Here is a 72,089-nt window from a genome sequence, read left to right as displayed (position 1 = left end):
TTATTTTTTTTTTTGCATTTTGTGACTCTTTCTCAGTCTTGCTTGGTTTTAAAATCTTTCCCTTCCTAAAGGTCTGACATATATACTATTCTGTGTTCTCCTAATTTTCTTATAGTTTCCTTCTTTATGTTCAAATCAATCACCCATTTTGAATTCATCTCGGTGTAGGGTGTGAGGTGTTGATCTAAACCTAATCTTTCCCAAACTCTCCTCCAATTTTCCCAGCAGTTTTTATGAAATAGTGGATTTTTATCCCAAAAGCTGGGTTCTCTGGGTTTCTCATATACTGTCCTTCTGAGGTCACTTACCCCGAGTCTATTCCACTGATCCTCCTTTATGTCTCTTAGCCTATCTGTCTGACTGCTGCTTTATAATATAGTTTGAGATCTGGGACTGCAAAGCCCCCTTCCTTTCTATTTTTTTCATTATTTCTCTGGATATCCTTGATCATTTGTTCTTCCAAATGAACTTTGTTATGGTTTTTTCTAAATCAGTAAAAAAAATTTTTTTGGAAGTTCAATGGGTATGGCACTAAATAGATAAATGAATTTGGGTAGGATGGTCATTTTTATTATATTGGCTCATCCTACCCATGAGCAGTTAATGTTCTTCCAATTGTTCAAGTCTAATTTTAGTTGTGTGGAGAGTGTTTTGTAGTTGTGTTCATATAGATCCTGTGTTTGTCTCGGGAGATAGAGTCCTAAGTATTTTATTTTGTCTAAGGTTATTTTGAATGGGAATTCTCTTTCTAGTTCTTGCTGCTGAGCTGTGTTGGAAATATATAGAAATGCTGATGACTTATGTGGGTATATTTTGTATCCTGCAACTTTGCTAAAGTTGTTGATAATTTCGATTAGATTTTTGGTTGAATCTCTAGGATTCTTTATGTAGACCATCATGTCATCCACAAAAAGTAATCTCCTCCTTGCCTATTTTAATGCCTTCAATTTCTTTTTCTTCTCTAATTGCTACTGCTAGTGTTTCTAGTACAATGTCAAATAGGAGAGGTGATACTGGGCATCCTTGTTTCACTCCTGATCTTATTGGGAATGCATCTAGTTTATCCCCATTGCAGATGATATTAGCTGATGGTTTTAGATATATACTATTTATTATTTTTAGGAAAGACCCTTCTATTCCTATGCTTTCTAGTATTTTTAATAGGAATGGGTGTTGTATTTTATCAAAGGCTTTTTCTGAGTCTATTGAAATAATCATGTGATTTTTGTGGGTTTGCTTGTTGATGTGATCAATTATGTGGATGGTTTTCCTAATATTGAACCAGCCCTGCATCCCTGGTATAAATCCTACTTGATTATGGTGAATGGCTCTTCTGATCACTTGCTGGAGTCTTTTTTCTAGTATCCTATTTAAGATTTTTGCATCTATATTTATTAGGGAGATTGGTCTATAAATTTCTTTCTCTGTTTTTGGCCTTCCTGGTTTTGGAATCAGTACCATGTTTGTGTCACAATAGGAATTTGGTAGAACTCCCTCTCTGCTTATTATGTCAAATAGTTTGTATAGTATTGGGCTTAGCTGTTCTTTGAATGTTTGATAGAATTCACTGGTGAATATATCAGGTCCTGGGGATTTTTTCTTAGGAAGTTCTTTGATGGCCTCTTGGATTTCTGTTTCTGATATGGGATTATTTAAGAAAACTATTTCTTCTTCTGTTAGTCTAGGCAATTTATATTTTTATAAATATTCTTCCATATCACCTAGGTTGGTATATTTATTGCCATACAGTTGGACAAAGTAGTTTTTAATGGTTGCCTTCATTTCTTTTCCATTGGAGGTGATGTCCCCCTTTTCATCCTTGATGCTGTTAATTTGCCTTTCTTCTTTCCCTTTTTTAATTAGATTGACCAGTACTTTGTATATTTTGTCTGTTTTTTCAAAGTACCAACTTCTAGTCTTGTTTATTAATTCAATAGTCTATCACATTAATTTTATTAATTTCTCCCTTAATTTTTAGGATCTCAAGTTTGGTTTTCTTCTGGGGGTTTCTAATTTGTTTGCTTTCAAGTTTTTTGATTTGCATTTCCAATTCATTGATCTCTGCCCTCCTAATTTTTTAATATATGCACTAAGGGATATGAATTTTCCTCTAAGTACTGCCTTGGCTGTATCCCATAAGGTTTGAAAGGATGTCTCACCATTGTCATTTTCCTCAATGAAATTATTAATTGTTTCTATGATTTCTTCTCTAACTAACAGATTTTGGAGTATCATATTATTTAATTTCCAATTAATTTTTGATTTGGTTCTCCATGTACCCGTACTGATCAATATTTTTATTGCTTTATGATCTGAAAAGGTTGCATTTATTATTTCTCCTTTTCTGCATTTGAGTGCCATGTTTCTGTGACCTAGTGTATGATCTATTTTTGTGAATGTGCCATGTGGTGCTGAGAAGAAGATGTATTCCTTTTTGTACCTATTTATTTTTCTCCATATGTCTATTAACTCTAATTTTTCTAAGATTTCATTTAACTCTTTTACCTCTTTCTTATTTATTTTTTGGTTTGATTTATCTAAATTTGATAGTGGTTGGTTCAAGTCTCCCACTAATATTGTTTTACTGTCTATTTCCTCCTTCAATTCTCCTAGTTTCTCCATTAGAAATTTGGATGGTATTCCGTTTGGTGCATACATGTTGATTAGTGATATTTCCTCATTGTCTATATTCCATTTTAACAGAATATATTTACCTTCCCTATCCCTTTTGTTCAGGTCTATTTGTGCTTTAGGTTTGTCAGATATCATGATTGCAACTCCTACCTTCTTTTTATCAGTTGAGGCCCAAAAGGTCTTACTCCATTTTTTAATTCTAACCTTGTGAGTATCAACCCGCCTCATATGTGTTTCTTGAAGACAACATATGGTAGGGTTTGGGGTTCTAATCCAATCTGCCATTTGTCTATGTTTTATGGGTGAGTTCATCCCATTCACATTCAAAGTTACGATTGTCACTTGTGGATTCCCTGGCATTTTGATATCTTCCCCTAGTTCTGACCTTTCTTCCCTAGCTATATCCTTTTGAACCAGTGATTTACTTTAGGTCAGTCCTCCTAGTCCCCTCCCTTGGTATGCTTCCCTTTCTATCCCTTCCCTTTTATGCTCCCTTCCCCTCCCCCCTCTCCTTCACTCCCTTTTTATATTCCCTCCATCCCCCTCCTTAATTTCCCTTTCTTTCTTACCCTGTTGAATAAGATAAAATTCAGGATCCCACTGGATCTAGATGTTCTTCCCTCTCAGATTTGATTTCACTGAGGGTAAGGTTTAAGTAATACCACTTCATGCTCTCTTCCTCTCCTTCTCATATGAGAGATCTTCCCCTCCCCTTCCCGTGTGTATCTTTGTATGGGAAAGGTTATTATATTTAGTCCCCCCCCCATTTCTTGAAGTAAGTCTTAGTAGTGTCGATGCTTCCCTTCCTCCCTTTTCCCTTCTTTGCGCCCCTTTCACCAAATCTTCTTGATGCCCCAATCTTTCCCTATGCATGATTCTTCTAACTACTTTTTGATGCATACAATTTTGAGAGTTACACAATACATTTCCCCCACATATTAATGCATATAATTTGATGTAAATGTAGTCCTTATAGAAGAGAGTTTGACTTAAAGAAAAAGATAAGATTTATCTCCTTTTCCCTTTCTTTCATATTTACCTTTTCATTTTTCTCTTGCTTTCTGTGATTGGATATCAACTTTTCCACTAAGTTCTGGTCTTTTCTTAACAAATGCTTGGAATTCTTCTATTTTGTTGAATGCCCATACTTTTCCCTGGAAGTATATAGTCACTTTTGCTGGGTAGTTTATCCTTGTTTGGAGACCCAGCTCTCTTGTCTTTCTAAATATCATGTTCCATGCTTTGCTGTCTCTTAGTGTGTTAGCCGCTAAGTCGTGTGTGATCCTTATGGGAGACCCCCTATATCTGAAGCTCCTCTTCTTGGCTTCTTGTAGGATTTTCTCCTTTTCTTGGAAGCTCTTGAATTTGGATATTACATTCCTGGGGGTTGTCTTTTGGGGATTTAGAGTAGAGGGTGTTCTATGAACCCTTTCTATTTCTATTTTGCCCCCTTGCTCCAGAACATGTGGGCAATTTTCTTCTATAATCTCCTGTAGAATAGCATTGATGTTTTTGTTTATCTCTGGTTTTTCGGGGAGACCAATAATTCTCAAGTTGTCTCTTCTTCCTCTGTTTTCCAAGTATGTGACCTTTTCAGTGAGATATTTTGTGTTTTCTTCTGATTCATTAATTTTTTTGACTTTTTTTTATTAATTCTTGCTGTTTTGCATGCTCACTGTCTTCCAGTTGCTTAATTCTGGTTGTTAGGGACAGGTTTTGCTTTTCAGCTTTGTCTGCCCTTCTATTAGATGCTTCTAGCTCTTTCTCCAATTGTGAAGTCTTGTCTATCAGACTGCTGATTTTTTCTCCCATTTTTCTTTCCAGAAGTTTTCCATCTTTTGGGTAAGCTCCAATTTATATTCTTCCAGAGCTTGTGGATAATTTCCATTTCATGAGGCATATTTTGATATTGTTTGGTTTTTATCCTCTTTCTCTTCTTTTCATTGGGTACTCCTGCCATAAAAGTTTTCAATAGTCACCTTTTTCACTTTCTTCCTGGAGGCTTGAATTTGGGCCATGTGAGCCATCCCTTTGGTGATTTTATTCCCCTTTCCTTTTTGGTATGGGGTCTGGGTGATATGGGAGGGCTTTCTGTGAATTTAGGTTGCCTCAGACTAGTTCTTCCCAGCCTCTGAGGTTTCTTAGAGAGCAGGCCCCTCTGCTCATTGCAGCCACCCCTTTGCTCAGCTTGGCCTCCCCTTTGCTCAGCTCAGCCTCCCCTTTGCTCAGCGCAGCCTCTCAGTGCAGCCGCCCCTTTGCTCAGCACAGCCTCACAGCATGGACGCCCCTTTGCCCTGTGCAGGATTTTCCCATGAAACCGCCCTGGGAGGTCGTTTCCTTGCAGTCTTTAGATTCTAAGGACCCTGTTGTGCCCCCACCCCAGACAGAGACACTCCTCACTCACTCGCTGTCCCAGTGAGCGCTCTGAAACCTTACTCTGGTTTGGTGGCAGGAGGGAGAGGCGGCTCTGTTCACATTTTTGTGCAAGCTTTTCCTCCTCCTTATAGTGTGGAAATGTTCAAGCCCCATGTACCTTCGTTTCTGTGGGGTACTGGAGAGTCCCTCTGTTCTTCCATAGGTGATTTTTTTATACTCTTTTGAGGTAGTCTATTTCGTTCAGTGCTGTGTAGAGGAAGCAATTCGCATCTAGATTGCAGCCATGTTAACCCAGAAGTCTGATTTCTTTTTTAAAAAAACTCATCTCACTAGTTCAATAATTTTCTTACTTTAAATTTTATTAATTTCTCACTTGATGCTTTTAATTTCCAATTTCATGCTTAAATTGGAGATTTTTAAATTTGTTTCTAGTTTTTATAGTTGCACAGCCATTGTTTTTCACTTTTTCCATTTTATTGATGGAAGCATTTAAAGATGTAAATTTCCCCAAAAATACACCTCTGGCTGCATCCCATAAATTTTGGTTTGTTGCCTCCTCATTGTCATTTTTTAAATGAAATGATTGATTCTATGATTTGTTCCTTGACATTCATTTTTTTGGAGATTATTTAGTTTCCAATTAATTTTTAGTGTTTCTCCTCTCCTGCCCTTTGTTGAGTGTAATTTTTATTGCATTATTGTCTAAAAAGTATGCATTTAATATTTCTGATTTTCCACTTTGGGTTGTGAGGATTTTATATCTTATTATGTGGTCAATTTTTATGAATATGATGAGAAAAATGTGTACTCCTTTCCATTCTCATTCAGTCTTCTCCAGAGGCCTATCATATCATACTTTTCTAAAGTCTTATTTATCTCTTTAACTTTTTTCTTGTTTATTATTTAGTTGAATTTATATACTTCTCAGAAGAGGAAGTTGATGTCCCTCACTATAATATTTTACTATATTTTTTCTTCTGTAACTCATGTAACTTTTCCTTTAAAAATCTGGTTGTTATGCCATTTGGTCAGAGATGCCTCCATCATAGCCCTATACAAGAACAAAGGCACATAAGCAGCCTGTGACAACTACAGAGGAATCCCACTACTCTCCACTGCTGGAAAGATCCTCACCCGTGTTATACTCAACAGACTCCTGTCATCTGTTTCAGAGCAGAACCTGCCTGAATCACAATGTGGTTTCCAACCAGATCACAGCACCATTGGCATGGTCTTCACGGTGAGGAAAATACATGAAAAATGCCTTGAGCAGAACCTGAGTCTCTACATTGTCTTCATAGACCTGATGAAGGCGTTCAACACAGTGAACAGGGATGCATTGTGGGTGATCCTTAGCAAGCTCGGTTGCCCAGCAAAATTCGTCAAACGGATCCAGCTCTTTCATGTTGGCATGACAGGGGTAGTCCTATCTAGTGGAGAGACTTCTGATCGCTTCAACATCTCCAATGGCATGAAACAAGGCTGTGTCCTCACTCTAGTAATATTCAACCTATACTTCACCCAAGTATTACGACATGCTATGATGGATCTAGACCTGGGTGTCTACATCAAATACTGACTGGATGGCTCACTATTCGACCTTTGCCACCTGACTGCAAAAACAAAGACAACAGAGAGACTCATCCTGGAAGCTCTCTTTGCAGATGACTGTGCTCTCATGGCCCACCAATAAAATCATCTTCAAACCATTGTGGACAGTTTCTCTACCACAACAAAACTGTTTGGCCTCAGCAAAACAGAGGTGCTGTTCCAACCTGCACCAGGGAGGCCAACTAACCAGCCGTGCATTACAATCGATGGCACGCAGCTTTCTAATGTCAACACTCTCAAATACCTGGGCAGCACCATCGCCAACGACGGGTCCCTAGACCACAAGATTAATTCCAGGATCCAAAAGGCCAGCCAGGCACTCGGGAGGCTGCTCTCCAAAGTCCTCCAACACAGAGGTGTAAGCACTGCAACGAAGCTCAAAGTGTATAATGCAGTGGTCCTCAGCTCGCTCCTGTATGGTTGCAAGACATGGACACTGTACCGAAAGCACATGAAACAGCTGGAGCAATTCCACCAACGCTCTCTCCAGTCAATCATGAGGATCCGATGGCAGGACCAAATCACCAACCAGGAAGTTCTCAACAGAGCCAACTCCACCAGCATCGAAGTAATGGTCCTCAAAACCCAGCTTCAATGGTCTGCACACGTCATCCACATGGACCCACAGTTAATACCAAGACAGGTATTCTATGGTGAACTGTCAGTTGGACTCAGGAAACAAAGCCGACCAAAGAAAAGATTCAAGGATCAGCTAAAGTCCAACTCGAAGTGGGCTGGCATTACACCAAAGCAACTAGAACTCCCTGCCTCTATCAGAAGCAGCTGGCAAACCCACATTAACCATGCTGCCACCACCTTTGAAGATGAATGACATCAACGTCTTGCCACTGCACGTGAACGCCGACACCAGGCCACAACCACACCTCCCAAAACAACTGGTGTTCCATGCCCTGTGTGTCACAAACTTTGTGCCTCAGTCTTTGGACTTCAAAGCCACATGAGGGTACATCAATAGATGATAATGCACAAAGACAATTGTCATTCTCGGTCACCGAGAGACTACCACTAACTAACTAACTAACATATATGTTTAGAATTTATGTTGTTTTATTGTATAGTGTCCTTTATCATTATGTAATTTTCATCCTGATCTCTTTTGATTAGGTCAATTTTTACTCTTTTTTTTCTGAGATCATGATTGCTATCTCTGATCTTTTTTACTTTATCTGAGGCATGGTAGATTCTGCTCCAGCTCCTTACTTTGATTTTGTGTTTGTGTTCTTGCTTTAAATCTTCCATCTTATTTTCCTTCTGTTTCTTTTTCTCTCTTGACATTTAGTCTTTCCTCATTTACAGATGGTTTGTTTTCAAAAATTGCCTCCCCCAATTCACACTCCTTTTTGTCCTTCCCCCTTTCCCTTATTCCCACTATCCTCATACTTGCCTACAGGGTAGGTAGGTTTTCATAGTTAACTGAATTTGGGTATTATTCCCACTTTAATCTTAGGCTAGAGTAAGGTTCAAGCATAGCTCACTGCTTCCATCATCTCCTCCACTGTACTTGCCTTTTATATGCATCTTAATAAGAGACCATTTAACCCCTTTAATCACTTCTTTCCTCTTTTTTCCATGTGTTCCTCTTTCCAATCCCTTGGGGTTTTTGGACATCAGCCCATCTTATTTAACTTCCTTCTTTCTATGTATACTCCTTTTCACTGTTCTAATACTGATAAATTCATAAGTATCTTGAACATTTTAGTTATCTTACATACTTCAGGTACCTTACCTTTCTCAAGTATCATAGATATTTTATTTCAATCCCCAGCTATAAATGTACTCAATTTGACCTTATCAAAACCCTTAAGTTTTCACTTTGCCTTTTTTACTTCTTTTGAGTATTGAATTTGCTCATCAAATTTTTTTCACTTCCTTTTTTGAGGAGTGGGGGGTCAGGAAAGTCTTAAATTTCTCAATTTCATTAAACATCAATTATTTTTCCTGTAGGACTGTGCTCACTTTTTCTGTGTATGTAATACACATAGTCCTAGACACTTTGACTTTCAGAATATCATATTCTATGCTTTTTGGTCCTTTACTGTAAGAGCCACTAGATTTTGTATAATCCTGACTGTGGCTCCACAAAGTATTTCCTTCTGGGTGCTCATTGTACTTTTTCCTTGACCTGGAACTTCTGGAATTTGGCTATAATATTACTGGAGTATTTTATTTTGAGTTCTCTTTCAAGAGGTGATTGGTGGGTTCTTTCAATTTCAATGTTCCCCTGTCATTTGAAGATGTCAAGGCAACTTTCCCTGAAGATTTCTTGTAATGGGGTGTTTAGGCTCTTCTTTTTATCATAGATTTCATATATTCTGATTATTCTTAGATTATATCTCTTGGGGTCTAATTTTCACATAGTTTCACATATTTTTCAGATTTTTCCAGCTAGGTATTTTAGATTTTGTACTTTTTTTTATTCTTAAATATTTTCTTATTGTTTTCTAATGTCCTGCGCTATTAGCTTCTATTTTTCCACTTCTTATTTTCAGCGAGTTCTTCTTTTCCTTGAATTTTGGTGTTACTTTTTCCATCTAGCCAGTTAAACTCTTTAAAGAATTGTTTTCATCAGTGATTTAATTTTTGCCTCCATTTCCATTTGATCCATTCTATTCTTTAGGGAGTTTTTTTCTTCTTCCATTTCCTTTGGTATTTTAGTTTTTAAGGCGTTGATTTCTTCAGAGATTTTCCCTCAACTTTTACATTTTTTCTGTCAATATTCTTATTATTTGTTTTAGTTTTTAATTTCTTTTCAAGTTCTCCCAGTATTTCTTTTGTGGCCTGATATCCTTTCACACTTTCTTTTGAGGTTTCACATGTCTCATTTTTGTCATTGTCATCTTCTGAGTTCTTATTCTGGTCTTCCCTATAATTAAGGTAACATTCTAATATCAGAGGGGTTTTTTTTTTGTTTGTTTGTTTGTTTTTTGTTTTCCACTTTTGCTCATTTTCTGAGGATTTTTTTTCCAGTTACCTGGTGTTCTACTCTGTTCCTAGGATAGAACACTGTTCTAAGCTTGTAGAACACTTTTTTCTGGTACTTGGCATAGGTCCAACTGCCACAGTGTATCTGTTGAGGGACTAGTCCACCATTTTTATCTAACTAGATTCAGCAGTCCATTTTACCAGTTCTCCTATTGTTTTGTGGGAAAAGCTTGCGCCAACTCTGCTGATTTCCTGCCCCTGCTGAGTGGTTTGGATTGAGCAGGACCCCAGCTCTGGGTTCTGCTTCCTTAGGCACTCCACTGCCACATGGGAATTCATAGTTTCTTGTAGTTCACAAAGCCCCCACACTCCTCACTCTATGCCTTTAATGGCTCAAGTTCTCTACATATGGCAATTATAGGATTCATAACCTCTAACTTCTAGGTCACATCAAATCGCTTGCGTTTGCTTCATTCTCTTTCTTTAGCTTTATTGTTTCTCACTTAATTACTGCATGTTGCAGTGGTACAAGTTCTACTGGTTCTCACAGATTTTATGCTGCCTAGGAAACTTTCTCTCCTTACCCAAGAGAGGATTTCCTCCTGCTTTCCTTTCTTTTGAGGTGAGTTATTTTCTATTTGTGTGTGTGTGTGTGTGTATGTGTGTGTGTGAGAAAGGATCAGGAGAATGGAGCATCTTTTACTCCAACATCTTAGCTCTTAGCATGCCACTTTCTGTCTTAAAAAATTAATTTTTAAAGACCCTAAATGATACTTATGCTATGAGATACATTTAGTTCAATAACTTACTGTTGTATAGTAATATTTCTCTGAATTAAAATTCAGGAACTTTATGATACCACCATAGAGAAATGGTGAAACTACTTTGTAAATCTTGCTATTAAAAACATTCTATATACTATGTCATGGGATAGGAGTGCTACTGGAAATGAAAAGGATACTTATTGAAAAAATAATGTTACATAGGTTTTTTTTTTTAATGAGTGTCATGTGTGTTTTTGGATACTATGTGATTAACATTTTTTATGTTAGAATTTTTGTTAAATAAAAAATTTAATAAAAGTCATAGGGGATATTGATTCTTGTAGAATTCTGGAAGACTTTTTGTATTTTAATGCAGAGGTTTCAGGAATCACAAAATAAAAGAAAATTTCATAAACAAAGCTTAGTTTTTTCAAACCATGATAGACAGTATTTGAGATTTGGGAGAAATAAACCTGGTACTATAGTAAATGGAATGATTCAAATATCCTGAGGATTAAGGGAATAGGCCTATGTATATTACAATAATGGCAATGTAAAACAACATAAATGGAGCACAGTAGGAATGATGACTGGCAACAACTACTGAGATGCTAAAGTATAACCAATAAAAGCAACAAGAATTATCCAGGGAATTTGGAGAAGAGATAACCAACTTGGACCAGCAAAGATCCTTACCTGTTTGATATCCATCCTAAGACAATAGTATAGGTAAATAAATATACTCTGAAATGAATGCTATGTATATTAAGAAAGAGACCGGCTCTGGTGTGGTTTTTGGTCAATCTGTGTGATGGAATTTAATAAAAGCTTCCTAACTTTGTTTAAATTTTACGTTGGGTTAATGACAATAATACAGAAGATGTGTAAGTTCCCAGATTATCAAAGTGGGAGAAATATGCCCCCCAAATGAAAAGTAACTCAAAGTGTACCTGGAACTTTCTTTGAGAAGGGCACTTACAAATTAATGGTTATGCTAACATTAGTCTTTTCGAGTCCAAAAAAGGAACTGATCACTGATGGCAGAAATATTCAAAGAAAACTTCAGGCAGAAAGTGGAACTTGAATCTATGTCTTTTAGTGAAAGGGGTAAAAAGATACTAAAGATGTCCTGGTTGAAAATTATGAGGAATAATTACAAGAACTAGGTGGCTTTTTATTGCTGTTAGATTAAGCTGCATCCTGAAGTATATAAAGATCAGTAGGATGTGAGAAAAAGTGGCTGAATCCAAAAATGACTGTGTTGAAACCTAGCATCCCAAATGTAAGAAACTCAGTCATTTCTCTGGGAAAACTTTCTGTTCTGGAGTTAGATGAAAAGAAATACTAGGAGTAAGCATAATAGTTGTAGGAATTAGGTTTCTCTAGCTCCACCCTGTCACAATGCCAAATTTCATATATAATAGAAAGAGAGGTAGAAACTTCAGGATCCCATAGATCCAATAGATCCCATAGATTGGCTAATAGAGATTCCTCCCAAATATACCATTCCCTAGAGAATTCTCAACAGCTTCTTTACTAAGCTAAGAATCCCTTAGACAATGTGGGAAGGGGCATTGACAGGCCAGACTTAATCATGCAATCTGGATCCTCAGTATCTTTACAATCTGATGTAATTATTACATCCTCACATATCTATGTGGGCTGGTGCCAGAGAAACCTGTTTAAAGTTATTTTCGCAAGGTTAATTACATGGGAGATTCATTAGTGACTTTTGAACTTAGATCCCAAAGGGCCTTTTGTTTGTGAATTGTTTTGATCCTTACGTACATATAGCAGATAGAACAGACAAAGCAAATATCCTCTGTCTTTAGTGTATAATTTGAAGGGAAACCTTTCTCCTTCTTCAGATAGGTGAGACCTTCTACACAGGCAGGTCCAGAAGTCCCTTTCCATCAATCATGGTCTTATCATCCTTTTCACTATGAAGAAAATATGTAAATATTTCCCATTTTAAATTTCAAATAGTATTTAATTTAATAACAATTTGGAGATGAGAAAAGGAGAGAGAATTAGGGAACTATATTTCAGAGTTCCAGGAGATAGGAGCCTAAGAGAGTTCTGTCCATTACCCAGATACCTCTGATTGTGAGATTGTGGGTTACCATTAGAGAAACCATGGCCAGTAGGACACATAAACCTTTCCCTTAAACCAGTGTTGCTCAGCTTTAACTTGTGTCAAAATCAGCCACAGTTACACATTCACCAGTGAGACAGAAACCTGATTAGAAAAGTAAGTATATAATGATTTGTTTTGTCATTATCATACATTTTGGAAGCAGTGGGAATGGAATAGGGGTGGCTATTTCTCCTTTACAAAAATCTTCCCAAAACAATTCAGCATGTACTATGAACATTTCAGAATGAATTTCAGAATGAAATCCCACAATACTACATGAGATAATTGATGGAAATGTGGTCAGGGATAGAGTTTCACACATAGGTGTTATGTATGTGATTTCAGGGGTGCTAAAAGCTTTCTCTTTTACCCTATGTTTTATACTTCTGGAACTTTTTCTCCTAGCCATTTCCATTGAATGAATGAGTTTCATCACTGAAAATGAAAACAACCCTAAGAAAGTTGAAAAAAGAAGTATTTTTCAAGTTCTGGGGAAAAAGGCATCCTATTGGAGAAGGAAAGGAGAATAAGGTTCCCCAAAGAAGAAAGAATTGTTTAAGGTGGCACAATAGACCTGAGGCTTCAGAAAAGGGCAAGTCGTCTGAAAGGACAGGAAGACAAACTCAGAGACAAGTTTCTACTAGGCCACAATTCTGGCCATGAAATAATCTAGTTAAATTCCAAGAATGTATAATATACAGATATATAATATCAAGAACCACTTTCTCTGTTGAAAAAAAAAAAAACAGTTCTCAAAATAACAACTGAAAATTAGCTGCAAGGGACAGCTGGGTGTCACAGTGCCAGGGCATAGAGCAGAGTGACAGGATAGAAATCCAAAAGACCTGAGTTCAAATCTTATCTCAGACATTCCCTAGCTCTGTGTGACCCTGGGCATGTCATTAACCCCTTTTGCCTAACCCTAACCTTTCTTAGAGAGAACAGAGAAAAAAAGGAACAGAAAGTAAGGGTTTAAAAAATACATTTTGAGGGGTGAGCCAGGCCTAGAGATGGGAAGTCCTGATTTCAAATTTGACCTCAGACACTTCCCAGTTATGTGACCCTGGGCAAGTAACAACCTCCATTGCCTACTCCTTTTCTGCCTTAGAACCAAGATACAGTATTGATTCAAAGATGGAAGGTAAGGGTTTTTTTTTTAAATAAAATTAGCAATAATCACTAAATGTTTTAAACTATTGAATTAAAAAATCAAAATTAAAACAACTCTGAAGTTTAATATTGGGTATCTCATATATATTGGCAATGGTCAAAAATAGATAAAATAACTAATTTGAGGGAATCTCAGCTGGGAGGAAGGGAAGCACACTAATTTACTATTAGTCAAGGTATGGATGGCTGAAATAATCCATAAAATAATTTGAAATTTTCTTAGAAAAGTGACTAAACTATTAGCCAGTGGTCAATCTAAGTATATTCCCACAGGAGGTGAAAGACAGAGCTCACAGATTTACCAAAAAAATGGCAGTATTTTCTGTGACAGCAACAAAGTGGATAAGAAATGATTGTCTGACAGTTGGATAATGGACAAAGACTTTGTGGTATGTGAAAAACTGTATTTCTGTATTAATCTCAATTTTTTTCTATATCGCAAGGAGATTCAGGAAAGATGGTATAGCTGGAAATTATTATAATGGGAAAATAAAAAGAAGAAATGACATGGAGGAAAGAGGCTCAGAAAAGAAGGAATTACAGACTGGAAACAAAAATCTTTACAAAAATACTCTGAGCAGTAACTGGTCCACAGCTGAAGGACACTAAGGTTAACATAATATTAGGAGAGAATTTTTAAGCCAGTGAAATAAAAAAGAACTCAAGGGTCCCTTATACACACTTATATCCAAAGTGCCTGAATTGTTGATGCATTCTAAGATAGCTCTTCTCAGACTCAGAATCAATCTCTCTCTTTCTCTCTCACTCACAGATCCATTTTAATACAGAGGTCAGGAATGAGAAACCATACAAGGATAACATTCATTCTTCAGGGATTGACAGATGATCCACAGTGGCAGGTTCTGCTTTTTATCTTTCTATTTCTTACCTACATACTTAACTTAACTGGTAACTTGACTATTATCACCCTAACTTTGTTGGATTCACACCTGAAGATCCCTATGTATTTTTTTCTTCGAAATTTTTCATTCTTAGAATTGTCATTCACAACTGTCTGTATTCCAAGATTCCTGTACAACATGTCAACTGGAGATTATACTGTGACCTATACTGCATGTTTCACTCAATTATTTTTTGTTATTTTCCTTGGAGCCTCAGGATTTTTCCTTTTGGCTGCCATGTCTTATGACCGCTACGTAGCCATCTGTAAACCCTTGCACTATGCAGCTATCATAAACAACAGAGTCTGCAACCAGCTACTAATAGGATGTTGGATGTCTGGGTTGATGATCATTCTTCCACCACTTGGTCTGGCTTTTCAGTTAGAATTCTGTGACTCCAATGTCATTGACCACTTTTTCTGTGATGCATTACCACTGTTGGAGATCACATGCTCTGATACAGAATTAATAGAAAAAATGATTTTATTCTCTGCTGTGTTGATACTCATCATAACCTTAGTGTTAGTCATTCTGTCTTATTCTTCTATTGCCAGAACTATTCTAGGATTTCCTTCAGCCCAGCAAAGGAAAAAAGCCTTTTCTACTTGTTCATCACACATGATTGTACTTTCCATGACTTATGGTACCTGCATCTTCGTTTATATCAAACCTTCTGCAAATGAAGGGGTAGCTTTAAACAAGCTGGTGACAGTGCTTGCAACCTCGGTGTCTCCAGTAATGAACCCCTTTATTTATACTCTGAGGAATAAACAAGTGATACAAGCTTTTAAAGATTCATTCAAAAGAATTGCATTGATCTCAAAGCTGTAAGAAGCAATAGAGATGGAGGTGCAACAAGTAAAAGAAAATCTAAATAGCTTTGAAAAATTTTCTCTCTTATGACCCTTTTTATTTGAAGATTAATGACATTTTATTCATAGCTTCACATGGCATCCCACAGATCTTTTTCTCTCCTATCCAAAAACCCTCACTGATTGAGCCTTTCTTCTTCCCAGGTCATGCCTTTTCTAAGGTAACAGAGTCTTTCTAAAGTTTTCACTTGCTTTCTACCACTTTATTCACTAATATCATTTCTGTCAAATCCAAAGGACATTTATTAGAAACCAACTATATGTAAATCATTTATACTAAAAATTTTCCCACCACTAACTTAATCCATCTAATATTGTTTAGTATGTACTAGACACTGTTCTAATAACAAAGGTAAAAATATGATAAAAGAAAAGCAATTCCTGCCCCCACCAGGAAGTTTAGAATCTAATCATCGGGAAAACATGCAAAAGAAAACTAAAAATTGGGAGAAAGGGAAAAGGTACCCTACATGAAATGAAGAACTTGGTAGGAGGAGTCTCAAAGTAGTCTAGTCAGCACTAGTAAATGACCATAGTAACCTACTATTTCATAAACATCCAAGCTTTTGAGAGAAGAATTCACTATTTGTCAAAAAATTCTGGGAAATAAAGGAAAAAATGGAAGAAACTAGATATTTTCTATATATATCATAAACAAGATAAAGTCAAAATGGATATATGATTTAGAAATAAAGGGTTATCTAATTGTGTGATCCTAGGCAAGTCACTTAACTCCCATTGCCTAGCCCTTACCACTCTTCTGCCTTAGAACCAATATTTAGAAGATAAGGGTTTTAAAAAAATAAAGTGTGATACCATAAAAATTAGGGGAGAACATAATAGTTAAAATGCATGATAATGTAATCATTTATATCCAAACAATTCATAAAGAGCGTGATGAAATATAAAATGGATAGATTTGATTACATTAAGGTTAAAATGCTTTGTACAAACTAAACTAATGCAACTTAGAAGGGAAACAGAAAACCGGGGGGGGGGGGAGGGGGGAATTTTATAGCAAGTGATTCTGACAAAGGCCTTATTTTTCAGATATATTAAACAACTAAGTCAAATTTAAAAGAATATATGTCATTTCCTACTTGATATATGTTCAAAAGAAGTCAACATTCTCAGAAAAAAATTAAGTCTAGTCCCATAAAAAAATGCTCAAATTAACGATTGGGCAGAGAAATGCAAATTAAAATAACCCTGAGATACCATATCACATCTATTAGGTTGGTTGATATAATAAAAAAGGAAAAGAATAAATTTGCAGGGAATGTGTGGAAATTGGGACACTAATATCCTGTTGGTGGAATTTTGAATTGATCTGAACATTCTGAACATAAATTTGGAAACATCCCCCAAAAGCTATAAAATTGTGTATACCATGTGATTCAGAAATACCACAATTAGTTCTGTATATCAAATGGATCAGAGAAAAGGGATCAGATATTCAAAGAATCTCTTTTTGTGGTGGAAAAGAATTTTAAAATTGTGAGATGTCTAGAATGACAAAACACACTCTGGCATGTGATTGTAATAGAATCTATTGTGTCATAAGAAACACCATACAAGATTATTTCAGAAAAAAACCTGCAAAACTTGTATGAACTGATGAAAGTGAAGTGAGCAGAACCTGGAGAGTAATGTACATGGTAATAGCAATGATTAAATAAGCAGTACAAAGATCCAAAAAAACTCCAAAGAACATATGATGAAAAATGCTATCAGCTACCAGAGGATGAACTGATGGAGTTTGAATGTATATTAAAGCATACTATTTTCACTATATTTTCTTCATGAGCTTTTTTCTAATATGTGCATATGTCTTCTTTCACAAAATGATGGATATAAAAATGTTTATTTTATAATAGAATATGTATACCCTATATCAAATTGCCTACTCTCTGATGGCAAAATGAGGAAAGGGAAGGAGAGAAAGAATTTGGAATTTAAATATCAGAAAAAACACATTAAAATTTGTTTCATCATCTAATTGGGGAAAATATAACAAAATGTTACTGGAGAAGAATAGAAAAATACACAAAGTAGTTTATTTAGATGATAAATGAGAGTCTGACTGAGCTGAGCTCTCCCATTAATGGGAACTTGAGAGTACATAGACCCATTATCCAATCAAAGGCAGAAAAGAGTGATGAGGTAGTGTGCCAAGATTGATGAGATACTTTGGGATGATTAGTTATTCTAGTAGTAAACTTTCTGAGGCTTGGTGAAGATATTAGTCAGAGAAAACTAAAAGTCTTGAAGGTAAAGTGAGGAGTAAAATTCTCCTGATGATCCATACTACAAAAGAAAAAAGCCCAAATACTGCAAGCTCTTGCCTCAACACTGAGATTGATTCTATGTAAATTGTCATTCTTCAAAACAAGAAGGATGCCTTAAAATAATAAATCAGAAATAATTATGTCCTACCTTTTACTACCATATCTGATTTTTTTCACATCTGCAACCTGAATATTTTTCATTACTTTGAATGTGAATGGGATGAACTCACCCATAAAATGGAAGTAGATAGCAGAGTGAATTAAAAAATAAAATCCTACCATTTGTTGTCTACAAGAAATACATATGAGGCAGGTAGACACACAGAGGGTAAAGATAAGAGGCTGGAGCAGAATTTATTGGGCATCAACTGAGAAAAAGAAAACAGGAGTCTCAATCATGATATATGATAAAGTCAAGGTAAGCATAAATCTGAGTAAAAAAGATAACAAAGGTAATTACATCCTGATAAAAGGTAGAATAGACAATGAAGAAATATCAGCACTCAACATGTATGCACCAAATGGTATAGCATCCAGATATTTAAAGGAGAAATTATTTGAGTGTAAGGAGGAAATAGATTGTAAAACTGTACTAATGGGAGACCTCAATCTTGCTCTAGCAGATCTAGATAAATCAAACCAAAGAATGAATACAAAAGAAGAGATGTGAATTAAATCTTAGAAAATTAGACTTAATAGATATGTGGAGAAAAGTAAATAGGGATAAAAAGGAATATACCTTCTTTTCAGCAGCACATGGTACATTCAAAAAGACTGACCATGTACTGGGGCATAAAAATATTTCAAATAAGTGCAGAAGAGCATAAATTATAATTGCAACTTTTTTTTCAGATCATACTGTGATAAAAATTCTAATTAGCAACTGTACGTGGAGAGGCAAATACAAAATTAATTGTAAATTAAATAATCTGATTCTCTAAAACAATTGGTTAAAGAAAAAATCATAGAAACAATTACTGATTTCATGCAAGAGAATGACAATGAGGAAACAACATATCAAAATTTATGGGACACAGCAAAAGCAGTACTCAGGGAAAAAATTATATCCCTGAATGCCCATATTAACAAAAAAGAGAAAGAAGAGATTAACAAATTGGGCATGTGACTAAAGAAACTAGGAAAAGAAATTAAAAACCCTCAGATAAAGACCAAATTGAAAATTGTAAAAATTAAAGGGGAAATTAATAAAATTGAAAGTAAAATAACTATTGAACTAAAAAATATTTGGAGCTCGTATTTTGAAAAAATATAAATGAAATAGATAAAATATTGGTTGATCTAATCTAACCAAGAAAAACAAAGAAGAGAATCAAATTAACAGTATCATTAATGAAAATGGTGATCTCAATTCTAATGAAGAGGAAATTAAGGCAATTATCAAGTGCTAGTTCACCCAATGATATCACAATAAGTATATCAATCTAAGTTAAATAGTTGAGTATTTACAAATATATGAATTGACTCAATTAACAAAAGAGGAAATAAAGTACTTAAATTATGTAATATCAGAAAAAAGAAATTGAACAAGCCATCAAGGAATTGCCTAAGAAAAATAAATCACCAGGGCCAGATGGATTCACAAGTGAATTCTATCAAACATTTAAAGAAAAATTTATCCAAATAAGCTACAAAGTATTTAACAAAATAGGCAAAGAAAGAGTCTTAGCAAATTCTTTTTATGATACAAATATGGTGCTGATCCCCAAGCCAAGAAGACCAAAAACAGAGAAGGTTAGTGAGCATGTGCAAAAATGTTAAATAAATATTAATAACAATAAAAAATATTAAATAAAATACTGACTAAAATGGTACAGCAAGTTATCACAAAGATTATTAACTCTGACTAGGTAGGATTTATACCAGGAATGCAAGGATTGTTTAATATTAGAAAAACCATCCACATAGTTAATCATAGCAGAAACCAAAATGATAGAAATCACATGATTATTTCAATAGATGCAGAAGGAAATATTGAAGAAATAAAACACCCATCCCTACTGAAAACATTAGAAAATATAGTAATAAAAGGGTCTTTCCTCAAAATAATTAACAGCATTTATGTAAAACTATCTGCAAGTATCATCTGCAATGGGGATAAGTTAGATGCCTTCCTAATAAGATCAGGAGTGAAGTAGGGAAGCCCATTATCACCACCTATTTAATATTATATTAGAAATTCTGGAATTAACAATTAGAGAAGAAAAAGAAATTGAAGGGATCAAAGTAGTCAATGAGGAAACCAAACAATTACTTTTTACAGAAGACATTATGGTATACCCAGAGAATTCAAGAAAATCAACTAAAAAGCTAATAGAAATAATCAAAACTTTGAGAAAGTTGCAAGATACAAAATAAATCACATACATCATCAGTATTACTATATGTTTCCAACAAAACCTAACAGCAAGAGTTAGAAAGAGAAACTCCATTTAAAATAACTCTAGACAAATATTTAAGAATCTACTTGTCAAGGCAAATTCAGGAATTACATAAAAATAACTACAAAACACTTTTCACACAAATAAAACTAGATCCAAACAATCAGAAAAGCATCAATTGCTCATGTGTAGGATGAGCTAATATAATAAAAATTACAATATTGTCTAAATTAATTTACTCTATTCAGATATAACTTTCAAACAATCAAAACACTTTTTTATAGAATTAGAAAAAAATTATTACAAAGTTCTTCTGGAAGAACAAAATATCAAGAATATCAAGGGAACTAATTAAAAAATGTGGATGGACGTCTAGCATTACCAGATCTCAAACCATACTATAAAGCAGTGATCATCAAAACAATATGGTGGGGCCAAGATGGAGGAGTAACTAGGGTAGCACCTTTTCAATAAAAAAAATCCTCTCCAACCAAGATTAAAATACTGCCACAAAAAAATGAATACAGGAGTGAAAAAACAAAAAAGGAGACAGAGTGAAACAACCTTGAAGAAAAGAAAAACCCAAAAGTTAGGCAGAGATCATCTGGGGAACTGAAATGAGAGGGGAGCAGAGCTAGCAGGAGGCTACAGCAGAGAGTGAAGAGAAAGCAAAGAGTAAACCACAACCCCCCAATCCCACCCCGACCCCACATCTGCTGTCACAGGTTCTAAACATGAATCCAATCAAACAGCCAGACTCTGGGATCCCATCTGGGCAAATAGTGGTCTGAGACAACTCATATCCCTTGAAATTTCAAATCTGTGGAGAAGCTGAGTGTCACAGACCAGGGAAATCTGGGGTTAAGGGTATTGATTCACGTGGGTCCAGAACAAAGCTAGGAATCCCAGCCTGGGCTTGGGATGAAGACATAATACATGGTTTGGGGTGAGGACACAGTTCTCAGGGTGAGCCTCCTTAGGACATTTTTGCCCAAAACTAAGGGTGGAGCTCCAAGACAGGGCAATCAAGGGTGTACATGATTGAATCAAGAATACCTTGAGAGCAAAAAAGTGAGTCTAAGCCTGGGGCTATAATTTGATCAGCCCCTGACCTGATTCAGTTCAAACTGAGATCAAAAGCTTATAGCCAAGGCTGATTAAAGTCTTTAAGCTATCAGAAACTTGAGTCAATTGAATCAGCAGGGGGAAGAGGCTCTCAAAGCTCTTAACCCTCAGACCATCTGGTAAAGTAACAATCTAGAAAATAAGCTGAAAATAGCATCAATGAAGAACTGAAGTTTAAGAGGGTACCCTAACTTCCCAGAAAATAATGCTTACCTATTATTAGCTGGGAAAAGTGAGCAAACAGCAAAAAAGCACCTCATTCTAAACAATTTTTATGGAGACAAAGAGCAAGGTGCAGACACAGAAGAGGATAGCAAAACCAAAGGAAATATATACAAAGTCAAAAAGATAAATATGGATTGGACACTGAGCTCTCAAAGAGCTCAAGAAAGGCTTTTAAAGCCAATTAAGAGAGACAGAGGAAAAATGAGGAAGAGAAATGAAAGTGGTGCAAGAAAGAAATGTGTTTCAAGAAGAAATGGGCCATTTGATAAAGGAGAACCAAAAATTGACAGAGTAAAACCAGGTCTTAAAAACCAGAATTTACAATTTAGAAACTATTTAACTCATGAGAAATCAAGAAACAATAAAGCAGAATCAAAGGAATGAAAAACAAAGGAAAACTTGAAATATTTTATTGAAAAACCAACAGAGATAGAAAACAGATCCAGGAGAGACAATATAAGAATTATTGAACTACCTAAAAGCCATGATGAAGAAAAAACCTTGGATATCATATTACAAGAAATTACCAAAGAGAACTGCCCAGAAATTCTTGAACAAAAAATTAAAAATTGAAATTAAAATAATTCACAGATTGCCTACAGAAAGAAATACTCAACTGAAACTTCCAGGAATGTAATAGCTAAATTGAAGAGCCACCAAACCAAAGAAAAAATACTTCAAGTAGCCAGAAAGAAACCATTCAAATACCATAGAGCTACAAACAGGATCACACAGGACTTAGTGGCTTCTACCTTAAAAGATCAAAGTCATGAACTATGATATTCAGAAAGTTAAAGATTTGGGTTAATAACCCAGAGTCACCTATGTAGCAAAACTGAGTACATTCTTTCAGGAGAAAAAAATGTCATTCAATAAGATAGAGGATTTCCAAGCAAATATTCCAAGGAATAAGTCAGAACTAAGCAAAAAAATTTTAAGTCCAAACATGGCAAAAGAGAAGCCCCAAAAGGTAAATAAGAAAGAAAAAACTTAAGAGACTCATTAAGGTAAAAATGTTTCTTTGACTACATGGAAAGAGAATTTCTGTAATTCTCAAAAATTACTCTTAGTAGTAGAGAAGATAGTAGGAATTTACTCAGAAAGAGGGTAGAAAAATAATTTGATTAAGATTATGGGAAGTACATGATAATATATGATACGATATATATGTAAATGTGAACTAATGAAAACCTTCTGCTATTTGAATATGCAAAGATAAAAATTTGTAAAAAGAAAGACAATCCCTGCTCAGCATAGAACCTAATCTGGAAGACAATGCAAAAGAAAGTTGAAAAATCAGATGAAGACAAAAGGTACCTTACTAGAGGTACAGAAATTAGCCAGAGAAATCCCAAAGTGAATGAAAGAATGTCTGCGCTGGACTCTCTCCTTAACTGGAAGTTTGACATTCATGGCCCCATTCTCTAAATCTGGGCAAAGAGTAGTGAGGAGGTGGAATAATAAAGCTGATGAGACCCTACAGGATGATGAAGTTATCCCACAAAGTAAGCTTCCTGGAGCATGATGGAAATATCAGTCAGAAAAGACTCAAAAAACTATATAACAAAATAAGAAATGAATTTCGTCTGTTGATCTGTATTATAACAAACAAAAACCCCAATACTTAGAGCTCCCCTACTACAATCCTGAGATTTGCACTGTGTAAATCATCCTATAGAGTTCTGGGTTTAAAAACTTGGAAGGTAAAAGCCAAGAACTAAAAATTAAACACATCTTCAAGAGTAAAAATCTGAAGGGTGTCTGAAAATAATAAATCTCAGCTTATTATCTTCTACATATATATGTATTTCCCTTAGCCACAATTTTTTAAACCTCCTTTAAATATAACTCTTTTACCTTGCATTCTAGACCCAACTCATTTTTAACATGACATTTTACTGACCTAGAAGAGTCAAATACCCCCCCCAATATGGCTGAATAATTTCCACACCTGAATTTTTCCCTTAACTTTCCTTCAGAAAAGACTTTTTTTTTTAATATCTGGCAACTTTTAAAGGAAAAAAAAATATTTTTTAAAATTAAAATTTGCTCTTTCCATAAGTTCTAATCAGACCTTTGGGTATATTAAGAAAGTTTTTCATGTCATTAAATACTCAATCATTTTTTTTCTTCAAAGACAATTACTTCAGAGAAGGGTTGACTAGATTCCTAGCATTACATATATGAAGCATTTAGAGGCACCATTACAGCATCCAAATTCAGTGTCCTAGACAGTTTATCTGATTTTAAAGGAAGAAATTATTTATATTTCCTTTCTATTTTATCTCATTAAAATGCCTTTTTAAAAATAATTTTGTCTTTTGCCTAATTAATTAAGGAAATACATTCATGAGGGCTCATAGGCTATTATGAACTATGTTTTTTATGAGCTGAAAAGAGGTAGATTTTCTTTTTTGTTGTTCAGAAATTTTTTATTTCTCCCAATTACATATTAAAAAATTTACCATTTTTTCTAATATTTTGAGTTCCAAATTCTATTATTCCTTCCTCTCTGTTATCCCTCCCTCTCTTAGATGGTAAGCAGTTTGATGTAGGTAATATATGTGCTATCCTGTAAAACATATTGCCATCTTTGTTATGTTGAAAATAGAATGAAAAACCATAAAGGAAATAAGGTGAAAATGATATGCTTTAATCTTCATTCAGGCTCCATTTGTTCCTTCTCTGGTGATGAATAGAATTTTTCATCATGGATCCATTGAAGTTGTTTTGGATCATTGGATAATAGCTAAATCACTCAACAGAGGTAATAGTACAATATTGCTATTGCTATGAACAGTGTTCTCTTTATTCTGTTCACTTAATTTTGCATCAGTTCACAGGTCTTTCTGGGCTATTCCAAAATCATCCTCATGAGCTATGTTTTTGAGTGAGAGTACACACACTGAGTAGCACCAAAAGTAGGCTACCTCTCCAATTCGCAGAATGGATCCTAAGATCTGACTATATGGAATTTGAGGTACTCTCTAGGTTTGCATCCACATAAAACCATAATTCAATATCTTCAGTTAATATATTTAGCTTTATTATTCAACCAGAATATATATCTAGACACTCACCATGGGAAGAGTAGGTATATACATAAAGCAACATATAGAAAGGGAACATGTATGATATTGCAGATGCATGGAGGGGAAAGAGGACTCATGCCTCTAATGCTGAAGGATAATTGTCACTGATATTGTTACTGCACTATTATGACTCTAAATGCTCCCTGCTCTTCTAGCCTAGGTTCATAGTACTGAAGAATTGACCTAATACTCTGCATTTTTGTGACTTAGCTAAGATTTTGCATTTCATTATTTACAATTAAAATGGGAGGAATATTCAAACACAGATACTGAATGTCATGACATTTTCTTCTACTGGGTGGAGCAAGGGAATGATTTTAATTACTTTGCCAAAATGAAAATGAGTAAGACTGGGAAACCAAGGTTCAAAGGGAGGACATTATGGGTATACAATATTGGCAGTCACTTATAATCAAATAGCCAAGTTGTAGTTTTTTTAATATTCTGAAAAAGATGTAATAATATCCCAGTTGATTATAGCAAATCAAACAGTAGCTTTTCCCATTATTCTTCAAACAAAAAGATTTTACATAGAAGAGATATTTCTCTTAATTTTTGGCTTTATTCATTTGTTTGGAGGTTTTCTTTGGAGGAGGAGTAATGCTTTCTTGGAAGATACCTGAATGATTTGTGCTTCCCTGGAAGATACCTGAATGATTTGTGCTTCCCTTCTCTACCTCATTTTACAGACAAAGAAATTGAAGAAAATTGGATAAAATGATTTTTTCAGGGTCACATAGCTGGTGTTTGAGGACATATTTGAAATCGTAAGTATGAGTCTTCCTAACTATAGTCCCAGATCTCTATTCAGTATACCACCAAGCTGCCCTGATGATTGTAGAGTAGCTTCCAAATAGCCTTTGTCAGATATCATCTCCATCATATGTGTCATCTTCAACGAATGAATGTGTTGTCTTTCCTAGTTGGATTGCTTCTGGCAAACCATGCTTCATTAAATGCATGAGCAATCCTCAATGATCCTCCATGGAATTTGTAATCACCGCTGGGCAAAGCTACACTGGCCAAGTGGTGATAGAATTTCTCTCTGATTCTAGCTTCTAATTTTATCTAGATTCTTTGGTAATTGGGTAATCTTCTTAATGGGAAGCTTGAGCTTTGACATGCTCTTTTCTTCTTTTATTTACTATATTCTTTTTTTTCCATTCCAAACAATTTGCTCTCAGTCTACTTCTTTTGGCAAACCAGCTCAGGATTACTTTCATCTTCATGATGGCCCTCTTGTCTTAGCACTGTAGGAGTTGCTAGTGATCTTCCAAAACTGAAGCCACCATGAGACTAGGACAGAAAACTAAATCTTGGCGCCATCCCTGTCCTCAAGGAGTCCCACATCCTCCTAACAGTGGCCAATCACCTTAAAGAATACATGACTTGCCACCATCATGAGACCAAAAGATAAATTAAGAGGACTGTTTTATGGTCTCACAAGGTTCAATCCTTTACACTGAGCCAGCAAATATGAACTAGAGAAAGCAGCCACAACAGCTCAATCAATGCTCCATAGGATGAACTCCAATTCACTACTGATGTGCAAAATAATCTGGCTTATTTTTTGTTAGTGTTCATTTCAGAGTCAGGCTTTTACAAAGAGCGAGAGATTTTTTGCCCCTCTACCAGACTGTTAAGAGGAAGATGGCTAATGTGTGCACCATACATGTATAGTTATTTACATGTTGTCTCCTCCATTAAAATGAGCTCCTTTTCAGGCAGGGACAGTGTTTTTGTCTTTCTTTGAAACTCCAGCCCTCACTTTAGTGTCTGAGATATACTAAGCATTTAATATATACCTATTGACAAATTGACTATTATATATTGGTAAAATAGGGGTGTATGGGGTGCTCAGGGAGGGGTAGTATCTCTGGTATGGAGGGCTTGTCGTGCCCTTCTAGGGCAGCTCTCCAGCCTCTGACCCTCACCAGACACCCAGCTCTCACTTGTGGCTCCCAGTAGCTGCTAGCATGCGGCAGTGGCCACACCCCGGGCAATGGCTTCGACAGGCCGGCCAAACCTTGTGAGGGTAGCCATCGGGTCATCGACCCCCGGTGAACCAGGGCTTTGCTCACCCAGCATGTGAAGACTGCTTCAGCTGAACAGACAGAAGAAACCAATAAGAAAGTTCAACAGCTGAGAGGGTGACGCAGCAAAGCACTGTGGAGTGCTTAGGGTGTGTTGGAGCACAAAGGACAACACGGCCATCCAATGCAGCTGAGGAAGTCTCCAGACGTAACAATTTTTCGTGCCACTGGACCCAGGCTTCCAACGCCAAGAGAGTGGGACTGTCACTGTGCATCGACTTTTCCACTTAAATCTCTTTCACGCACAAGTATCTTTGTGCACACTCATCTATCCTAACCCCGTCCACCCTCTTCAAGGCCTGTGGCGATGGGGGAGTGACAATGCAACAGGTGGAGGTGACCACTGGCAGTTGTAGTAACGATCCTGCACGTAGGCGACCCACGGACCAGTGGTCGCTCGGCCCTGTGGGCAGCAGGGACGTTCAGCAGCATCCTGGGCGACTGAGCAGCCCTCTCTAGAACAGCACTGCTCACCCTAATCAAGGGAGGGGACTAGAAAAGGTGTCCCAAACATTGCCTGTCCTACAAACACCCGGTCAGCACACCGCGGCTGGCGGATCATCCCCTTTAAGCGGTCGAAATCAAAGAAAAAATACAAAAAAACTCCTACTAGGAGCATGGAACATCAGGACATTACTTGATAGAGAGAATACCCCAAGACCTGAGAGAAGAACAGCTCTAATCAGTAGAGAATTGGTGTGATATCAAATCAACACTACAGCCTTAAGCAAAACACGCTTACCAGAAGAGGGATCACTCAGCAAACCCACCACTGGATACACCTTCTTCTAGAAAGGTAGAGCCTCAAATGAAGACAGAATCCTTAGTGTTGGCCTGGCCATCAAGACTAGTTTGCTCAAACAGCTGCCAGACTTGCCTGTGAGCATCAGCGAGAGGCTCATGAAGATCCATTTGCCTCTCAGCAAAGACCGGTATGCCACAATCATCAGCGCATATGCCCCAACACTGACCAACACAGAGGAGACCATCGAGCAGTTCTACTTGGACCTGAGTGCCGTCCTGCACTCAGTGCCCACAAATGACAAGTTGTTACTACTGGGAGACTTCAACGCCCGCGTTGGCCAGGACCATGAAAGATGGAAAGGAGTGCTCAGCAAACACAGCATGGGCAAAATGAACAACAACGGCCTACTGCTACTCAGCAAATGCTCAGAGTTTGAACTCACCATCACGAACACTGTGTTCAGAATGGTGAACAAATATAAAACAACATGGATGCACCCACGATCAAAACAGTGGCATCTCATTGACTACATCATTGTACACCAGCGAGACATCTAGGATGTAAAGATCACCAGAGCCATGAGAGGAGTTGAATGCTGGACAGACCACCGATTGGTTAGAGCGACTCTTCAAATGCACATTGCGCCTCACCATCCAAAATGCGCCCAGACAGTTTGCACATTTTACAACGTGAGTCGTCTTAGAGATCCATCTTATTTGCAAACATTCCAGTCCTGCCTAGACAACAAGCTGTCTGCCAAGGGACCATTCACTGGAAGCTCAACCGAGAAATGGAACCAGTTCAGAGATGCAGTGAAGGAAACATCAAAGGCAGTCCTAGGCCCAAAACAACGCAACCACCAGGACTGGTTCGATGAGAACAACACTGCTATTGAAGACCTATTGAGCAAGAAGAAAAAAGCCTTTATGGAGTGGCAAAATAACCCAAACTCTGCTCCTAAAAAGGACAGATTCAAGTCTCTCCAAGTCACAGCACAGCGTGAGATCAGGAAGATGCAAGACTGATGGTGGGAAAAAAAGGCAGAAGAAATCCAGCGGTTTGCTGATGTGAAAAACTACAAACAATTTTTCAGTGCCCTCAAGACTGTCTATGGGCCATTAAAACCCACCACCACTCCCTTACTATCCTCTGATGGTGACACTCTCATAAAAGATAAAAAAGGCATCAGCAACAGGTGGAAAGAACACTTCAGTCAGCTTCTCAACCAATCCTCTTCAGTAGACCAAAGCTCCCTTGACCAGATCCCCCAAAACCACTCCATTGAAGAACTTGATGTCCCTCCTTCAATAGAGGAAGTCCAAATAGCCATTAAACAAATGAATGCAGGCAAGGCACCTGGTAAAGATGGGATCCCAACCAAGTTGTACAAGGCCTTAAATGGAATGGCATTCCAGGCATTCCACATAGTGCTGACCAGCATATGGGAAGAGGAAGACATGCCCCCAGAACTCAGAGATGCTTCCATTGTAGCCCTATACAAGAACAAAGGCTCACGAGCAGCCTGTGACAACTACAGAGGCATCTCACTACTCTCCACTGCTGGAAAGATCCTTGCTCGTGTTATACTCAACAAACTCCTGTCATCTGTTTCGGAGCAGAACCTGCCTGAATCACAATGTGGCTTCCGACCAGATTGCAGCACCATTGACATGGTCTTCACAGTGAGGCAAATGCAGGGAAAATTCCTTGAGCAGAACCTGAGTCTCTACATTGTCTTCATAGACCTGACAAAAGCGTTCGACACAGTGAACAGGGACGCATTGTGGGTGATCCTCAGCAAGCTCAGTTACCCAGCAAAATTTGTCAAACTGATCCAACTCTTTCATGTCGACATGACAGGGGAAGTCCTATCTGGTGGAGAGACTTCAGATCACTTCAACATCTCCAATGGCATGAAACAAGGCTGTGTCCTCATTCCAGTACTATTCAACCTATTTTTCACCCAAGTATTACGACATGCTGTGATGGGATCTAGATCTGGGCATCTACATCAAAAAGCGACTGAATGGCTCACTATTCGACCTTTGCTGCCTAACTGCAAAAACAAAGACAATAGAGAGACTCATCCTGGAAGCTCTCTTTGCAGATGACTGTGCTCTCATGGCCCACCATGAAAATCATCTCCAAACCATTGTGGACAGGTTCTCTACCGCAACAAAACTGTTTGGCCTGACTATCAGCCTCAGCAAAAGAGAGATGCTGTTCCAACCTGCACCAGGGAGGCCAACTAACCAGCCGTGCATTACAATTGACAGCACGCAACTTTCTAATGTCAACACTTTCAAGTACCTGGGCAGCACCATCGCCAACGATGGGTCCCTAGACCATGAGATCAATGCCAGGATCCAAAAGGCCAGCCAGGCACTTGGGCAGCTGCACTGCAAAGTCCTCCAACACAGAGATGTAAGCACTGCGACGAAGCTTAAAGTGTACAACGCAGTGGTCCTCAGCTCGCTCCTGTACGGTTGCGAGACATGGACACTGTACCAGAAGCACATGAAAGAGCTGGAGCAATTCCACCAACTCTCCCTCCGGTCAATCATGAGGATCCAATGGCAGGACCGAATCACCAATCAGGAAGTCCTCGACAGAGCCAACTCCACCAGCATCGAAGTTATGGTCCTCAAAACCCAGCTATGATGGTCTGGACACGTTATCCGCATGGATCCACAGTTAATACCAAGACAGGTATTCTATGGTGAACTGTCAGCTGGACTCAGGAAACCAGGCTGACCAAAGAAAAGATTCAAGGATCAGCTAAAGTCCAACTTGAAGTGGGCTGGCATTACACCAAAGCAACTAGAACTGACAGAAGCAGCTAGCGAACCCACATTCACCATGCTGCCACCACCTTTGAAGATGAGTGATGTCGACGTCTTGCTGCTGCGTGTGAACGCCGACACCAGGCCACAACTGCACCTCCCATAACAGCTGGAGTCCCATGCCCCATGTGCCACAAACCAAGTGCCTCCTTCTTTGGACTCCAAAGCCACATGAGGGTATACCGTAGATGAAACTGCACAAAGACAATAGTCATTCTCGATCACCGAGAGACTACCACTACTACTACTACTATTGGTAAAATAGTACATTGAATAATTTCTAAATAGACATACATATATTGGGAGTTAATCCTCATTTTTTTACCATGGAGGTGCCACATCAAACAATTTTGGAAACCCCTCCTTTAGACAAAGTAGATAACGAGGTGTCATTCTTCCTGTATCACCTGACTCACTGATGTGTTCCAGATCTGTGTCAGATGCCTTTGCTACTTCTCCCATTCCCTTTGGGTACTGGCCCCACATCTGAATGCTTTATGTTTTAGCTAAAGTTGATTATGTTAGAGACTCATTAGTGACTTTTGAACCTGGGTCCCCAAAGGCCCTTTTGTTTTTATCTCAGTTGGTCCCCATGCATTCACAGCATACTGAACAGGTGAAATAAAGATCCCTTCCTCTGAATATACCATTTGCAGGAAAACCTGTCTCCCTGCACGGACAGGTTAGATCAAGGGATCTAAAAAAAGGCAGGACCTGAAATTTCACTCTCTTTCTAATGGTTTTTTTTTTCCTTTCAGTGACATACAGAAGATCAAAATACTTCTGGCATTTAAAGGGGGGAAATGTCTCTGAGGCAGTATCATTTTAGAGTTGGTAAACATAGAGAAGTTTGGTGTATTCTAGGAGATGGGAACTAGAACACTATCTTCCCCATCATGGTGAAGTCTTAGATTTGTAAGATAATATATGAACAATACATGAGCTTATACAGTGGTTCACTCAGCTTCTTGAAGCTTCTCAGCTTCAAGTAATGCCAGAGACTTTGGAGCTAAAGCTACTTACCAAGACCTGAAGTATAGGTAGGAAATTAAGTTAATATCTTGTCACATCACTAATTTTCCCATTTTTTAATTGTGAGAACGAAATGAATGTTTCTACTTAACCTATCCAGAAACACAGATATGAGACTTGTCTCAATACCTTAAAAAAGAACAGTGAAAATCTATCAATTACAATGTTTCAGAGAGAAAATGAAGTTAATTCTGAGATGCTACTTTTATTACATATTTATGATCTTTGCCATGTACTATCTGATAAGAGTGGGTTGATAGAGCCATACTCATCCCTGCCTAGATTAAATACTGGCCTTTGCAATTTGGAGGTATATGAGAGCCTCTCATCAAAAGCTACCCACTCCTCTCATGCTGTACTCTTCCTGAAATTTCACAAGTAGAAATATTTCTTTTGAATAAACACATTTCTTTAATGAAAAATAGTATTTATAAGAGGCTTAAACATTGGGTATTTGGTTAAGTTGCACAAAAGAACTTGCTAAAAAAGATCTTTTCTACCCTATATCCAACTTGGAGCCAAGGTTAGAGGAAAAAGCAGCAAGGAAGGAGGGGAGGAAAGATAATTTTGAATTGGGGTACTCTAGGGTCCACAGTAAGAGGTCACTAGACACCTGGAGATGGGGCTTACAGAAAGTCAGGGTAGACATTTCCAGAGATAAGGCTATACTGTTTGAGCACAGGTGGTCACTATATTAATTTTGCTGGAAGCACCAGTGATGGGGAGATATTTTCTCTTCCACCTAATTATGGATCTAATAAACTTTGGTCAGTACATCTTGCTTGTGAGAATGTCTCTGATCTTTGATCTTACATTATGCATTATGATATTTAGTCAGAGCTGACCCAAAGCATCTTAGCTACCATAATGGAGCTCCTTTTCTCCAAGCTCAGGGGGAAAAGATCCTCAGGACTTTTGGAGGATTGTATCTTTCAAAAGTCAAAGAAAACCCATCTCTATAACTGACTGGGGTCTCCTAAAGAAACAAAATTCAAGGCAGAAGGGAAAAAATTAATGAAAGTGCAGATAGGAAACATTTTAACTAATAAACATTGTTAATTATTCATTATTGAAAAACAATTGTGTCCTCGCCCAAACAGAGGGAAATGTTCTGTCCTCTGACCTGAGAATAACATATATAGAGAGACTAAACAAAGGTAAAATCAACCAAAAATGACATTATGAATGGAAGGTTTATCACTTTTTATTATTTATTATTATTATTATTATAACCATGAACAATTGTGACATCAACAGTAATGAGGAAGATGAGTCTTTTTTGGCTAAGAATAGGCTATGAAATAAAAATATCAGCTAGAGTCACCCAAGCCACAAGGATTAGGGAAGTCTCTCAGGATCATCTTTATTTCATCACACAGGTTTTCTTGTTGGAGGAAGAAGGAAGGTAAATGTTTTCCAGAGAAGAAAGAATTGATTATGGTAGCACAGTGAGTCCTGGGTTCAGAGGAGGAGGGTTGTAGAAAAGGCAGGAATTTAACTGCAGAGAAAAGTTTCAAGGTCCTAATTCTAGTTCAAACAGTCTTTCTATGTGTAACGTTTCCTATAAATCCTATAGAAAACAAAAATTGTTTCTCGAACAAAATAATTTTTCCATGCCTATGATTATATTATCAACAGTGGATTCTGCATTGTGTGAACTGAGCATATAGAATCATAGCTGGGATAAAGAATCTTAACCTCTAAAGACTCAGCAAAATCAATTTCTACAACTAATTGGGTTCCTCTAAGGAATCCTATTCTGATTTACCATGGAGGAAATTGAATGCAGACGATGAACATTTGTACAGCCACCAAATAGAATTTATTGGTGAAAATTGTGATCAGGTGATGAACAAAACAAATTAGATTGTCCTTAGTCTTACAAGCACAATGATGCTTGATCAGGGCTATTCCTCATTGCAATGCTCCTAAATGATGGAGAAAATGATGTTACTGTCTGAAATGAGGCCAGGATATATAATTATCAGAATACAGATCCAGAAATACAAGCGTATCCCTTTCAGGAACCTTGCCACAACACTCAAGCTGCTACCTCCAAATAGGGATAGAGAATATCTGATGTACAGCCTTTGCAGAAATTGCAGAAATAAACTAACCTCAATGTCATAGCTCTAAGTACTAATGACTTTCCTGTTTTTCTTTGCCTTTTTCTGTGGCTTTTCCTGTCTCAGAACACGCAAACTATCATGAAACATTAAAACTGTTTAACATATGACTACCTTAAATAATAAGAGAAGAGACAGGAGGGAAGAAATGTCAATTAACCAATATTCTCCACTCAGGTCAATCTTCTGCAGAAGCAGGCCAGATAGCATTTTTCAGGGTGTAGATATAAGTCCTCTATCTCCAACATCCATAAACTTCAATGGAATTTCCAAAATAATAATAATATATCCCCTTCTAAAAGTTAATTAAAAATAAACTACTCTTTGGAATGGGACATTATTATCTACATCATAAGTGGATTCCTTTATTAGATCTTCTGTTATTTCTTTGTAGAGAGAATGAACTAAATTGGAAGTCCAGTGTCAAGAGGAACTGGAGATCCAAGGGAAGGGAAAGGTGTGGGGGGTGGTATCAGAAGCCAGTTTGGAGCATGAAAAGAAGCCTGCCAAACACTTCATTGATAATCTTTTTGTAATTTAAATTTTTCTGAAGCTAAATCTTCCCTCTGTCCTTTGAAAGGTCTCATATATCAGAGGACATTCAGAAATTACAGAAGAATGCAGATGATGAGCTAAGGTAAGAGTCGTTGTTCAGCCACATCCAACTTTATCTGTCCATGGGGTTTTCCTGTTAAAGAAATTGGATAGTTTGCAGTTCCCTTCTCTAAGTAGATCCAGAGGAGCTTTTGTCAGGCAAACTAAGGTTAAGTGACTTGCCTAGAGTCACACTGCTAGAAAGCATGATTTGAACTCAGGTCTTCCTGACTCCAATTTCAGTGCTCTATTTACTGAGCCACTAGTTGTCCTAAGATAATAGAGAAGTATGAAGAGACATTGGTTCACAATCAGAAATAATATAGCAAATAGAAATGAGACAAATGAAGTGGAATATTAGAGTAAAGACTCTCTACCTGTGGGTGGAGAGGTAGTGGCCTCAGTTTCCTAGAGAGTAAGTAATTTTCTTCAATACAATTTGTTGGAATGCATGCAAACAAATCACTTAAGTAGTTATAGAGGTGTAGCGAATCTAATTTAGAATGGGAGAGATGAATTCTGAACAGTGGTTTATTTCAAATGAATAGGTTTTGGCAAATGAGTTTATGCCCTTAGAAATATTCATCTGGGATGGGTGTAGGGGTACAGATGTACTCCTGCCCTGGTTTGGGGGTACCTCCTCTTTAGGAGAATGTGTTTACACTCCACAATTAATCTCTTCACAAATTACCTTGTTCCACCCACAGCATACTACTCAATTGCCTCTCCCTCCCCCAATATACACATGTCCTCTGTCCTGTTAATGTTGTTACCCTTTCCTGAGAGTACTTTCCTCTGCCACCCCATCAATCTAATTCCCAAAGCAGTTGATGGTCTAACTTTCCACAGCAAGACTTCTCCCTCCTTTCATACTTGCACCTGTACGAAGACTTTCCTGTGTGCCCCTACCAACCTGAAATTTGCACCAGATACTGGAGATCACTTTCATTTTACTGTGCTTGTCAAGCTGAGGCTATAAGGCAGTGTCTTGGCAAAGAAATTTTTGAGAAAACATGGCCACAAAGAATAGAATGGATGTATGAGAAAAGTGTTCCTGGATAGTGGATATGGCAGCATTGAGCATGGATGAAGGACAATACATTCTAGGCTCAGGCAAGTGAGAGTGGCTTCAAGTTCCCTTTAACTTCTTTAACTACATGTCCCTGAAGTATTTGGGAATATGGAAAGAATGGTTATTGAGGGTGATGGGTATTGATGATTTCCACTAAGACTTTAAGCTCAACACTTATTAGTTCTCTAAGTTGCAGCAATGATTTCTCCTCCATTAATTCCACTCCCTTCAACATTCTCAGCATTGCCTTGGTTATTAATGATAAACCCTGCATGCATGGATGTCTGGGATGCTCTGCTCTGAGCTCTCTCTCTCTCTCTCTCTCTCTCTCTCTCTCTCTCTCTCTCTCTCTCTCTCTCTCTCTCTCTCTCATCAAAAGGCAGCAGAGGTCAGGAATGAAAAACCATACAAAAATAACATTATTCATTCTTCAAGGATTGACAGATGATCCACAGCTCCAGGTTCTGATTTTTATCTTTCTGTTCCTTACCTACATGCTGAGTGTAACTGGTAATTTAACCATTATCACCCTCACTTTGGTGGATCCTCACCTTAAAACCCCCATGTATTTTTTCCTTAGAAACTTTTCCTTCTTAGAATTGTTATACACAACTTTCACTGTTCCCATGTTCCTATACAACATATCATCTGGGGATTATACTGTGACCTATAATGCATGTTTCACTCAATTATTTTTTGGTTTCCTTATTGCGGCCTCAGAGTTTTTTCTCTTGGCTGTGATGTCTTATGACCGCTATGTTGCCATCTGCAAACCCCTTCACTATGCAACCATCATAAACAGCAGAGTCTGTCACCAGCTCATGGTGGGGTGTTGGTTATCTGGACTGATGATCACTCTTCCACCACTTAGTTTGTTTTTTGAGCTAGAATACTGTGACTCCAATGTCATTAACCATTTTGCCTGTGATGTATCACCAATGCTAGAAATCACATGCTCTGATACCAAGTTAATAGAACTAATGACTATAGCCTCTGCTGGGTTTACACTCATCATCACCTTAGTGTCCGTGGTTCTATCTTATGCCTCTATTATCAGAACAATTCTGGGCTTCCCCTCTGCCCAGCAAAGGAAAAAAGCCTTTTCCACTTGCTCTTCCCACATGATTGTCCTCTGCATAACTTATGGCACCTGTATCTTCATATATATCCAACCCTCTGCAAAGGAAAGGATGTCTTTGAATAAGGTGTTATCACTGCTTGTAACCTCAGTTGCCCCAGTAATGAACCCCTTTATTTACACCTTGAGGAATAAACAAGTGATACAAGCATTTAGGGATTTATTGAAAAGCATTATTTATTGCTCTCAAAGCTGTAAGATGCAATTCAGGTGCAAATAGTAAAATAAAACTTAAATAACTTCAAACATTTTGGGACCTCTGACCCTTTTCATTCTTTCACTAATGACGATTTACCCACAGATCTACATCTCCCAGATCCTCTTCTCTCCTAATGAGAAATATTCACTGATTGGGGCTTTCTTCTACCCACACCATCCCTCTTTCCCATGTTTTCACTTACTTTCACCCAGTTCACACACCACTTCATTTCTATAAAATCCAATAGATATTTATTTAGAAACAACTATGTATAATACAGAATTCTCCAGTCCTCTACTTAATAGTCAATATACATTTAATCAGTGCCTATTAGGTACCTGGGGCTATGGGAAGTACAAAGATAAAAATGGGAAAATAATCACTGCCCAATACGTTAGTTTCTAATCTTAAAGACAATGCACACAAGCAGGCTGGAAAATTGAATAAAGGGAAAAGATAACCTAACTTGGGTAAAGAAGCCAGAAACGTCCCAAAGTGGCGTAGATGAATGAGGAATAATGAATGACTGAGCTGTGCTCTTTCCCTAACTGGAGGTTTCTGGATTTATGGCCCCACCTTCTAATTAGAGACAGAAAGTAGTCATGAGCTGGCATTCTAAAGCTGATGAGGTCATTCAGAAATGATTAAGTTACTCCAATGATGTGCTTCCTGGAGCATGATGGAAATGTCAATCAAAGAAGATTCAAAAAATAGGGCATTCAAGTGAGAAATGAATTTATCTTATGTTATAAACACAAAAGTCTCAACACAAAGAACTTCTGCTTCAACACTAATATTGGCTTTGTAGAAATTGTTATATAGGGCTTTGGACTTAAAATCTTGGCAGATAAATAGCAAGGATTAAAAATAAAACACATTTCAAGACTGGAAGGATTAAAAATAAAATACATTTCAAGACTGAGGGTGTCCTAAAATAATAAATCAGGCATCATTAATGTTCATTTTTACTTACTATTCCTTCCTCAACTGCAATCTAAGGATTTTTCTCTCTCCTTTAAAAATAACTTTGCATTGCATACTCAATCATTTCTATCACCACATTTTACTAACCTCAAAGACATAATATATCTAAAAAATAAATGCCATGGGTGAACTTTTTTAGTAACTTTCTTCCATTAAAGGCTTTTTTTTTTGCATCTAGCAGTCTATAAAGCAAAAAAAGCATGTTTTTGTTAAAATTCCATTTCTTTATGTCCTAAACAAACTTTTACACATATTAACAAGTATCTTCAAGTCTTTTAGTACTACAAATTCTTTCTTCTATCTAAGACAATTATCTGAGGGAAAAATTGACTAGAATCCTTTAATTATTTATATATATATATATGTGTGTGTGTGTGTGTGTGTGTGTGTGTGTGTGTGTGTGTGTGTATACATATATAAGTAGCACTTGAGGACCCAAAACCTGTAACATTGCTCCCCTGGACAGGGGATTTCCCCATTTAAAGGGAAAGTATTTATTTCCATTTTTCTTTCCATTAAATATCTTTGTTTGAATGAATTGTGTCTTTTCCCTGATTAATAAAGGCAAACACATTGATAGGGGCTCATAAGCTATCGTTATACTTTTTTATGAATTGAAATGAGTTAAAATGTTTTTATTTTGTTTTTCCCAATTAAATGTAATAGCATTTTAACATCTGTTTTCCAACATTTTGAGTTATAAATTCTTCCCCACCATCCATCTCTTGAACCCTCCCTGAAATAAAAAAAATGATATAGGTTAAATATGTGCTATCATACAAAATATGAATCCCTTTGTGTCATATTATGGAAAAAATAAACATGTCACAAAAAAGTCCATGAAGAAAAAAAAGTATAGTATTAGTATTAGTATATAGTATTAGAAGTATAGATACTTCTAATCTCTTCCTCTGAGAATTGTCTATTAATATCCTTCGACTATTTATCAATTGGGAAATGTGTTGTATTTTTATACATTTGACTCAATTCTCTACATAGTTGATGAATTAGACTTTTGTCAGAGATGTTTCCTATCAAATTTCCCCAAAATTTGTTGTTTCCCTTCTAATATTGATTGCATTGCTTTTATTTGTGCAAAAATTTTTAGATTTAATGTAATTAAAATTATTTATTTCATTTTTCCTAATGTTCTCTGTGTCTTGTTTTGTCAGAAATTCTTCCCTTTTCTAGAAGTCTGAAAAATATATTTTTCCATGTTTTTCTCATTTGTTTATGGTGTCATTTCTAGATAAATGATCCATTTCGAATTTATCTTGATATATGATGTGAAGAGTTGTTCCTTGTCTAATTTTTGCCATCCTGCTTTCCAGTTTTCCCAGCAGTTTTTCTCAAACTGAATTCTTACTCCAAAAGCTTAGATCTTTGTGTTTATTAAAAACAAGTTGCTTTAGACATTAACTGCGATATGTTGATTATTTAATCTATTCCACTGATTGATCACTCTGTGTCTTAGCCAGTACCACTACTGTTCTGATGATTAGTACTTTATAGTATAGTTTGATATCTGTTATAGCCAAGCCTAATTCATTCATTTTTCCCCATTAATTCCCTATATATCAATCTCTTATTCTTCCAGATGAAATTTGTTATTTTTTCTAGTTCTATGAAATAATTTTGGGCTGTTTAATTGACTAAAGATTATTGCTTTTTTTCCTATTCAACCAGTGCTTGATTTTATGTAAAGAAGGAAGAAATAAAAGAATGAATGAACAAATGAACAAAGAGGAAGGGAGAGAGAAAGAAAAAGAGAGAAAGAGAGGAAGGAAGGAAATAAGTAAGGAAGAAAGGAAGGAAAGAAGGAAGGAAGGAAGGAAGCAAGGAAGGAAACAAGGAAGGAAGGAAGGAAGCAAGGAAGGAAGCAAGGAAGCAAGGAAGCAAGGAAGGAAGGAAGCAAGGAAGCAAGGAGTCAAGGAGGCAAGGAAGCAAGGAGGCAAGGAAGGAAGGAAGGAAGGAAGGAAGGAAGGAAGGAAGGAAGGAAGGAAGGAAGGAAGGAAGGAAGGAAGGAAACAAGGAAGGAAGGAAGGAAGCAAGGAAGGAAGCAAGGAAGGAAGCAAGGAAGGAAGGAAGCAAGGAAGCAAAGAGGCAAGGAGGCAAGGAAGCAAGGAAGGAAGGAAGAAAGGAAGGAAGGAAGCAAGGAGGCAAGGAGGCAAGGAGGCAAGGAAGCAAGGAAGCAAGGAAGGAAGCAAGGAAGCAAGGAAGGAAGGAAGCAAGGAAGCAAGGAAGCAAGGAGGCAAGGAGGCAAGGAGGCAAGGAAGGAAGGAAGGAAGGACTTTTAATTGAACTAATTAACCATAGATCAAATTTTTGAAGACTAGTGTAGAAGTGTGAAATTGCTGGAGGAGAAGGGGAAAAAAGATGTAAAAGGATCATCTTTTAGTAATTACTCTGTGCCCACAGAATAAAACCTGAAATGAGGCAATCCCTGACATTAAAAATGTTAACTTATAATGGAAAGAGGGATAATATATAAAGCAATGTTTGCAAAAGAGGGGTGTTTAGTTAAAAACTACATTAGGTCAAATATTTTGAAAGTTTAAAATGGTTGTAAAATGATTGCTCAAATGGAAGTCATTGATTTTTTGGTAAACTAGAAGGTAAGATCTTGTACTATCAGGGAGGTGTGAGAGTGGAGTTAAAAACATGAGGAAAGAAGGGAATGTCTAGGAAATCCCTCTTTCAATAAATTCATTTAATTATGTAGTATAAATATGGGCACAATTATATGACTTAAAATAGTTTAAAGTCATTTTAGGAGGACAAGAAAAAGAAAATTATGGGAATGAACAAGTCTGGATTTTTGTAGGAAACATGCTAGAAAAAAAAGAGAAGAGAATAATATTTAGTTGGAGTAATTAATTAAATTAAGATTGTGGAGGAAGAAAAAACGGTCACAGTTTGGTACACTGTAAGAGAGCAAAAAGTGGATCTGTGAAGAGAAAGGAGGACATTGTCTATTGCTCATATAGGTTATGGGTCCGCATGAACGTGTCTAGCTGTGGTTCACAGGGACGTATGAATAGATAGCTTTATTCTCCTCTAAGAAAACTATGATTCCTTTCAAGAGGAGAAGCAAGAGATTGGTATCAGATGCCAGGCACTCAGCTCTCCTCTGAGAAAGAATGACAGGCACGAATTTTGTCTCTTCACTCCACTAAATATCATTAGTCTACAGAATGAAGGTCAGGCTGTGTTTTTGGTTGTTATCATTAATTGAAGGAGTACTGTAAGCTATATATCCAAAAGTTGACTTCCTTTCCATCAAATGCCAGTCCTATAATGAACATATTTACAAAGAAAATAACAAATAAACTCTTTATCAAAGCTAATCACAAAAAGAAAACAGAAGAGAATAAAACAGAATATAAAGTGAATCAGCTATCCCATGGAGGATGAGATATCTCAGCTCAAACAAGAAACTTCCAAATCTCATTCATGAGAAAATTCTTAAGAAATAAATGACACTAATCAAAATAATCAACAACTTTAGCAAAGTTGCAAGATACAAAATAAACCCACATAAGTCATTAGCATGTCTATATATTTCCAACACAGCTCAGCAGCAAGAACTAGAAAGAGAAATCCCATTCAAAATCACCTTAGACAAAATAAAACACTTAGGAATCTATCTACCGAGACAAACACAGGAACTATATGAACACAACTACAAAACACTCTCCACACAACTAAAATTAGACTTGAACAATTGTAAAAACATTAACTGCTCATGGGTAGGACAAGCCAATATAATAAAAATGACCATCCTATTCAAACTTATTTATCTATTTAGTGCCATACCCATGGAACTTCCAAAAATTTCTTTTACTGATTTAGAAAAAACTATAACAAAGCTCATTTGGAAGAACAAAAGATCAAGGATATCCAGGGAAATAATGAAAAAAAAATACAAAGGAAGGGGGCTGTGCAGTCCCAGATCTCAGCAGCGGTCATCAAAACAATTTGGTACTGGCTAAGAGACATAAAGGAGGATCAGTGGAATAGACTTGGGGTAAGTGACCTCAGCAAGACAGTATATGACAAACCCCAAAATCCCAGCTTTTGGGGAAAAAAATCCACTATTTCATAAAAACTGCTGGGAAAATTGGAAGACAGTGTGGGAAAGATTAGGTTTAGATCAACACCTCACACCCTACACCAAGATAAATTCAAAATGGGTGAATGACTTGAACATAAAGAAGGAAACTATAAGAAAATTAGGCAAACACAGAATAGTATACATGTTAGACCTTTGGGAAGGGAAAGATTTTAAAACCAAGCAAGAATTAGAAAGAGTCACAAAATGCAAAATAAATAATTTCGACTACATCAAATTAAAAAGTTTTTGTACAAACAAAATGTAACCAATGTAACCAAAATCAGAAGGAAAGCAACAAATGGGAAACAATCCTCATAAAAACCTCAAAGGTTTAATTACTGAAATTTACAAAGAGCTCAATCAATTGTACAAAAAATCAAGCCATTCTCCAATTGATAAATGAACAAGGGACATGAATAGGCAGTTTTCAGATAAAAAAATCAAAACTATTAATAGGCACATGAGAAAGTGTTCTCAATCTCTTATAATCAGAGAGATGCAAATTAAAACAACTCTGAGGTAGCAGATTGGCTAACATGACAGCAAAGGAAAGTAATGAATGATGGAGGGGATGTGGCAAAGTTGGACATTAATCCACTGCTGATGGGGTTGTGAACTGATCCAACCATTCTGGAGGGCAATTTGGAACTATGCCCAAAGGGCCATAAAAGACTGTCTGCCCTTTGATCCAGCCATAGCACTGCTCGGTTTGTACCCCCAAAGAGATAACAAGGAAAAAGACTTGTACAAGAATATTCATAGCTATGCTCTTTGTGGTGGCCAAAAATTGGAAAATGAGGGAATGCCCTTCAGTTGGAGAATGGCTGAACAAATTGTGGTATATGTTGGTGATGAAAAACTATTGTGCTCAAATGAATAACAAAGTCGAGGAATTCCATTGGGACTGGAACAACCTCCAGGAACTGATGCAGAGCGAAAGGAACAGAACCAGGAGAATATTGTACACAGAGACTGACACACTGCGGTACAGTCGAAAGTAATGGACTTCCACATTAGTGTCAATGCAGTGTCCCTGAACAATCTGCAGGGATCTAGGAGAAAAAACACTATCCACAAGCAGAGGACAAACTGTGGGAGTAAAAACACCGAGGAAAAGCAACTGCTTGACTACAGGGGTTGAGGGAGATATGATTGAGGAGAGACTCTAAATGAACACTCTAATGCAAATACCAACAACATGGACATGGGTTCGGATCAAGAACACTCGTGATACCCAGTGGAATCGCGTGACGGCTATGGGATGGGGGGGGGGTAGAAAATGATCTTTGTCTCCAATGAATAATGCTCAGAAATGACCAAATAAAATAATGTTATTTTTAAAAAAGAAAAGAAATCCATTGACCTTTAAAAATAAATTAAACTATATTTTATATATATATTATATATATATAGATCTAATATATAAATCTAATCTAATTGCCAATAAAACATGAAGAGGCAGACAAGACTGAAATAAATGAAGAATTCCACTCATATAAGGAATTATTTATGTGTTTTCTCCTCCTTTAAAAGGTGAGTTTCTTTAGGGCAGGGACTGTGTTTTTGTCTATCTTTGTAATCCCAGCACTCAGCCTAGTGCCTGATTTATACTAAGCACTTAATAAATGTTAGTTGACTAGGGACCTAACACATTGATAAAGTGGTATATAATGTTTTGTTATATATGTGTGTGTGTGTGTGTGTGTGTGTGTGTGTGTGTGTGTGTGTGTGTGTGTATAGCACAGACAATTGCTTGTCAGCTCTGGGAAGAAGGGAAGGAGGCAACACGGATTATATAACTTCAAAAAACTCATGTGGGAATTTGTTATTTAAAAATTTTAAATTTAAGTAATATATCATATCATTTATAAACGTATAGATATATTGGGAGTACATCCTCATTTTTTTTATTGATGGGGTACAGGGTGCAGCAAATATGGAGATAACTCAGACAATATGGAGAGGAAAAAGGAGGTGTCACACTTCATCACCTGACTCACTGCAGTACCAGATCCATGTCAGATGCTGTTGCTATTTCTTCCATTCCCTTTGGGTGCTAGCCTCATATCTGAAAATGTCTTAAGTCTTTTGCCAAAGCTGATTACATTAGAGACTCATTAGTGACTTCTGAACTTGGGTCCCCAAGGACTTTTTTGTTTATGAATTGAGTTGGTCCCCATGTACCTGCAGTACATTGGACAGATGAAACAAATAACCTCTGCTGCTAGTATACAGTTTGGAGGGAAACCTGCCTCCCTGCCCACACAGGTCAGATCAGGGGATCCAAAGAAAGGCAGGCACTGAGAATCCATTATCTTTTGAATGGTCCTGTCTTTCTTTCAGCAACAAGCAGCACATCAAAATATTTCCTGCATTTGAAGCAGAACACCATCTCTGATGAGAATCATTTTGGAATCAGCAAGGAAAGAGAAAACTGACCTGTTCTAGAAGATGGGAACATAGAAAAACTCTATCCTTCCTGTTAGGTGAGGTCATAGCTTGGTAACATAATGTAACCAGAAATATCGAAATGCTTTTTTTTAGCCCTTACCCTCCATATTAGAATCAATACTGTGTATTGGTTCTAAGGCAGAAGAGCATTAAGGGCTAGTCAATGGGGGTTGAGTGATTTGCCCAGGGGTCACACAGCTAGGAAGTGTCTGAGGACAGACTTGAACCTAGAACCTCTATTCTCTAGGTATGACTCTTAATCCACTGAGCCACCAAGCCACCCCTTCTATATGCTTTTTGTGTCATACCAAGGAATTAAGGGCTAAAACTGCTTGCTTGAGACCTGTAATGTAATGCAGGAATGTAAACTGATGACAGATAATTAAATTTATTTATTTATTTATTTATTTTGGGTGTAGAGGTAGAATGAATGTCTGATTCCCTATAAAGACACAGAGATTAGACCTAAGAAAAATAAAAACTATTAGTTCCAATATGTATTTCAGACAGAAAATAAGTATATATTTCTGACATGCTACTTTTATTCTGGATTAGATGAATCTTTAGATGAATTGTTCATGGATTAAGTTCACAAGACCAGTTTCATACCTGCATGTCTTAAACACTGTCCTTTACAATTTGAGGGGTATATGATAGCCTCCCAATAAAAGATATCTCCCTTTTTTCATGCTGAATTCTTCCTGAAATTTCATAAAATGGAGATATTTCATTTGAATGAAGGAATGACTTCCTTCCTCAATAAATAAGCATTCTTGAGACAGCTGATTAATTGCACAGAAGAATAAATTGGCTAAGAGATTCTTTCTTACCTAATATAGATAGAACAATGTTCACAGGGAAACAAGAAAGAAAAAGAGGAGAGAACAGTAATTGTGAAAGTGGGACATTCATTGACAAGAAAGGGTCTATAGTAGGCAATGACAGGTCACTAGACTCCTGGAGATTGGGCATACAGAATGAAAGGATAGACAGGCCCAGAGATAAACCCCTGGAAGGCTACAATTTGGTCAGAGGTGGTCATTGTTTAATCTTCCCTTAGCACACAGATAAGGAGGAGAGTATTTTATCTTTCAGCTAACTACACATCCAGTTGGTTTGGTCAGGGCATCTGAGTGCCTTTAGTGTTAGATCCTGCATTATATAGCATAAGCACACAGCTAGAGATGACCCAGATCATCTTAGCTTCCAGAGTGGAACTCCATTTCTCTATGCTAAGGGGAAAATCATTGTCTTCTTGGTGGGTAATGTCTTATAATACTCCAGTAAAACTTAGCTCCACAATTAATTGGGATCTCCAAAAAAGTCTATTTCAATGTAGAATGAAAAAAAATTTAACTGAAATTTAGAAAGGAAACACTTATTTAGCATCTTACTTTAAAAGATAAGAAAAGGGACAGCAGGGAAGAAATGTCAATTAGCCAGTATTCACCAATCAGGTAGATCTTCTACAGAAGCAGAGTAGATAGCAGTCTTCATTGTACAGTTATCTACGCATCTAGAAACTCCTATGCTACTTCCAAATAATAATATGTCCTCTTTTTATCTAAACTCTTTTGTGAAAAAGATCAGTTCCACAAGGTGGATTCCTTTGTTAGATCTTCCAAAAGTTAGTTGCAGAAAGAGTTAATTAAAGAAGGAATGTAGTGCTAGGAGGTAGTACAGACCATAGGTTAGCTAAAAAGGGGAACAAGCGCGGAAAGTATTAAGAATAAAGGAAAGTTGAGAAGCCCCTTGAAAATTCTAATGAAAGACTTCTGTAATCTGAATTTTTTAAAATCTAGATCTTCACATCTCTTCTTTGAAAGGTCTCATGTGTAAAAGCATCAGAGGGCATCCAGGAAGTACAGAAGAGTATAGATGATGAACAAAGGTTATTAGAGTTATTGTTGTTCAGCCATGTTAGACTGTTTGTGGCCCAAGGGACCATAGTTGTCCATGAGGTTTTCTTGTCAGAGACACTGGAGTGGTTTGCCACTTCCTTCTCAAGTGGATGCAGAGGATCCTTTTGTCAGGCAAGTAGGATAAAGTGACTTGCACAAGGTCACACAACTAGCAGGTCTGAGGATTTAATAAAACTCAGGTATTCTTGACTCCAAGCCCAGTGCTCTATCCACTTAGACACCAGCTCACTCTAAGGTAATAGAGAAGCATGCAGAAAGTTGGTTCACAATAAAAAATATGATGGCAAATAGAAATGAAGCAAAGGAAGTGGAGTGCTATGATTGAAGTTTTAGAACTGTGAGTGGAGATGGAATGGCCTCATAGTTTGTCAAGGGGCTGAGTAATTTTCCTCACTCCCAACACAAGTTGGAAAGACGGTGTCAGGCAATCCATTTAAGTGCTTATGGGGGTGTTGTGAATCCAACAAGAAGAGGAGAGAAGACTTTTGAGCAAAGACTTACTTAAAATGAATGGGTCTGGAAAAAATTGAATTCTGCTACTGGATGTCCTAATTTAGAATGGGTTTGTGGGCTGCAGATGTGCCTGTTCCTTGGTTGCATCTTGTTGAGAATGTACTTCTCTTAGAGAATGTACTTTCTGCCCACACAATCATTATTCCTATCTATCATCCATACTCCTCTAGCAGCATGTGATACAACTGCTACCATAACTCCTGGGACCTATTAATATTGGTTCCCTCTCTTGATGATTCTTTGCTCTCCTAACCCTACCAACCTACATCCCCAATCAGTTGTTTATCTTACCTTCTATGGGAAGATTTCTTCTTCTCTTTATATTAGTCTTTATGGTAAGATTGTCCCCTCTCCACTAACAACTCTTCCTATAAGAAACTTGCTCCCAACACAATAATGGTTCTACTTTCTATAATATACTCTGGGGAAGGTGTTCCTCTGCGTGTGCTTGTTAGTTTTGGACTATAAGACAGGGTCTTGGTGAAGAATTTTTTGAAGAAAAAAAATTGGGCCGGAAAGAGTAGAATGGAACTATGAGATCATTGTTCCTAGCTATTGGATATGGCAGCAATGAGTTTGGATGAAGGACAGTGTGTGGTAGGCTCAGTCAGGTGTGGGTGGTTTCAAGGTTAGACTCTTTTGGGAATTAGCTTGTTTAGCTATATGTCCCTAAAAGATTTTGGAAAGTGGTAAGACTGGTTAATGAGGCTTGTGGGCACATATGATTTCATTAAGACTTTGAGATCAATATCTATTGCTGTTCTTTAAGTCTCAGCCCTGATTTTCCCTTCCATCACTTCCGTTTGCCTTAACAATCTCAACATTGCCTTGATTATAAGAGATAAACCATGGACACATAAGATGTCTATGATGCTCTGTTCTGAAGCTGTTATCACCATAAAAGTCCCAACTTGCTCAAAGAAAAGTCACAAGGACCTAGAGCAGTGATAGCAAACCTTTTAGAGACTGAGTGCCCAAACTTCAACCCTCAAATTACATGTGAGTCCCCTTCCCTACCCCAGACATGGAAGGGAAAAAGCATTCCCATTGGGTTGCTGGGCAAAGGAGTTAGTCATATGGGAAATGTTCTAAGGACTGTATGGAGAGGGGGAAGGGAACAGATCTCTCTGGCACCCTACTGCATACATGTCATAGGTTTGCCAGCATGGACCCAGAGCAATGTAAAAGACAAGTGGTCTGGTTGTAAAGAAGCCTGGTTTTGTGAGAGAAAAGAATACAGAGGATGTGTGTAGTTGAAGAGAAGAAATTGGACCTTTAGAGAAGATTCATGAATGCCCAGAATTTTTCATGGGACAATCAGTTAAGTTCAATGAATGTACACTATACAGATAGAAACTCCAAGAACCATTTCCCTGTAGAACAAACCAGATCACACAAGTACTGAAAATTAGCAACAACCAATAAAATGCTATAAAATATTTTTAATTCAAAACAACTCTGAAGTTCTACCTCTCACACTTTATGTACTGTACAAGCTCAAAAATAGGTGAAATTACCCAATCTGGATGGAATCTAGAAAAAGAAGCACATTAATATACTATTGTGAGAGGTATGGATTGGTCAAAATGATCCAAAAATAATTTTTAATTTTCTGAGAAAAGTGAGTGAACTATTCACATTCTTGGAGCCTGTGATCATATAGCTGAGTATATATCCAAAGGAGGTCAAAGACAGAAAGGATTGCCACATAGATACCAAAAAAAAATTGATGTTAAGCTCTCTTAGCAACAGAGTAGATATGAAGAGTGTCTGCCAGTTGAGGAATGGCTAAAAATTTCACAGTATTTGAACATAGGTTTATTTGGCATACATTATCATACATTGTCACTGTGTTGGTTTTGCTTAACTTCTTTTTCTAGGTCACAAATTAATTCAGTGAAGGATGGGCATCTGGAAATGATAAGAAGAAAATAATCAACAAAACATTTTTAGATCACAAAAAATCAATTTTGAGGGAATATCATAAATAAAAGGAATTCAGAAAAGAAGATTGATGACAAAAGTCTTCACAAAAATGCTATTCTGAGTAGCTTCTACACAGCCAAAATCACCATGGATGGCACCATGTTGGATGATTTTAAGTCAGTGAAAGAAAAAAAGGGCCCAAGAATGCCTTCTGAGCATTTATATCCAAATTGTATTGTTAATTCATTTCTATGATTGTCTTTCTTAATTCTAATCTGCCTTTGTCTCTGTCATTGTCTCTGTCTCTGCCTCTGTCTCCTGACTCTCTGTCTGTCTGTCTCTCTCATACAGATCCATCAAAAGACTGAGAGCAGAAATGAGAAACCATACAGGCATAACATTATTCATTCTTCGAGGATTGACAGATGATCCACAGCTCCAGGTTCTGATTTTTATCTTTCTGTTCCTTACCTACATGTTGAGTATAACAGGTAATTTAACGATCATCACCCTCACTTTAGTGGATCCCCGCCTTAAAACCCCCATGTATTTTTTCCTTAGAAACTTTTCCTTTCTAGAATTATCATTCACAACTGTCTGTATTCCCAGATTTCTGTATAACATGTCAACAGGGGACTTTACAGTGACCTATAATGCATGTTTCACTCAATTATTTTTTGGTATCCTAGTTGGAGCCTCAGAATTTTTTCTCTTGGCTGCCATGTCTTATGACCGCTATGTTGCCATCTGCAAGCCCCTGCATTATGCAACCATCATAAACAACAGAGTATGTAACCAGCTCCTGGCGGGATGTTGGCTGTCTGGACTGATGATCATCCTTCCACCACTTGGTGTGGGTCTTAAGCTTGAATTCTGTGACTCCAATGTCATAGATCATTTCGTCTGTGATGCATCACCATTGCTAGAGATCACATGCTCTGATACAAAGTTTATAGAAAGAATGGTTTTAGCCTCTGCTGTGTTGACTCTCATCATCACCTTGATATTAGTGGTCCTATCTTATGCCTTCATCATTAGGACGATTCTGAGATTCCCCTCTGCCCAGCAAAGGAAAAAGGCCTTTTCCACTTGTTCTTCCCACATGATTGTTGTCTCCATGACTTATGGCACCTGTATCTTCATCTATATTAAACCCTCTGCAAAGGAGGGGGTGGCTATGAATAAGGTAGTATCAGTTCTTGCAACTTCAGTGGCCCCAGTAATGAATCCCTTTATTTATACTCTGAGGAATAAACAAGTGATACAAGCTTTTAAGGACTCTTTCAAAAGGATCTTATTGATGTTAAAGCTATAAAAGGCTTTCATTCATTTCATTCAATTCATTCAGGTTCAAGTAATAAATGAAAACCTGAATATCTTTGAATTTTTTGTTATGGGTCCTATGACCATTTTCATTTCCTTTCTTTTGTTATTACTGTTTAGTCAAATAGTTGTATTTTGTTATTCATGATTCCTTTTTTTTGGTTTTCTTGACTAAGGTTCTGGAATGGTCTACCATTTCCTTCTCTAGCTAATTTTATATATGAGGAAACCAAGGCAAACAGGGTTAAGTGACTTGTCTAGCATCACACAGCTAATACTATTTAGTCCTAGATTTGAACTCAGGTCCTCCTAACTCCAAGGCCAGTGTTCTATCCACTATGCCACATAACTCCCATTCTTACACTAAGGACCTCCTAACTAAACACCCATATCTCACAGATTCGTTTTTGCTCCTACCCAGAATTGCCTTGCTCATGGATAGCTAATTACAGAGTAATAAGAATATATGGAAGCCTAGTAGTCCTTTATGAACAGACATATGGAAGGGAGTGGAAGCCAGCTACAAGGTCAGAGAAAAGTAAGATAAAGACCAGGCAGTGCTTGACCATACCATGCAAGATATTTCAAAATTTATATAACATGACTGGGTTGTATTGGTAAATAGAGTGAAGTTGGTTCTATATTAGGAAAAATATCATAAAACATTGAAAACAAAAAACAATAAAAATCACAAGATCGCTCTAATTATACAGAAAAGTGATTTTGTCAAACTACAGAGCCAATTTCTGTATTTAAAATGTTAAAAGTTACAAAAATAGATAGAACATTTATTAATATGTGATATAGTTTTAATCTAAAACAAAGAGACAATACTATATATAACTGACAAATGTTAGAAGACTTTCTCTTTTCCAGGTGAAAAATAAAACAAGAATGTTCATTAAAGATACTTCTACTGGATATATTTTTAGAAATTTTAGCAGTAGTAATATAAAAATTATATTGTGGAAGTAATAACAAAGGAGAAAAAATTGAAATAGTATGCAAATATAATGGACTACTTGGGGAATGCTAGATATACAACTAGAAAGTCACTAAAAAAACAACTTCAACAAAGTAGAAGGATACAAAATATATTCATAAAATTCTCCAGTTTCTGTACATTAACTACAAAATGTAGCATAGAGAGATATACAGAGAAATTATATTCAAAATAATTACAAACTGTATAACCCCTACCAAAAGTTCTTTATAGAAATAAACAAATCTAAATAATTGTAGGGACATTAATTGCTGATGCTTGGGTCTTGCAAATACCATCAAAATGATAATACTTTCAAAATTAATTTACTTAGTTGTATAATAATCAAGCTGTACAAGGTTGTTTTATGAACTTAAAAATAATAACAATAACAAAATGGATTTGGATAAAGAAAAAATCAAAATCTTAAGGGAAATAATGAAAAAAGAGGGAAAGAATTATAACAATTCCAGATCTCAAATTATAATTAAAGTAAGTAAGCATCAAAACTCAAAAACTAGGTAAACTGTCAGTAGGAGAGATTAGTTGTACAATATTAAAAAAATCAGCAAAGTACCAAAAATTTTGATGAATTAAATCACTATAAAGACTCATTATTCTACAGAGACTGCAGGGGTGGGGAGCAAATATTGAAAAGCAGTCTGACAAAAATTAAGTTAAAAACAAGATCTCAAACCATATATCAAAATAAAGTCCAGATTCAAACAAATTAACTATTTTTAAATTATATTATACAAAGGGGATAGGGGAATATTAAACAAGAGGTCAAAAGAATTGAAGAAGATAAAATAGTCCAATTTGATTACAATTGAAAATGAAAGCTTTCATCATGCAGTTAAACTTAAAAGAAGAACAGTTAATCAGGGGTAGAAAATTTTTGTAGAAAGTTTTTCTGATAAATTTCTCATAACTAAAATACAAATGAAACTCATCCAAATACAGCAGAATGAAATCCACCACTACCACCCAAAATAAAGAATATTAATTTCTCAGAGGAATACATCCAAGCTATCAATAGCATGTTAAAATTGCTCCAAACTTATAACAAGAGAAGTTAACATCAGAACATTACTGAGTTTTTTACATCAAAACTCTGAAATTGCAAAAGATAATAAATAGAAAGTAAATGACATTTTATTGGAGGTATTTTACAAATAGTTAGATAAGAATACAAATGCTGCGGTTTCAGACATCTTTAAAAATTGGAACATGAAATTTTAAGCTGATCATAACTCTAACTATAATAGCACCTTTATGTTATAGCAAATAATTGAAAACTAACAGAGTACTCATCAATTGGTAAGGCCTCAACAATTTGTGGAACATTAATATAATGGAATATTATTGTACTATAAGAAATAAAAAAGGAACATATTAAGAAAAAATGGAAAATTACATAAACTCATGCATAATTGAATGAGCATCTTCAGAAGAATTTTACAATAAATTATTACTCAGAAAAACAACATTGAAATACTTTAAAATTCTGATCAATATGCTAGACCAATGAATGAATCACTGACTCCAGAAGTCAAATTACAAAGTATGTATCCCATCTCTTCTCATAGAGTTAATGAAATGAGGGTGTGCAAAAGAACATTCATTTTTAGAGATTAACAATTTCTGAATACATTTTGTGTATTATTTTCATTTATCAAATAGGAAGGTTTTTATTATTATTCCCAAAGTTTGAGAAAGGGGATTTGGGAAAAAAGTCAAAGAGAGAGAGAGAGAGAGAGAGAGAGAGAGAGAGAGAGAGAGAGAGAGAGAGAGAGAGAGAGAGAGAGAGAGAGAGAGAAAGTACCAGTATGGAGAAAGGGATTAAAAGATGTTCTTCCAAGCTCCCACCAACTCCAACCAATAAGAAAAGATCCATGCAGATGGGCCATGAGTCACAGGTTACAAGTGGATTAATCTGAGGTTCCCATAAAGATGAATAATGATTTTATACATTTTTGGAGATCTGTAATTGGAAGAGATTTTGTACAAAATACATAGAAACAAGGAAAAACAGTACCATAATGTTTATGGAAAGCCACCAATTACTGATGGAAATATCACTATTTAACAAAAACTTTTGAAAAAGCAGTCTGGAAGAAGTCAGATTTAGAGCAATTCATTACACCATAACCATGGTAAGTTTCAGATGGATTCATGACTTAGATTATATCATAAAAAACAAAAGAAGAAATCGCATTTCTTATCTTTAATTATATGAAGATTTCACGATAAAACAAGTCATTAAGGGGATTCCACAAGATAAAGTCAACAAATTTTTATTATAGAAAATTTAAAAGATTTTGTTCAAGTAAATACAAAGTAGTAAAAAGGAAAACAAGTGAATTAACTTCAAAGATTCCTTCCTAACATATTGCTATCTACTAAAATGATAAATGCATATACAATGTGGAGAAATGTATTATTTGAATTTAATTATGAATTGTATTATTTTTGGTCTTATAATTAAGTTATTTTTATTCCATTTTATGATTTAATGAATTCAAACCCCAGGTCTGAATTGCTAGACTAGCCTGAATTGGAATTAGTACAGAATAAAAGCAAAATCAAAGCAATACTCTCAGTTGTTCTTTACAATTTGCAAAGACTGGAGAATATATGCAAAACAATGAACAAGTATTTATTCAGCTCCTGTTGAATGACAGGCACTGTGCTAAATCCTGGTGGTATAAGTTCAAAGAATGAAATACCTTGTTCAGACAAGTGAATTGCAATATATGCATGATATTAATAGAGGAGTAAATAAATATGAAGGATAAAATAATTTTAACACACTCAAAAATTTAGTAATTAACATCATCATTAGTGATTTATGGAATTTCGTGCAAGGTGTCCATTACATTATTATACAGCTACAAAATTCCCCTATAAAATTTTAAGTTGGTCTGGTCACCAGTCAAAGAGTTAAAGTGTACCAATGTGGTACACTTGAAGGAGTTGATAATATGGAATAGTCAAAAGTCTTCAATAGAATTATAGTCTTATATCCATAAACCATCGATAAATACAACTAATGTGTCTCTTCTCTTTAGAGTCCACTTAAGAAGATGGCAACCAGTCACTACTTATTCATAAAGAAATCAAATCCATCTGTAAGCAATTAGTGGCTGAAGTGAAATATCTTCATAGGGCAGATGACAGATTCTGGAACTATTGCTAAACCTCTCTATTGGAATAGGCAAATTATTGATAGTGCACAATGAGCTCCAAGACTTTTTTTGGGGGGGTTCTTTATATGTATTTTTCTTTTTTATTGTCATGCAAAATACACTTCCATATTGGTCATTGTTCATAGAGCACACTCATACATAACCAAAACCCAAAAATAAAACCAAAAACAAACTAATGTGAAAGATAGCCCCAACAATTATTTCTCTGGAGATGGACAGAATTCTCAGTCATAAGACTTTTAGAACTGTCCCAGATCATAGCATTGCTGAAAGTAGCCAAATTTTCACAGATTATTATCATCCAATGTTGCTCTTTTTTTATACTTTTTCCCAGTTCTGCTTATTTTGCTTGGCAGCAGTTGCCAGAGATCTTTCTAGCTCTTTCTGAAATTACATTATCATTTTTAATTTATTTTATTTTAATTAGTTAATTTTTTCACATTTTTCCCAATTATGGAATTCTTGTTGTCTCTCTTCCCTCTTTCCTCCCCCATCCTGAAGTTCAAAAGCAATCCCAATAGGGTATACATATATTATCACTCAAAAACTATTTTCATATTATTCATTTTTATAATAGAGTATATTATAAAAACCCAAATCTCAAATCATGTACCCTATAACAAAGGGACAAATCAAATCTTTTATACTGTATTTCTACTCTCACTTTGCTTTTTGTAAATGTGGATAGAATTCTGTCTCATAGGTGCCACAGAATTGTCCTTGATCATCACATTGCTTTTAGAAGCAAAGTCAATTACATTTGATCATCCCACAGTGTTTCAGTTACTATACATAATGTTCTCCTGCTTCTGCTTATTTCATTACACATTAGTTCATGTAGGTCTTTCCAGTTCTTATAGAAATCCATCATTTATTCATTCTTTATAGCACAATACTATTTCATCACTAACACATACCACAAATTGTTTAGACATCTAATTTTCCAAATTTTTGTCACCACAAAAGCACATCTATAAACATTTTTGTACAAACAGATCTTTTCCCATTTTTTATCTCTTTTTGATGCAAACCTGGTAGTGGTATTGATGGATCAAAGGGCATGCACTTTTTTATTTAATTTGGAAAATATTATTTATTTAATTTGGAATATTTTCCATGGTTACACGATTCATGTTCTTTCCTTCCCCTTCTCCCAAACCCCTCCTATAGCTGCTCCATTGCACTAGGTTTTATATGGGTCATTGATCAAGACCTATTTCCATAGTATTGATATTTGCACTACGGTGATCATTTAGAGTCTATATCCCCAAACATCCCCATCAACCCATGTGATCAAACAGTTGTTTTTCTTCAGTGTTTCTACTCCCACAGTTCTTCCTCTGAAAGTGGATAGCGTTCTTTCTAATAAGTCCCTCTGAATTATCCTGGATCATTCCATTGCATGTAGTAGAAAAATCCATGACATTTGATTGTGCCACAGTGTGTCAGTCTCTGTGTATAATGTTCTCCTGGTTCTGTACCTTTCACTCTGCATCAGTTACTAGATTGAGACTCCTGCCATCTTTTTCTCATTTTATCCCCAATAGATTTTGCTCCAGCCTTTTGCCTTTACCCCGTGTGTGTCTACCTATATCGTGTGTGTTTCTTGTCGACCATGTATGATAGAATTTTGGTTTCTAATCCACTCTGCTACTTGCTTCCATTTTATGGATGAGTTCTTTCTATTCACATTCAGAGTTATGATTACCATCTGTGTATTACCCATCATTTTGATTTCCACTCCTAGACCTGCTCTTTCTTCTTTCACTATTTCCTTCTGCACCAGTGTTTAGTTTTTAATCAGTCCCCCTAATTCCCAACTTTATTTTACTTCCCTTTCTCCCCTCTCCCTTCTTATTCTCCCTCTTATTTTTCTTTGGATCATTTTAAAGTACCCCTTATACTCTCCCTCCTTTGAATTGCTTCCCTCCCCACCAGTCCATTTGTAGCCCTTCTACTTCTCTATAGGGCATGCATCACTTGTCTGCCCACAATGAATCTGATTATTCTTCTCTCTTTCAGTCAATTTCAATTCATGTAAGAATTAATTATTTCCTGTCTCCAACCTCTTTACCCTTCCAAGGACTTGGTGTTCTCCTCTGGATGTATTCTTATAAAGTTCTTTGGGCATAATTTAAAATTTCCTTCTAGAATGGTTGAATCAATTCACAACTCCACTAGCAATGCATTAGTGTCCCAAATTTGCAACATCCCCTCCAACTCTCACTAGATTCATTCATATCTGCCAAATATTGCCATAAATCTCCCTGACCCTTTGTACTAAACTCTTTCATTAGATCATCTATAATAGATGTCTCCTCAAACTCTTCCCTCCTCTTCTTAGCCATCTCCAGGATAGCTTTTGACCTCATAATTCCTTTGAAATTAGTCTTTAAGAGTTTACCAATGATTTCCTAATTACTATATCCAATGGTCTTTTCTCACTCCTCCTTTGTTTTAATCTTTTGTTTTAATCTTTTCATCTCCCTTGGTCTTTAATTCCATCTTTTAAAATAAATTTAAGTTTTTTCAATAAACAAAAATCAACTTTCTCTTCCATTCATCTCCCCCACATCCATTCTTAAATAATTTCATTTTCAAAAAATATTTTACCACTTGTTTTTACATTAGTCATTTCTGAATATTCTCTTTCTACCTTCTCCCATATTTCCTTATAATAAAGAAAACAGTTAAAAGTTAAAACAACCTATACAGTTAGTTACCTATACAGTCTTCAGGGAAGACTAGTACCTCTGGTGTGAGGACTTGACAAGCTCTTTTCAAGGCTGCTTTCTTTCTTTGGTGTCCATCCAATTGTCATCTATATGTCCAAGAAGTATAGCATGCAGAGGCCACATGCCACTAAATTGACTCAGCAGACAAATCCTCATTCTTCTTGACTTGTTTGGAGCCTTTAACACTGCTGATCATTTTCTTCTCTGTAGGTTTTCAGACCACTACTCCCTCCTGGTTCTCATCTTACCTCTCAGACAACTCTTTCTCCTTTGCTGAATCTTTCTGCAGGTCATGTTCACTAAAAGTAGGGGTCCCTCAGGAAGCTTACTTGGGCCCTCTTCTCTTCTCCCTTCACTTGGTGATTTCAACAATGGCAGGGATTTAATTATCATTCCAATATTAATGATTTTTAAATCTGTCTATCCTACAACTTCTTTGTTTCCATCCAGTTAGATATCTTCAATTACTTTAAGATAGTTCAACTGTATATACTATAGATATCTTAATCCTATCATGTCTATAATTGAACTCAGTGTCTTTCCTCTTAAACCCTCCTCCTTTCCAAAGTTTTCTATTACTGTGGAGGGCAAAACTATTCTCCCAGTCCTCCAGGCTTGTAAGCTAGATGTCTTCTTCCAGTCCTTTCAATGTCTTACCTCATATATAGTCTGAGGTCATTTCCAGCTCATCATAATTCTAGTGCCTTCCCCTCTTAATTATTTCCTTTTTTGCAAAAAATAGTTTGTACATATTTATTTGCTTTTCCATAGCATTAAAATGTAATCTTGAAACCTTTTTCATATTTCCAATACTTAGCACTGCTAGTCACTCAATAAATGTTTATTCAGTGACTGACAATTTGGGACTTTGTTTTCCTTATTCATAAAATGAGGAAATTGTACTATATAGCCTCTTAGTCCCTCACCCCTCTAAGCATATGAACCTCTGCCTTGAAAGTTTTTCAAAGTAAGTTATCGATTAAAAATATGAAATCAGGTATTCTTTTTTTTTAAACCCGTATCTTCCGTTCTGGAGTCAATATTGTGTATTTTCTCCAAGGCAGAAAGAGAATGGTAAGGGCTAGGCAATGAGGGTCAACTGATTTGCCCAGAGTCACACAGCTGGGATGTGACTGAGGCCAGATTTAAACCTAGGACCTCCCGTCTCTAGGCCTAGATCTCCTTCCACTGAGTTACCCAGATGGTCCCTGAAATCAGGTATTCTTGATTACAAATTCATTTCACTATTCATCTCAGGAAACTGTCTAAGAGTGAGGTGAGCTGAAGCAATAGATTCTAGAAATACCTGATAGGAATGTCTTGTCCGGTAGACAGATGAGTAAAGTTAGGAAAGCATCACAGATCATAAGGAAAGGGGAGAAGGAAAGATCTGTAGTCCCATATGTGTAGGAAGGTAGGGAATGATTCTTCCTTCATGAGAAAAGAGCTAATAGAATCTTTATCTCTATATATTATGAAAGGAATAGCTAGGAAGAAATGTATATATTGCAGAATGATATGTTTTCTTTCATCATTTAGCTTCTCAGATTCCATACTCTCTTATTGCTTTTTGAGAATTGCAATCTTCTTTACTGAGTCTTTAAAGGCTTGTATAACTTGTTTGTTCCTCAGGGTATAAATAAAGGGGTTCATCACAGGGGCAACAGAGGCCACTAGGACTGACACCACTTTGTTCAAAGCTACCATTTCATTTCCAGAAGATTTAATGTACATGAATATGCAACTGCCATAGGAGATACAGACAACAATCATGTGGGAGGAACAAGTAGAAAAGGCTTTTTTCCTTTGCTGGGCAGAGGGGAATCTAAGAATAGTCCTGACAATGGAGGCATAAGACAAAACTACTAAGAATAACGTAATAATGAGAGTCAATATTGCATCGATCAAAGTTATCTTCTCTATTAACTGTGTATCTGTACATGAAATATCTAGTAGAGGAAATGTGTCACAGTAAAAATGATCAATAATGTTAGAGTCACAGAAGTCCAAGTAAAGGCCCAAACTTAATGGTGGGAGGATGATCATCAGCCCAGCCAACCAAGAACTAAACAGGAGCTGGTTAGAGACTTTAGTGTTCATAATAGTTGTGTAATGTAGAGGTTTGCAAATGGCCACATAGCGATCATAAGACATGGTGGCCAGGAGGAAGAACTCTGCTGCCCCAAAAAAGATGATAAAAAATATTTGTGTTGCACAGGCATTATAAGAAATCATTTTGTCTCCAGTTGACAGACTGTAGAGATATCTAGGAATACAAGAAGTGGTGAGTGAGACTTCTAAGAAGGAGAAGTTTCGAAGAAAAAAATACATGGGAGTTTTCAGGTGGGGATCCACCAAGGTGAGGGTAATTATAGTCAGGTTCCCAGTTACACTTAACAAATAGTTGAGAAATAAAAAGATTAAGAGCAAAACCTGTAGCTGTGGGTCATCTGTCAGTCCCTTCAGGATGAATAATGTTATCCCTGTGTGATTTCTCATTCCTGCCTTTTGACTTCCAGTGGATCTGGGCTAGGAAAAAAAAAGACAGATAAGCTGATTTGAGAAATTAGGATGGAAAGATCATGATGAGAACCATGGGAGTTGGTTTAAAAAGTGACTGAAATACCTCATGTCTATTTCATTTTTCTACTTTAAAACATAATTTTGCATCATAACATTGATTCCTATAATGAATTCCTGTGGGAAGGCCAAGAGTTTGTCTTATTAATTGAGTCACCACTTCCAGGTAAACATGGTGGCAGTCTAGACACAGGTCTGTCTCTTCCTCTCCTCAGCACCTACCTTCATAGACTACATCAAAAGGTCAAAAAAAATTCATAAGAACAAAGGTACTCTAGTGTAGGACGCAGCATTGAAGGCACATGGGATTTGAGCATTTCCACACTATAAGGTGGTGAAAAAGCTTCCACTAAAATGTGAGAGGATCTACCCTCCCCCGCCCCACAATGCAATGAATATAATAATTAGTAAGGGTACATGGAGAGAAAAATTAAAAAATTAATTGGAAATTAAACAATGTGATTCTCCAAAATTGGTTAAAGAACAAATAATAGAAAAAAATTAACAATTTCATTGCAGAAAATTACAATGATAAGACATCCTTTCAAAATCTTTGGGATGCAATCAAAGCAGTACTAGGTGGGAAATTCATATCCTTGAGTTCATATATTAACAAATTAGAGATGGCAGAGGTCAATGAATTGGACAAATTAAAAAACTAGAAAGTGAAAAAAATTAAAAATCTTCAGAGAAAGGGGGCAGCTGGGTAGCTCAGTGGATTAAGAACCAGACCTAGAGAGAGGAGGTCCTAGGTTCAAATCTAGCCTCAGCCACTTCCTAGCTGTGTGACTCTGGGCAAGTCACTTGACCCCCATTGCCTAGCCCTTACCACTCTTCTGCCTTGGAGCCAATACACAGTATTGACTCTAAGATGGAAGGTAAGGGTTTTTTTTAAAAAATCTTCAGAGGAAGACTAAATTAGAGATCCTAAAAATTAAAGGAGAAATTAATAAAATCGAAAATCAAAGAACTATTGATTTAATAAATAAGACTAGAAGCTGGTGCTTTAAAAAACAAATAAAATAGACAAAGTACTAGTCAATCTAATTTAAAAAAAAGGAAAGAAGACAACCAAATTGACAGTATCCAAGATGAAAAGGGACACCTCAACTCTCATGAAGAGGACATTATGTCAAACATTAAAAATTATTTTGCCCAATTATATGGAAATAAACATGGCAATCTAGGTGATATGGATGAATATTTACAAAAAATAAAAATTGCCTAGACTAAGAGAGGAAGAAATATACTACATAAACAACCCCATATCAGAAAAAGAAAGTGAACAAGCTATCAAAGAACTCCCTAAGTAAAAATCCCCAGGACCAGAAAGATTCACAAATGAATTCTATCAAACATTCAAAGAACAACTAATCCCAATATTATACAAACTAGTTCACAGAATAAGCAAAGAAGGAGTTCTACCAAATTCCTTTTACAACAAAAATATGGTAATAATATCCAAGCCAGGCAGGTCAAAAACAGGGGAGAAAGAAAACTATAGTCCAATTTCCTTAATGAATATAGATGCAAAAATCTTAAATAGGATATTAGCAAAAAGACTCCAACAAGTCATCACTATGACCAAGTAGGATTCCTATTAGGAATTGCAAAGATGGTTCAATGTTAGGTAAACCATCCACATAATTGACCATATTAACAAGCAAACTAAAAAAAAATCACATGATTATCTCAATAGATGCAGAAAAAGCCTTTGACAAAATACAACACTCAATCCTATTGAAAAAACTAGAAAGCATAGAAATAAAATGGCCATCCCTAAAAGTAATAAAGAGCATATATCTAAAACCATCAGCCAACATCATCTTTAATTGGGATAAATTAGAAGCTCTCCCAATAAGATCAGGAGTGAAACAAGGATGTCATTATCACCTCTATTATTTAATATTGTACTAGAAACACTAGCTGTAGTAATTTTAAAAGAAAAAGAAATTGAAAGCATTAAAATAGGCAATTAGGAGCCCAAACTATCACTTGCTGCAGATGATATGATGGTCTACATAAAGAATCCTAGAGAATCAACCATAAAGCTAGTGGAAATAATCAAAAACTTTAGCAAAGTTGCAGGATACAAAATAAACCCACATAAGCCATCAGCATTCCTATATATTTCCAGGACATCTCAGCAGCAAGAATTAGAAAGAGAAATTCCATTTAAAATCACCCTAGACAATATAAAATATTTAGCAATCTACCTGCCGAGACAAACACAGCAACTATAAGAACACAACTACAAAACACTCTCCACACAATTAAAACTACATCTATACAATTGGAAAAACATTGATTGTTCATGGGTAGGATGAGCTAACATAATAAAAATAACAATCCTACCCAAATTAATTTATTTAGTGTCATACCCATTGAACTACCAAATAACTTTTTTACTGAATTAGAAAAAAAAACATAACAAAGATCATTTGGAAGAACAAAATATCAAGGATATCCAGGGAAATCATGAAAAAAATGTGAAGGAAGGAGTCCTTGCAGTCCCAGATCTCAAACTATACTATAAAACAGTGGTCATCACAACAATTTGGTACTGGCTAAGAGACAGAAAGGAGGATCAGTGGAATAGACTTGTGGTAAGTGACCTCAGCAAGACAGTCTATGATAAGCCCAAAGATCCACCCTATTGGGACAAAAAAAATCCACTGTTTAATAAAAAAAAAAAAACCTGCTGGGAGAATTAGAAGACAGTATGGGAGAGATAATGTTTGGATCAACATCTCACACCCTAACCCAAGACAAACTCAGAATGGGTGAATGACCTAAATATAAAGAAGGAAACTATAAGCACATTAGGCAAACATAGAACAGTATACTTGTCAGATCTTTGGGATAGGAAAGACTTTAAAACCAAGCAAGAGCTAGAAAAAAAAATCACAAAATATAAAATCAATAATTTTGATTACATCAAATTAAAAAAGTTTTTGTACAAACAAAACCAATACAACCAAAATTAGATGGGAAGCAACAAGTTGGGAAACAATCTTTATAACAAAAACCTCTACTCAAATTTATAACAAGCTAAACCAATTGTACAAAAAATCAGACCATTCTACAATTGATAAATGGGCAAGGAATATGAATGGGCAATTTTCAGTTAAAGAAATCAAAACTATTAATAAGCACATGAAAATTGTTCTAAATCTCTTATAATAAGAGATATTCAAATCAAAACAACTCTGAGGTACCACCTCACACCTAGCTCACTGGCTAACTCATGAGAAATGGAAAGAAATGAATGCTAGAGGGGATGTGGCAAAGCCAGGACGTTAATGTATTGCTGGTGGAGTTGTGAATTGATACAACCATTCTGGCGGGCAATTTGGAACTATGCCAAAAGGGTGCTAAAAGACTGTCTGCCCTTTGATCCAGCCATAGCACTGCTGGGTTTGTACCCCAAAGAGATAATAAGGAAAAAAAGATTTGTACAAGAATATTCATAGCTGCACTCTTTGTGGTGGCAAAAAATTGCAAAATGAGGGTATGCCCTTCAATTGGGGAAAGGCTGAGGAAATTGTTGGGGGTGGAATACTATTGTGCTCAAAGGAATAATAAACTGGAGGAATTCCATCAGAACTCGAATGACCTCCAGGATGTGATGCAGAGTGAAAGAAGCAGAACCAAGAGAACATTATACACAGAGACTGATACACTGTAGTACAATCGAATGTAATGGACTTCTCCATTAGTAGCAGTGATCCTGAACAACTTGATTTATGAGAGAAAAAAAAAACACTATCCACATTCAGAGGAAAAACTGTGGGTATAGAAACACAGAAGGAAAAACAAGTGCTTGATTACGTGGATCAAGGCGGATATGACTGGGGATGTAGACGCTAAATGATCATCCTTGTGCAGACATCAACAATATGAAAATACTGGAACAACCTCCAGGAAGTGATGCAGAGTGAGAGGAGCAGAACCAGGAGAACATTGTACACAGAGACTGATACACTGTGGTATAATCGAACGTAATGGACTTCTCCATTAGTGGCGGTGTAATGTCCCTGAACAACTTGCAGGGATCCAGGAGAAAAAAACACCATTCATAAGCAAAGGATAAACTATGGGAGTGGAAACACCGAGAAAAAGCAACTGCCTGAATACAGAGGTTGAGGGGACATGACAGAGGATAGACTCTAAATGAACACTCTAATGCAAATACTATCAACAAAGCAATGGGTTCAAATCAAGAAAACATCTAATGCCCAGTGGACTTACGCGTCGGCTATGGGGGGTGGGGGGGAGGAAAAGAAAATGATCTATGTCTTTAACGAATAATGCTTGGAAATGATCAAATAAAATATATTTTAAAAAAAACAATATGAAAATAGGTTCTGATCAAGGACACATTTAAAATGATGGAATAGCACATTGATCACATGGGAAGGGGTGAGGGAGGTGAGGGAAAAATATGATTCTTGTAACCAAGGAATAATGTTCTAAATTAACTAATTAAATAAAATCTTCAAAAAAAATTGAATCACCATATTGAATTCTATCCTCTTCTAGGGATTCTGTTCTTTCTTCCCCTTTTCACCTCCCCCTTCTTTTCCCCTCTGTCTCCTTCTTTCCCACAAGTTTTTGTTTAGACACAAAATGGTGATCAGTTCATTTGGCTATACAATTGACCAACAAACTTTTTTAACCCCTTACCTTCTGCCTTGAAGTCAATACGATATATTGGATCTGAGACAGAAGAGAGGTAAAGGATAGGAAATGGGGATTGAGGTACTTGCACAGGGTCACATAGGTGATCAAATTTGAACCCAGGACCTCCTATCTCTAGACTTTGTTCTCAGTCTACTGAGCCATCTCTCAAGCCCCAACCAATAAGCATTTAAAGCAGGAATTTAATTTTTTTGTGCCTTCAACCTCTTTCACATTGTGCATAAAATAAAATACATTATTAGCCCTCTCAAGGGTGTGTGATTTTTACATAAAGGAATTTTGTTACAAGATGGAATTATCTTCAGTTTTGTGATTTCTGGAAGTGGGTACTACAAGCATATTTCTATTAAGGGCAATTTTCTAACATCCTGCATATCACAAAATGGTGGACATAATCTATTTTCACCAAAGCTGACCTTATGGTCCTTCATTATAATGAGTTTCTAAAGTTCAAATGTCTTGATTTTATAAAAGAAAAAGTGACAACTCAAAAATTGTTAATTATTTTTAACCCTTGCCTTTTCTCTTAGAATTGATATTGTGTATTGATTCTAAGGCAGAAGAGTGGTAAGGGTTAGACAACGGAGGTTAAGTCACTTGCCCAGGGTCACACAGGTAGGAAGTGTCTGAGATCATATTTGAACCCAGGTCCTCTAATCTCTAGGCCTGGCTCTCAGCCACAGAGCTGCCCCCAGTGTTTGTTAATTCTTTACCTAAAATAGCCAATGTAATCCCATAAATTATTGATGTCTGAAGTGAACCACCCTGTTCATTTTATTCTTGTATAGGGGAAATAGTCAAGCAGGCATAATATTCTTGAATGTAAAAAAGAGAAAACATGTGACATGTAAAATGTTTTTATATTTATGTTTCTCTCAGTGTTTCATGGAGAGCATCTTTAGCTAGAACAATTCCAAAGATCCCTAGGGTAACTCAGAGAAGAATAATTGTGCAGTCAGGTGGCAAGTAGTTAGATTTGAATTCTAGCTATCACTTATGTCTTAGACTTCCCTGAATCTTAATTCTCTCACCTTTAAATAAGAAATTCATCTGGATGGCATCCAGTGTTCTTTTGAGGTTTAATTCAGGAAGAGAGACATTTTACCAATTCAAATATTATTTGATTCTCTATTATTGTCTATTATTGTCATCATTTTATAGTAAAGAACTTTCCAACCAATAGAGATTAAATTACTTGCCTGGAGTCTCTCAGCTACTGTGTCTCAGTCTGGATTTCAATTCAGGTTTCCTGACTCCAGGCCCAGCAACTGTGCCACATAACTGCCTCTAGGAAGGTGAGACCTCTAGAAAGGGAAGGCTATTAACCATCTGACTCTACTAAGAAAGAAAAGGTCTAATGCCTCTGGGTAGGGAAATGGGTTTTCCTTTCTAAATATTTTATTGATCCAATCTACTGAAAGTGTTTAGGGAATCAAGTGAGGGAACAAACAATAGGTTCTTTGGGTATTGAGGTTTAAAATAATTAATGGATCTCCCACATAATTAGCATTAAATAAAACAATTTTAAAGAGGCAGCAATGGGACTTGTGTCCACAGAGACTAGAAGGTGCCATCAGAACATGAGTGTTCAGTGAGATAGAGAATATGTAATAGAGAATGCAATAGAGAAGCTTCCTGGCATCTCCCAGCTCCATTGCACCTCATCTAAGGAGACATTATGATTCTTGACTCAGGAGAAAATCTATGAATCTAATCATGGTATGGATTAAATTGTAGGAGAGTTCCCATCATGCTATATTCCTGGGGATCCTGAAGGTTTTTTTTTCCCTTCCTGAACTCTTTCTCCCTATGTTTGCTTCCATATTGCCACATCTATATTTCAACTGATTTTACTCTTTCATAGGAAATTCTTTCCACCAGTGCATTTTAGGATTCTACTACACTTTCTCATTCTGTGTTAATCTCATCCATGAGTACCCACAGGGCACTTAGATGGGATGTACCTTGTCCACTAAAGGTCCTTTTTCACACCTTTTAGCAATTCATAGAGACCAATAAAACACTCAGGCTTTCCACCTGTGACCTTTTACTCCCAGTACATGACAGTCCCACCTCTTTTTCTGGTCATTCATTTCCTTTATCCTGTTTTCTATACCAGTTCTTGTCTACCAGTATTTCTGGGCGAACTCCTCTTGCATATTTTATCCTATTTGTTCCTCTATTACCCTTTGACTTTCCAATAGATTTTATTGTTAATACACGACAGAGTTCTATAGCAATGTATTGCAAGATGGATTATAATTAGTCACAAAGACTGATATTTGTTTCACCTAGAATCAGTGAAAAGCACTAGGAATGTTGCAAATTCAGATCATCATTCTCTATTCCATTCAGTTCTTGGACCAGCTCATTATAAATCTTTGAAACCTGATCAATGAAAATGTATTCAATGTGTAGTAATCTTTCCATGAAACACATGACCTAAGTAATGCATAGTTAAGGAACCATTGGTTCTTTCCCAGGTGGATTGTTAGGTTCATCTCTTTTGCATGGCCATAGATCTCAGAGAGCAGATTTTGTGATATTCTGGGGCTTGATACTGGTAGTCTAATACAATCCAGTAACACATCCTCAGTCTGAATTAATCAGCAAGTATTTATGAATCACCTACTATGTGCCATTTGTTCTCCTAGGTCCTAGAAAGAGTCAATGTGTGTTATATAAAAATATTTAAATTTATTCAAAATGAAGATAAGTGAATATAGGTGGGAACATCATCAGATGGCAGGTATCTAGGATGTCCTCTTGTAGATCAAACAGTTTGAGCTGAATTTCTAAAGGGTAGAGATCATGGGGCAATTAATGTATTCTAGCCATGAGGCACTGTCTATGGAATATATGGTTTGGGCAATGGAAATCTGTGGATGAGCAGAGGAGCTTAAAGGTCAATTTGGCTTGAAGGAGAATAAGGTAATTGGGAAATGACATTTAGAGCTGGCTTTTGAAATATATTATTTTTTAATTATTATTTATTTTAATTTTTTTTCTTTTAAAATTTTGAATTCCAGATTTTCTCCCTCTCTTCTACCCTTATCCATTGGGGGTACCAATAATATGACATTAACTATACATACTAAATCATGCAAAACACAATTCCATCTTAGCCATTTTCCAAAAAAAAATCAAGAAAATTATATTTCATTATTTACTTAGAATGCATCAGTTCTCTGTCTGCAAGATGATAGCATTTATTTTTATCATTACTTCTTTGGAATTTTCTCCTTAGATCATTGTATTGATCAGAGTAGTCAAGTCTTTCATCGTTAATCATCATTATAGCATTGCTATTATAGGGCACCTTATTCTCCCAGTTCATCTCATTTTGATTTCATATAGGTTTTGCCATTGTTTTTTTTTTCTAAAGCCACACCTTGGCCAATTATTAAAGTTCAATAGTACTCCATCACAATCATATACCATAGCTTGTTCATCGATTCTTCAATTGATGAACATCCCTTCCATTTCTACTTCTTTACCAGAATAAAAAGAGCTGATATAAACACTTTTTTATGTGAGGTTGTTTTCCTTTTGCACATTTTTCTTATCTTGCTCTTTCCATTAGAAAAAATAAACAGGCTTATAAATATAGCTTTCATGTTTTGATTTTAAATGTAAAGACTGATTTTAAATGGGTATTTAAAGACCTCCATAAATTTCACATGACATATTTATATTATCTCTAAGAATGAGAAATCAAATTTAATGTATTCATTATATTTCCCCCTTTTCACACCTATCATAATACAGGTATCTTGAACACCATTGTGGCTGTGACATTGTGATTTTGTGACCTGAATTGTGAATGATCAAATGGCTTTTGGTAATTTCTTAATCCCAGTGTCCTAAATCTAAATGAATATTTTAAATATCTCATTAACACATTTTTCAATGTTCTTTCTTTATTTATACTTTCAGTTTTTAATATAATGGTCCCTTTGGGGTTCCAAGGCTTTAAAAACAACAAAAAAGTTTCTACAGAAATTTCATCCTTATATTCATTATTATTCAATATCTAGCAATATTATACCAGCATAATTTATGTATGTCGGTATTTCTTCTATTGGAAGAAAGGAATAAGCATGCTGGTAACATGTACTCTGTGCCAAGAATTGTGCTAAATGCTTTAAATTTTTATCTTATTTGATCCTTAGAACAATTCTGAGAGGTAAGTGCTAGCATTATTCTTATTTTAAACTTAAGGAAACTGAGGCAAATAGAGGCTAAATTAATATCCCAGGGTGATACAGTTAGACATGCCATAAGTGTCTAAAGTTGGAATTTCAGGGCTTTCAGACTTCAATTCTGACACTACAACATCAGCTTCCCCATAAAGTTCCTCTTCTGCCTTATAGACAAGCATCAAAATTTTTTCATATCACCAACCCACTATGCCCAGAAGCCCAATGGGAGCTCAGAGAGGATAAGGTGAAAGGCTCATAGGCAGTAGAGTTGGAAAGGAGAAGAGCATGGGGCCCCTCCCCTCCCCCTCTCTACACTCATTGAAGACATTCCTCATATCACCTGCCCTTCCACCCAGCAACTCAATGGGAGTACTTCCTCCCTCCCTTGTGTGGGGTAAGGGTGGGGTGAGGCATTCCTGGAAAATGGTGAAGGGTAGGGGCACACAGAACATGGTCTGTGGGTGGTTTGGCAGAATACTTGGTCTGGGGAGTGGAATGGGGGTGGGGCCTGGCACTCGGTCTCTAAAAAGTTCACCATCACTGACAAAGTAACTAAAAGTATGCTTTCCCAGATATCTTTATCACGTGACAACACCTCTAATGACACAAACAATGAAAGTTATGAACTATGAATAGTATTAAAACAGTATTTTATTCTAGTCTCCACTCCTAGTCAGTATAATAAACTTATAGATGGCCAATATTAATGGGAAAAGGCACCTAAGTGGAACAGCAATTAGAGCACTGGATCTGTAAACAGAAAGACCTGAATTCAAATATGGATTCTGATACTTACTAGTTGTGTGACTACTGGCATCACTTTACCCTGTTTGCCTCAGTTTCCTTATCTGTAAAATGAATAGGAGAAGGAAATGGTAAACTACTCCAGGATCTTAGCCAAGAAAATCACATGGATTGTAATAAGTTCATGATTCAGATACTTGATCTTAGATGTAGGATCAAGTTTTCAGGGGAAAGTATGACAATGACTACAACATTTTAATATAATAGTTATGACAAGATAACGATATTAAGAAAATAGTAGGATTGCTATAGCAGTTAATGAGTATATTAAACAAGGAATGTATTAAGTAAGGAGTAATGAGTATATTATATAAGGATCTCCCTTTTCTAAATTCATTCTCTACATAGCTTTCAAAGTGATATTTTTAGAACACAAACCTATGTCATTGTACTGCTAGATTGAAGTTGAGGTTGTATTAGTAGATAATATTAGGAAGCCAGTTAGAAACTCCAGAATACCATACTGACTCCTCCAATAGATCCATGGTGATACAAAAGATATGAACCTAATAATCCATCTGGGAAAGAACCAGAGGTCATTTAACCATGTGTTGCCCAGGTCATGACTTCCTATGGAGTGATTGGTCCAAGGATTAAGTCCAACAGTGAATTTGCATTGTTTAAGTTTTGCAGATTTGCAATGAGTTGTGTCAAGAATTGAATGGAATGAAAACTGAAAGGCAAGCACAATGTATTTGAAAGTTTTCTCAGTGTTTTTTTTCACTGCTTCAAGGTGAAACAATATTTTTTGTAATCTATTATAATCCAGCTTGTACTGCATTGCTATAGAATTCCATAATGTATCAAAAATAAAAAATGAAAAAATGGGCAACCTAAAGGGTAATGGAGGAAGAAAGAGGAGAATAAAAAAAGGCAGAACCAATTTAGAGAACAGTAAGCCTTTTCTGGCCATGTGTCAGAAGTCTAAGATTTAAGATTTCTTTCACCTGTGTCCAATATGGGATAGAGCAATGAAACAATTGCAGCCTGTAGGGAACAGCTGTTTTGGAAAAATCTATGTTAAGCCTCTTCTCAGGCCAAGGGTCAAATTTCTTTGTAAGAATAAGAATTCACAATGGTTTAGAGATGGGTGGCAAAGCTTCTGCTTTAGAAAAAAAAAAGCATTCCAGAGGCCAAGGAAGAACAAAAATTTGCCTCCAGTGCTGCAGAGGAGAAATTCAGAGCTACTCTAATGAAACCAAAGCTCAACCAACTTTCAAATAGATCAAGTCCTGGGTGGGGAGTGGGTGACCTCATCTGAAAATTCAGCCATTCTGTTTTCACAATGAATACCTTAATAAGTTCTGAAAGAGATCAAAATTCCAATCAACAAATGTTATCTGTTTGATAATATAGTGAAATAGACAGAAGGCTACAGTATCCTTGTCAGTGAATACCTACTATGTATAAAGCTCTGTCCAAGGTGTTGGGGCTTCAACCAAAGAGAGCCACCATATAATACCTGCTCTCAAGAAGTTTACAATCTAGATGGACAAATAAGATGTGAACATTGAAAAACAGTATGAGCTAACCATGAGATGTAGTCTGGTGTGCAACAAGTTTAAGTACTGTTTTTGACCCAAACAAGCTGTATGAGCATAGACAAATGACATCACTTCTCAGCAAGGTAGACAACTCTCAAAGACAAATTGCATCTGAGTTGTCAATCTATGTCTGTGGGTGGAATTGTTATACTGGGAGTTCTTTTTAATTGATAAAAAAAATCTACAGTTTTCTTACCCCCAACCCCTAAAGAAGCCACAAGATATGATTAGGGAGTAGCAAAAGAATGACATTAAGAGATTCAAAATATGGAGAGAACATTAATAAAATTATTCACTCAACAGGAAATAAAAGGGCAAGAGGAGTTTACCAAAAACTACTTAGTCAGACAGAGAAAATGAATGACCACAAAAAGAGGTGGGATTGTCTTATAGTGATATCAAAAGATTACAGATAGACATCCTAAATGATGCACTGGTCCCCATGAGTTGTAAAAAAGGCATAGGAAAGGACCTTTAGTGTCCTGGATACTTCATCTTTGGGTGTTAGATAAAATTCTCTCAGGATGGAAAAGTGTAGAGGAGATCCAGCATATATTGATGAAAGGAATGTACTATTAATGAGATTAAAGATTGATTGAAATAAAGATGTTGCAGAATAGAAACAAACTTGGCAGAGAAAGAAAAAAGGAAAGGACAGAATATGTCAGAATCTTTTGAGATATTTGTTGTCATGGATCATTTTAACATCTGACCTGTCTCAGGGAACCCTGTATAGATTTTCCCTGACTTAAGCATCAGTGTCATTCTTTAGGTAATGTGGAGAGAAACAGGGGCCTGTTCCATGGTAGAACTCTCAGTGTCTGAAGACTATGTCTGATGTCATAATGGCATCTACCTATCCCTGTGGACATGGGTCCCATAGCTATTCATTTATTTTTTTATTTAATGCTAATTATGTTAGATTCATTAGTTATTTAGAACCTCAATCCCCAAGGAATCTATTGTTTATTCTTTCACTTGATCACCAAACACTTTTAGGAGACTGAGTGAATAAAATAATTAGAAGGAAAAGACCCATCCCCTTGCCCAGAACTATTAGGTTTTTTCATCTGAAATTCAGAAACAAGTCTGTAAATTCCTTTCCATTTCCAGTATCTTAGCTTCCTTTCAACTCTAGCACAGGATTTGACTTTTACTCAACAGTTAGTTGAAAGACAGAAGAGTGTCCAGCAACACTAAGCCTTTGGAGATGGAAATCAGACACAAAGAGACCTGTGAGCATGAGGTTCTAGGGACTGGATTTAGGCTGTGCCCTAAAATGTCCATAAAATTAAAATCTTGAAGTAAACCTAAGAAGAAGAGCAGAGATAAAAAACAATTCAATTTCCTTTTTTATAGGAGGGGAAATTGAGACAGAAGGAGATCAAGATCCCAGAGACCATGATCAATAACTACAATTTAAGTCTAGATGAGCTCCCTCAGAGTTCAGTGGTTTATAATATTCCTCCCACCTGCCTGTATTGCTGTTCATCCTTGAGTTCTACCAAGGGCTTTTAGGGTTATTCTGGTCAAGGATGATCTCTATGAAGCACTGTCAGAAAAGTAAGTATGAAAATAATTTTCACATTACACATTTTCTAATCTTTTATTTGTGAAAATTCTAATTGCTTTCCTATCCCCCCCAAGAACATAGTGGTAAGACAAATCTACTTCAAACATCAAAATTTGTAAAATATGAGAACAAAAGAGAAAAAAATT

At 36.4% G+C, this 72,089-nt stretch overlaps 4 protein-coding genes across 5 annotated transcripts; 3 read left to right on the top strand and 1 right to left on the bottom strand.

Annotated features, from left to right (window-relative positions):
* Positions 1 to 14,432: 14,432 nt before the first annotated feature.
* Positions 14,433 to 19,569, top strand: LOC100619630 (olfactory receptor 6C2-like). Of its 2 annotated transcripts, XM_056800980.1 has the most exons (2): positions 14,433 to 15,353; positions 19,531 to 19,569. In XM_056800980.1, exons 1-2 carry the CDS (start codon positions 14,433 to 14,435, stop codon positions 19,567 to 19,569), a joined length of 960 nt encoding a protein of 319 aa, XP_056656958.1. The 2 variants fall into 2 exon arrangements, with proteins under 2 accessions (XP_056656958.1, XP_003342201.2); XM_003342153.2 differs by lacking the exon at positions 19,531 to 19,569 and having other exon boundaries at positions 14,433 to 15,368.
* A 15,869-nt stretch (positions 19,570 to 35,438) lies between these two features.
* On the top strand, positions 35,439 to 36,401 carry LOC100616684 (olfactory receptor 6C2-like). The gene has a single exon (XM_003342154.2). The coding sequence runs from the start codon at positions 35,439 to 35,441 to the stop codon at positions 36,399 to 36,401; it is 963 nt and encodes a 320-aa protein (XP_003342202.1).
* Positions 36,402 to 48,666: 12,265 nt separating this feature from the next.
* Positions 48,667 to 49,605, top strand: LOC100031194 (olfactory receptor 6C2-like). Its single transcript, XM_001380478.3, has one exon. The coding sequence runs from the start codon at positions 48,667 to 48,669 to the stop codon at positions 49,603 to 49,605; it is 939 nt and encodes a 312-aa protein (XP_001380515.3).
* An 8,191-nt stretch (positions 49,606 to 57,796) lies between these two features.
* LOC100031202 (olfactory receptor 6C2-like) lies at positions 57,797 to 59,038 on the bottom strand. The gene has a single exon (XM_001380483.3). The coding sequence runs from the start codon at positions 59,036 to 59,038 to the stop codon at positions 58,100 to 58,102; it is 939 nt and encodes a 312-aa protein (XP_001380520.2). The 3' UTR covers positions 57,797 to 58,099.
* Between the last annotated feature and the right edge of the window lie 13,051 nt (positions 59,039 to 72,089).

Source organism: Monodelphis domestica, chromosome 5 (assembly GCF_027887165.1).
Source record: "Monodelphis domestica isolate mMonDom1 chromosome 5, mMonDom1.pri, whole genome shotgun sequence".
Taxonomy (NCBI): domain Eukaryota; kingdom Metazoa; phylum Chordata; class Mammalia; order Didelphimorphia; family Didelphidae; genus Monodelphis; species Monodelphis domestica.
This window is presented reverse-complemented; position numbering and strand designations above follow the sequence as displayed.

What these genes read in the sequence shown, in the direction of transcription:
- LOC100619630 (XM_056800980.1), top strand. Translation starts at nt 14,433, where the DNA reads ATGAGAAACCATACAAGGATAACATTCATTCTTCAGGGATTGACAGAT. An exon ending in CATTCAAAAGAATTGCATTG is followed by an intron (nt 15,354 to 19,530) that starts ATCTCAAAGCTG and finishes CTAAAATGGTAC; the next exon opens with AGCAAGTTATCACAAAGATT.
- LOC100616684 (XM_003342154.2), top strand. Translation starts at nt 35,439, where the DNA reads ATGAAAAACCATACAAAAATAACATTATTCATTCTTCAAGGATTGACA.
- LOC100031194 (XM_001380478.3), top strand. Translation starts at nt 48,667, where the DNA reads ATGAGAAACCATACAGGCATAACATTATTCATTCTTCGAGGATTGACA.
- LOC100031202 (XM_001380483.3), bottom strand. Translation starts at nt 59,038, where the DNA reads ATGAGAAATCACACAGGGATAACATTATTCATCCTGAAGGGACTGACA.